The 60,948-nt window shown below is 43.7% G+C and overlaps 7 protein-coding genes across 16 annotated transcripts in view; 5 read left to right on the top strand and 2 right to left on the bottom strand.

Annotated features, from left to right (window-relative positions):
• On the top strand, nucleotides 1,005-2,220 carry LOC110432375. Its single transcript, XM_021452641.1, has 2 exons — nucleotides 1,005-1,682; nucleotides 1,856-2,220. Exons 1-2 carry the CDS (start codon nucleotides 1,034-1,036, stop codon nucleotides 1,894-1,896), a joined length of 690 nt encoding a protein of 229 aa, XP_021308316.1. The 5' UTR covers nucleotides 1,005-1,033; the 3' UTR covers nucleotides 1,897-2,220.
• Nucleotides 14,379-19,088, bottom strand: LOC110432416. 8 transcript variants are annotated; one of them, XR_002449872.1, is made up of 4 exons: nucleotides 19,050-19,083; nucleotides 18,625-18,700; nucleotides 18,200-18,479; nucleotides 14,379-14,721 (listed from the first exon to the last, which is right to left on the bottom strand). XR_002449872.1 is itself a non-coding variant. In XM_021452803.1 (4 exons), the coding sequence occupies exons 1-4, from the start codon at nucleotides 18,641-18,643 to the stop codon at nucleotides 14,636-14,638; spliced, it is 285 nt and encodes a 94-aa protein (XP_021308478.1). In that variant the 5' UTR covers nucleotides 18,644-19,088; the 3' UTR covers nucleotides 14,379-14,635. The 8 variants fall into 8 exon arrangements, 6 of the variants coding, with proteins under 6 accessions (XP_021308478.1, XP_021308477.1, XP_021308476.1 ...); XM_021452803.1 differs by having other exon boundaries at nucleotides 18,200-18,303; nucleotides 18,404-18,479; nucleotides 18,625-19,088; XM_021452802.1 differs by having other exon boundaries at nucleotides 14,379-14,629; nucleotides 18,200-18,303; nucleotides 18,404-18,479; nucleotides 18,625-19,088.
• LOC8081131 lies at nucleotides 21,416-21,991 on the top strand. Its single transcript, XM_002461431.1, has one exon. It carries the CDS (start codon nucleotides 21,416-21,418, stop codon nucleotides 21,989-21,991), a length of 576 nt encoding a protein of 191 aa, XP_002461476.1.
• On the bottom strand, nucleotides 23,720-26,556 carry LOC110432488. Of its 3 annotated transcripts, none has more exons than XR_002449924.1 (4): nucleotides 25,978-26,556; nucleotides 25,382-25,865; nucleotides 24,064-25,277; nucleotides 23,720-23,953 (listed from the first exon to the last, which is right to left on the bottom strand). XR_002449924.1 is itself a non-coding variant. In XM_021452979.1 (2 exons), exons 1-2 carry the CDS (start codon nucleotides 26,307-26,309, stop codon nucleotides 25,778-25,780), a joined length of 420 nt encoding a protein of 139 aa, XP_021308654.1. In that variant the 5' UTR covers nucleotides 26,310-26,556; the 3' UTR covers nucleotides 25,553-25,777. The 3 variants fall into 3 exon arrangements, 1 of the variants encoding a protein (XP_021308654.1); XR_002449925.1 differs by having other exon boundaries at nucleotides 25,716-25,865; XM_021452979.1 differs by lacking the exons at nucleotides 23,720-23,953; nucleotides 24,064-25,277 and having other exon boundaries at nucleotides 25,553-25,865.
• LOC8081130 (protein LATE FLOWERING) lies at nucleotides 34,337-34,849 on the top strand. Its single transcript, XM_021452837.1, has one exon. The coding sequence runs from the start codon at nucleotides 34,337-34,339 to the stop codon at nucleotides 34,847-34,849; it is 513 nt and encodes a 170-aa protein (XP_021308512.1).
• Nucleotides 47,271-48,064, top strand: LOC110432429. Its single transcript, XM_021452835.1, has 2 exons — nucleotides 47,271-47,319; nucleotides 47,778-48,064. The coding sequence occupies exons 1-2, from the start codon at nucleotides 47,271-47,273 to the stop codon at nucleotides 48,062-48,064; spliced, it is 336 nt and encodes a 111-aa protein (XP_021308510.1).
• The window catches only part of LOC8081129 (zinc finger protein 4), a 564-nt gene continuing 91 nt past the window's right edge, over nucleotides 60,476-60,948 (top strand). Inside the window, exon 1 of the mRNA XM_002461429.1 lies at nucleotides 60,476-60,948. This exon is cut by the window's right edge and continues 91 nt beyond it. Within this exon, the coding sequence (XP_002461474.1) occupies nucleotides 60,476-60,948 (473 nt within the window).

Below are 60,948 nucleotides of genomic sequence, written 5' to 3'. Positions count from 1 at the left end.
CGACGTTGCACTCACTCATATCAGTCATGCATCACCTTTGTTAATTTAATAATGAGTAGATTAATTAATTAAGCGTGGGAGATTGTGTGGTGCGTGATAGGTAAGTAGACACCTATATACCCCTGCTTGCAATTGCATGCTTGCCCAAAACGGTGTGTCAGAGCACACGTCGTCGCCATCGCCAGCTGCCATCAATTTTTTTACAAAGTAGTTAAGGTCAAATTAACTGATGGGTATATATAACTGAATACCTAATTAAGATCGATCGATAGTATTTGAATTTATAGCACAAATAATAGTACTAGTACCGTATTAACTGATCGCAAACTCTACCACATACGTGACCGTCGCGCGGAGCTTGTGCACAGCATGCAACCCCACAACCTTAGAAGGGGAGAGTGTTAAGATATCAGATATGTATTGTCCTGTAATGCATTCGGTTAGGATCTAGATAAAGTTGTTAGATTAAGTTTGTTAGCCTGATATCTCATCCAACCGAATGCTTTGTAAGTCAAGTTTGTAATCGTTATATATATATCAACACGTACACGTAATGAGCCAAGATAGGCAATCACGGTTCCATCTTCGTTTACATGGTACCAGAGCCGCTCTTCCATAAACACATCTAGCATCAATGGCGGCCTCCTCGTCTTCCTCGTCAAGCAACTCCCACCACTCTCCGTTTGGCCCTGCCATCTCGGAGAAACTCACGCGCGACAACTTCCTTCTATGGAATGCGCAGATCATGCCCGGCATCAAGGCGGCGCAGTATGAAGGTTACCTAGATGGAACCAAACCTGCACCGCCCAAGCTAGTGGAGCTCATCAAGGAAGACAAGACGAAGCACACCGCCATCAATCCTGACTACGAAAGGTGGTTGAAGGAGGATCAACAACTGCTAGCCCACATCAACAACTCTCTTTCAAGGGAGGTGCTGGGGCAGGTGGCGATGATGACCACCTCTGCAGATGTCTGGACTACGGTCAGCAACATTTATGCTGCGCAGTCGCAGGCCAGGGTCACCAACCTTCGAATGCAGCTTGTCAACTGCAAGAAGGGTGGCCAAACTGCTGCCGCCTACTTCGCCAAGATGAAAACGCTTGGCGATGAACTCGCTGCCGCTGGTCGCCCGGTTCCAGATGAGGAACTGGTGACCTTCATTCTTGCTGGACTCGACTTCGACTACAACCCGCTGGTGTCCTCGGTCGTGGGGCGCACAAATCCAATTTCGCTGAGTGAACTTTATGCTCAGATCCTTGCCTATGACATGCGCCTTCAGATGCTGCAGGATAACGCAGGCCACAGCTCCTCCGTGAACGCTGCCTTGCGTGGCCGTGGAGGACGTCGTGGGCGTGGCAACTTTGGTCGAGGCTATGGCGGGCGCGGCAACAACAACAACAATGTCTCTCCACCTCCCAAGGCCGGTGGACAGGGAGGTGCCAAGCCCATCTGCCAGGTGTGCAAGAAGAAGGGGAATGAAGCCGACGTCTGCTGGCACCGCTTTGAGGAGGATTACCAGCCCAACGTCAAGACTGCTGGAGCTGCATCCATGAACTATGGCGTTGACACGAACTGGTATGCCGACAGTGGAGCCACTGATCACATCACGGCAGAATTGGAGAAGCTGAGCATCAGAGACAAGTACAAGGGCTCATATCAGATCCATACTGCAAGTGGGTCAGGTATGCAGATTAGTAATATTGGCCATGCAATTTTACATACCCCAAATAAGAACCTTCATCTACAAAATGTTCTTCATGTTCCAAGTGCAAATAAAAGCCTTGTATCTGTCCATCGACTCACTTCTGATAATAACACCTATATTGAGTTTCACCCTCACTATTTTCTTATAAAGGATCGGGCCACGAAGAGAGTCCTCCATCGCGGCAAGTGTGAGGGTGGCCTCTATCCCTTCAAGTCACAAGAGGCAGGAGCACAACGCCACAAACAAGCCTGTCGTGTTGCTAGACCATCTACATGGAGATGGCATAGCCGTTTGGGTTATGCATCTTTTCCTGTTGTCGAGAGAGTTATTAGAAACAATTCCCTTCCCTGTTCTTTTGATCATGATAGTGAGTCGGTCTGTGACTCTTGCCAAAGAGCAAAGAGTCGTCAATTTCCCTATTCTAGCTCGATGAATAAAAGTTGTGCTCCTCTTGAGTTGATACACTCAGATGTGTGGGGACCTGCTCCCGTGTCTATTGGCAATCATGCCTTCTATGTTTCTTTCATTGATGACTATAGTAGATATACATGGATCTACCTTCTTAAACACAAATCTGAAGTTTTTCAAGTGTTTAAGAATTTCCAAAAACTTGTTGAAAGAAAATTTGATAAAAGGATTATTCATGTTCAAACCGATTGGGGAGGAGAGTATGAGAAACTTCACACCTTCTTCAACCAATTAGGTATTTCTCATAGAGTGTCTTATCCTCACACTCATCAGCAAAATGGTAGAGCAGAGAGAAAACATCGCCACATAGTAGAAGTTGGTCTATCTCTCTTAGCACAAGCTTCCATGTCTCTGAAATTTTGGGACCAAGCTTTTCTTACCGCCACATATCTTATCAATATTCTTCCAACAAAAGTTCTAGAAAATAAAACTCCTGTGGAACTCCTGCTAAAGGAAAAACCCCATTACAATTCTCTTCGGGTGTTTGGGTGTGCATGTTGGCCAAATCTGAGACCCTACAACACTAGAAAGCTTGCATACCGATCTACACAGTGTGTCTTCTTGGGCTATAGCTCTCTTCATAAGGGATTCAAATGTCTGGAACCAACGTCGGGACGAATCTATGTCTCTCGAGACGTGGTGTTTGATGAAAATGTGTTTCCCTTTTCAACCTTACATCCAAATGCTGGTGCATGATTGAGAAACGAGATCTCTCTTCTTTCTGATAATTCTTCTCAGGATGTATTTTGTCATGTGCCCAATATTACTAACTCTACAATGCCAAGAAACTCTGTTGCGATTTAGGAACAGGGTGATATGCAGGAAGTGCCAGAGATATCAGATGGAGAGGCTATTGATTTGGTGGCTACACCTGATCCGGGTGCTGATCCAGCTGCAGATTCGGCGGCGGAGACTCCTGTTGTGATTGCTCCTGTGTCTGATGAGTTGGCCGCGAATGGGGACACGCTGCGTGGGGAGATAGGATCGTCCTCGTGTTCTTCGTCCCCGGTGATGGTCGATCCCGGTGATGGTCGATCCTGCGATGCCTTCAGGATCCAGTGTGGTCACGGCCGATGATTTGAATGCTACTGCTGGGACACAAGCGGGAGTAATGCCTGATTCTGAGGCTGAGCGTCCACGCACCCGTCTCCAAAGTGGCATTGTGAAGCCAAAGGTGTATATAGATGGGACGGTGAGGTATGCGAATCTGTGCACTACTGGTGAACCAGATTCAGTTGATGAAGCCCTGAAACATCCAAAGTGGAGGGATGCCATGCAAGATGAATTTGAAGCACTGCAGAGAAATGGTACATGGTGTCTAGTACCGCCATCTCAGGGCAGGAATCTCATTGACTATAAATGGGTGTTCAAGATTAAACGACGAGCTGATGGTGAGATAGATCGGTACAAAGCTCGACTTGTTGCAAAGGGGTTTAAGCAAAGGTATGGCATCGACTACGAGGATACATTCAGTCCCGTAGTGGAAATTGCCACAGTAAGGTTGGTTCTATCCATAGCAGTAACCAGAGGTTGGTGCTTAAGACAGCTAGATGTTCAGAATGCGTTTCTTCATGGTGTTCTGGAAGAGGAGGTTTATATGAGACAACCACCTGGGTTTGAAGATCCAAAACATCCTTCATTTGTTTGTAAGATGAAGAAGGCTATCTATGGGCTGAAGCAAGCTCCACGAGCATGGTACTCTCGGTTGAGTTCCAAACTAGTAAGCCTTGGTTTTGTTTCCTCTAAGTCTGATACCTCACTGTTTATATATAGAAATAAAGGCATAGAGATCTACATGCTTATCTATGTTGACGATATAATTGTTACAAGCTCCTCACAAGATGCAATAAAGATACTTCTAAAGGCCTTGAAGGAAGACTTTGCATTAAAAGATCTTGGAGATTTACACTATTTCCTAGGAATTGAAGTTGAAAGGAAATCAAGTGGTGATTTGTTACTGACTCAAAAGAAGTATACTCGAGACATCTTGTTGAGAGCTGGTATGACCAATTGTAAACCGGTTCCCACTCCAATGTCGTCTATTGAGAAGATGTCACAGCATGATGGAAGTCCTCTTGGACCTAGAGACAGTACGAATTATCGAAGTACTGTCGGTGCATTACAGTATGCTACGCTTACAAGACCAGACTTGGCATTTGCTGTGAACCGAGTCTGTCAATATCTGCATGCTCCCACTACAGTTCACTGGTCTGCTGTCAAAAGAATTCTCAGATACCTGAAGTTCACCGAGGATACAGGACTGCTGATTCGGAAGAAGTCACCACTAATTATTAGTGGCTTCTCTGATGCTGATTGGGCTGGATCCAGGGATGACAGAAGGTCTACCGGTGGCTTTGTTGTCTTTCTAGGGTCAAATGTGATCTCATGGAGTGCTAGAAAGCAGCCTACTGTGTCAAGGTCAAGTACTGAGGCAGAGTATAAATCAATGGCTAACACAACAGCCGAAATGATGTGGTTGGAACAACTAATTGGTGAATTGGGAGTTAGTTTAAAGGTTAAACCACGGCTCTGGTGTGATAACTTAGGAGCAACATATATTTGTGTGCAAATCCTGTGTTCCATGCTAGAGCTAAACACATAGAGATTGATTTTCACTTTGTGCGTGAGAGAGTTACAAGAAAGCAATTGGAGGTCAGGTTTGTATCCACAGAAGATCAAGTGGCAGATGGATTTACTAAGGCTCTTTCATAGCGCAAGTTTGAAGAATTCAAGAGCAATCTAAATCTTGTAGAGAAGACAAGTATAGATTGAGTGGGGGTGTTAAGATATCAGATATGTATTGTCCTGTAATGCATTCGGTTAGGATCTAGATAAAGTTGTTAGATTAAGTTTGTTAGCCTGATATCTCATCCAACCGAATGCCTTGTAAGTCAAGTTTGTAATCGTTATATATATATCAACACGTACACGTGATGAGCCAAGATAGGCAATCACGGTTCCATCTTCGTTTACAGAGAGGACTTGGCGACCAGACTAGGTGGTCGTAGGTTGAGGGCCAGCAAGCAAGGTGGCGGGAGCGCCGCCAAAGAGACATCTGGTTGAGAAGACCTCGTGGCGGGGGCTAGCTGCTCGAGCTCTAGATCCTTCGCTACAGGTTAGGGGAGGGCGGCGTGGAGCGACGAGGGTGCGGCCGCGGCGAGAGAGCCGCTGGCCAAGGGTGGCGGTGGAGGCTGGGTAAAGGAGCAGACCGATGCAATTCAGTGGTTGCCCATTTCCCTATAGCGCGACGGTTCGTGTATGCATGCCTCCTCAACCAGTAACCATACCATATGATAGTTGGTCCCATGTGAGAACAGTAATCCATGGTCAGATATGAGTGACAACTGCAACATGGCAATCGGATGACCACAATTTTGTTTTATACATGCACGTTTGGTGAAAAAATTAATGAAACATTGTGTGTATATGTATGTGTGTGCCTTTTCTACCGATTGTGCATTTCCATTAGGGGTTCAAGAGGCGTGTACGGCAACATTAATAACATGCAGGTTAAGCCGGACAGAGTACACCTGCTGATAGATGGTGTTGGGGTCTGATTGAGGAAAAGTAGTTGTGAAAGACTTGGTCGTCGTAGAACAAAAGGTAGTAGCTAGGCCTGTGGTTAGGTCTGGACTAACCAGCTGCGTGCGTCGTTAAATCACCACGCCTCGCTCTCAGAGACAGTAGTATATATAGTGGAGTATCAAGCAAGTGTGTGTCGGGCTCTCACAGAATCTTGGTTAATAATCCAAGGTGACGCGCCATGACAGCCACCATCAGAGGTGATGGGACACGTGGAGACTTTGTCCGGCGCTCCTGCTCCCAGTGAGGTGGCGCTATCAGGTGAGCTTGCAGCCTCCTGGCATCCAGCTAGCTGCCAAGTGCCAAGCGGCGTCGGAGAGCCAACAGGGACAACCAAAATGAACCTGGTCGCAGCTTCCTAGAAGCCAGCAGCAGCGTACGTACTGTGAATATTGCCTTTTTTTGGTCGCCTCACACGTACGTCAAAATAGAATTCACACGTGGAATTATTAATATTGGCACCTGCAATTGAAGTTGGCCGTGTTGTGTTCTGCCGGTGTGCATCCATCGATCGGTCCCATCACGAGCACTGTTACTATGTTAGCTTATTAGTCCGTAATCAGCATCGTAGTTAATTAAAAAGGTCCTCCTCCTCCGGTTGCTTACTGCAATTTGCCCACGCCTCAGGGGCTACCATTGTCTGGGTCGTCACTGTCGGAGGACTCACTGTTGCTTTCTGTAGCCTGCAATGCAAGATTGGTCGGCGGCTGTGAGTGATTGTAACCTACCACAGAATCGTGCTAACATGTTTTGTTTGCAAATATCTTTAAAGAAATCATGTAACCGTGTAGGCCATACATACCTTAAGTCAACGCTTCGACCTCCTATAGGTTGAAGTGGATTGAGGTGGAATTTAGTTTAAGTTCCACTTCAATCTATTCAATACATGCGGATTAATGTGAATCCGATTACATCCAGACAAGATCTAAGTTGCATTGCGCATAAAAAAAAATCCAATCATCTTCCATGATTGTTTTGGATCATTATTAAATTTCATTTGGGTCTTTAGTTTGTGTTGATTTAAGTTCATAGTGAATTCTAATCCATATACAGAATTACAGAAAATATAAACTGAATCCTAGCTAAAATCCACAAAAAGCACGACCTTGTCTTTTCCTCTATAGGTTGATAAGCCAGCCAACTTGGGCCAAGCCCACGAAGCCTCATGCCTCTATATCTCCTCTCTATCACTAATAGATGGGACCGGCACCGCCACAGTGCTGTCATCACTACCATGACCATGCCAACTCTCTATCTATCTCAACCACACAAATGACAGGGAGAAGCTTTGTGAGTTCCCTAGCCTCGCCTCATCGCTACGAATGGCACATAACGTGTGAGGGCAATTTGTTAGCCCTAAACAAGAATCCATCATGTTAGCATATACTATTTTTCTTCTTTACATTTTACATATTGTTCTAAAAAATTAAAAGCCTAATGTTTCCTAGCCAGAGCAATACAAGCAACCAAAAAAAGAGAGAGGCGCCTTACATGGTCCGATCGAGCTTGGCCAGCTGAAACTTGCATTCAAGATGTGAGCCAGACTATTTTGGGAAGAGAACCAACAAACACACTATGTATATTTCTTCGCAATCCAGGTCAGGAGATAAGAAGCGCCTATCTCGATCTAGTCCCTATGGAATTACTCATGCGACCGCAATGTCCCTCTCACCATACCGGTTTTAATTTTTGCTTGAGTGGGTGGACGACTTGCCAATCGTTTAAACAGACCGACGGTTATTATCATTATGCACTAATATATCCTGTCAGTTCAATGCTCTTTCTCTGGCAGTGTACGTAGTCCGAGCGGACTTCTCTAGTTCTCATCATACGTGCTTGTAAATGTGTGGTCTGTGGTGCAACCTAACGTTGGAAAAAGGGTAGACCATGGCAGCAGAGATCGATCGATGTATCTTGGATATCTTTAAAGGATGGCGTCTTACGCATAAGAGCAGCACACACGCATGGAGAACTAGCTAGAGTTTTGCACGGTACGACACCGGCCGGCCTGGTCACTCCCTTAAGCTAATTAGGCAGCTAGATACATGCATGATATATATTGCCTTTGCCTTCTCCAAAAACGTCACCACATATATATGCACACATGTTGGAGTTGTTAGTCTACTTCAAGTCAAAGTAGTGTATGTATATATATATATATGATTTGCATCCAGGCAAGCAATTAGGTTCGCCTTGCTTTTTGACTAGAAACTCAATTAGTGGATCTGGTTCAGTTAAGTATGCCTGAAGCATTGACTTGCATAAAGGGAAGGTCTTGTCAATGAGCTAGTCCATGCACTAGCTTATTTGAACTTGTCCAAGGACGACATTCTGTTTTTCCGATGACAAGGACCTCGTCAATTTGTCTCTAACACAAGTCCACGCACAAACAGTGGAAAAGAAGCACCGATTGGGGTCTTGAAGATAAGAATGGAAGTTATTATAGCCATTGCAAATGCTTGCTGTGTTAACTTCATCTTTAGCATTTTCTTTTACATAGATGGCAATGCACAATTTGAAATGGTAAAAGTAAATTAAATAGTGATAAAGGTATCACTAACGCAGAGAAGCTTTTCAGAGACGGTCAAAATTGATTTTATTAGATGTGTTTTTTAAAAGCACTACTATGCAATCGATTGAAGAAATGATTAAATGGGACATTTCAGAGGTGATTTTCAGAGATGATTTTGCTAAGTTATTCACCCCTAAAATGATTTTATTTTCAAAAAAAACATTTATTGTATTTTTTTAAAAAAATCCTATTTGAGGTGCTTTGGCAAAATCGCAGGAAGATTCATTTTTTCAATATTTTTTCACATGAGTGTATTCGCGTGGATTTGAACTCACCTCTTGCCTTGTGTGCACGTTGTCTACAACCACAAATGAGTGCTATCCTTTTGTATTAACATCTACGAATTTTTTCATATTGATTCTTTTGGCTCTTAAATAGTCTCAAACAGAAAATATTTCAATTACAAAGTGTTAGATCTCATCGAACACTACAGCTTAAATATAGGACTTGTTTCCATACAAGGCCATTTGATTTTTTTAATTTAAATTTCAAATATGAGAATATTATATATCTAGGCCCCTAAATGTTCTCAAACAAAAAAAAATTAACTATAGACTTTTATATCCTATATATCAAACTCTAGAATTTTGATTCAAACTTTATCTTCGTCTATACTTCATTTGAAAAAGTTATAAATTAATCGATTTCTAATGATGGTTGACTAAGTCAACAGTCCCTAGAAATCACCTAGTTTTGGGGACAGTTTATATACAAAGCAACCGGTCTTGAAAATCATATTTTCATAGGCAGTCCTTAAAAAAACACCCTCCCTAGAAAAGAGATTTCCAGGTACAGTTTATAAGCTACAGTGCTCTTCAACCTAATTAGAGACGGGTTGCTGAGTAAACCACTCTATAAAAAAAATAGAAGGCCTAAAAATTTATTTGATGTAGTGGTGTAGTACCCTAAAAAATAGTTTAAAATTTCACAATGACTCATTTTATTTCTTAAGTTTAATCAAATTTATATAAAATAGTGTTAATATATGTTTTTAAAATATGTTTTCAATAAAAATATATTTTCTAGCTAATCTAGTGATGCTTATTTGGTATTATAAATATTAGTATCTTTTTATTATATAAATTTACTTAAACTTGAATTGGAATTATATTCTTTTTAGACAGGGAGAGTATATATGCTAGAATGAGAGAGTAATAAAAGTGTACTGACGTCGGTGGAGTGGAAAGGTTTGGCACAGGTGATGAGGCACTGCGACCTCCGCAAATCTCTGGAGATTGAGAATCATCTGGGCAATAATAAGCAGTATCCAGTGTTTCTTACGCACACCACTCCTGGGCCTTGTTTAGTTCCCAAACAATTTTTAAATTTTTCAAATTTTCTGTCACAACGAATCTTACGGCATACGCATGAATCATTAAATATAAATATAAATAATAATTAACTGTACAGTTTATCTATAATTTACAAAATGAATTTTTTAAATTTATTTAATCTATAATATTTGTTAAATATAAACGAAAGTACTACAATACCCATTTTATAAAATTTTTTGCAAAGCCGTAATAGTCGGGTAGCACAGTGCGTGCGTAGAATGAATCTAATCTCTGACTGATCGCCATGTCTGTAGCTGCTATAGCCTACTCTATCCATCTACAAATAAATACATTTCTTTGATGAGTACGATTAATTTTTGACCATTTATTTTATTTAAATTTTTGAACAAATAATAAAATAAATAAATCATTATAAAAATATTTCTAACAATAAAAAAGTTATAAAAAAATAAATAATATTTATTAATTATTTTTTGAATAAGACGAACAGTCAAACATGAATTATAAAAATTAAAGAAATATATTTATTTGTGGAATAAAGTAGTAGTACTTTTCAGTTGCGTGTGATGTTTTTTGGCGCACGTGACGTGACGTGCGGCCGGAAATGCACACACGACGAAGGAGATGCACGTTTGTTTGGAACGTAGGAGCACACACGGTAGACACGGATAGTTACAGGTGCAGGGAGTTGTCGTCCGTGGTCGGCCAAATTGTACTTGGGCCTTGTTTAGTTGCTCACAAATTTTGTAAAATTTTTCAAAATTTCCATCACATCGAATTTTGCGGCACATGTATAAAGTATTAATATAGATTAAAAAAATTAATTATATAGTTTGACTATAATTTACGAGAAAAATCTTTTAAGTCTAACTAGTTTATTTATTTTGCAAAAAAAGTTTCAACATGCCTTGTTTAGATCCAAAAGTTTTTAGATTTTAACACTGTATCACTTTCGTTTTTATTTGACAAACATTATCCAATTGTGGAGTAACTAGGCTTAAAAGATTCGTTGCATAATTTACTGGCAAACTGTGCGATTAGTTTTTGTTTTCATCTATATTTAATACTCCATGCATGTACTGTAAGATTCGATGTGACAGATAATCTTGAAAAGTTTTTGGTTTTTGAGTGAACTAGCCTTGTTTAGTTTTTTTTTTTTGCAAAATAGGAATAGTAGCATTTTCATTTGTATTTGACAAATATTATCCGATCATGAATTAACTGGCTTAAAAGATTTGTCTCACAAATTATAGGTAAACTGTGTAATTAGTTTTTTTTTATACAAGATTCGATGTGATGAGAATCTGATAAATTTTACAAAATATTCTCCGAAGTAAACAATGGGCTTGCAAGATGCGATCGATATATACCTGTGAGCTGCAGAGCGACGACACATGGCAGCCGGGCTAGCAAGGTGAATGATCGAAGCACCGTAGCGGCCGGTGTCCCCTAGTGCAGATAGTAGTGTCATCATGTCTGCCACTGCCATGGACTGATCGATCAAATTAAAGCAGCGTGATGGACTGACGACAGATGGTGCGCGCTGCTGACCGCACTACATGTGTAGCCGGAGCTGCGGCACCTTCAATGAAGAAATTGAATGCATAAACTTATGTGCGTCCAGAGATCAATCACACACAAAAGTCACAAATTAAATACCATCATCGTAGTGTTTACAACAAACGTAGTTATTACATCACAAAGTCTGGCATAACAGCGGAAATATAAATATGATAATCTAATATAACTATCTCATGGCCCTCACACAGGGAAGGTCGACTGGTGAATCACAAGCCTAATAGTCCTCAGAGTAGTCCTCATAGCCACCACCATCTGTTACCCATCCGGGATTTTTATCCAAAGAAAAGAAATATACAAGCGTGAGTACATCTCGTACTCCACAAGTATAGTATGAGGATTTATGAGGCTCAAACAGGCTAAACTAGGTTCACTGCATCAGCTTTTAGTAGGTCAGTGTTTTATCATTAATTATTATAGTTTATGCTTAAGCTCCCAAATATCCCATATGATCAGTTATAAGAACCATAGTAAGTCATTAAGTCACATTAAAGCATAATTATACATCATCAAGTACCATATAGCCATCAGTAACCAGTTATTCTGTGAGTTTTCCGGGCCGCTCGTGACCGTGAGCACGGCTGTTATAACAGTTTTACACTCTGCAGAGGTTGTGCACTTTCACCGTGAGTCGTGTTGCCCATATGCCCGGGGTCCGTCGACCCCCAAACACTACCAAGGTGAGCGGGCAGGGTACACTATGAAGCCTTCCATAGACCTATTCTAACCAGTTAGGGCCGCGAGGTTTCCTCGGCAGGCAGATGTAGAAAACCCCCCTTTCCTATGGCACATTTCCATCGCGGCTATACTCATAGAAACAGGGGCAGCCCTACACCCAAAGTGGCAAGCGCCTCTTGCGCCCTTTCGGGTAACCTCTAACGAGTTAGAAAAGGTCCTATTACTGAGCTAAAGTCAGAGCCATATGACTCTCCCGGTTGCACTGTAAGTCCCAGCTTTTGCCAACAGATAAGTCCTTACGGAGGGTCTAGGACAACCTGACCAACAGTCATTTGTACCATAGCCCTATGTTCCATTTATCATAATCATGTTTAATCAATTAACCATGGTTCCATCACTGATTTCAGATCATATATAATTGGAGTTAGAGCACTAGCACTTCTACCCATATGCAATAAAAACCCTTAGGAACAAGGTAATTGTCATCAACAGCTAGGATGTCCTTATAGTTTGCAATATTATACACATGCAGGGTGAAATGCTTAAAAATAAGTAGGACAACAAGGTAGGCCCATGCTATACTTGCCTTGGTTCACGTACTCCTGCTGGTCTTGCTGGTCCTGCTGATCCCCAAAGAGCTCCGGACTCCCGAAATACTCCTCACCGTCTGGGCTCGATCAATACATCACAATCATCACGCATACCAAGACAAACATGCAAGAGAACAATTCCTAAAGTTAGAACAGTACACCAGCAGTAAATAAATTAAATAAAAGTTTTCCAAAATCATCTACGTGCTGCTACGATCACGCCAACGCGAAATTCACGAAAATCGGAGCTAAAACGACCAAGTTACGACTTTTCGACGATTTCCTATAGGCAAATAATTAATTAAACCTAACCCTGAAAATAAAAGTGGCAAACTACAGAAACAGCAGTACTATCATGTAGAGAATTTAATTACGAATCTAACGCAATTTGAACGGGTCAAATCGGAGCTATAACGAATATTTTATGGCCAAAACACTGCAGTGGCAATTCTGTAATTTTCTGAAAACGTAATTTGACCTAACCGACGGAATTTACGCTTTCTAAAAGACAAAACGTATTCAACTGAAGGCGCTAAGGACCGCGGCTCGAATCCTGAAATCCAGAGGGGCTCTTTAAGCAAAATTTCCCCCCGAAGGGGTACGGTGCATCCAAGGCCGTTGATCTCTTGATGAACGCCCGAGATTAGAAGGGGAAAGGAAGGGGGAGGGGATGGGCGGCGCTCCTGGCCGGCGCTGCAGCAGGAGGCGGCGGCGGGTTACTACGGCGAGCGCGGCTGGGGGCTAGCGGGCCTCCAAACGCTCGGCAAGAGGACGGGGAGGGAGCGGGGAAGAGTGAGAAGCTCACCAACGCGACGAGAATCGACGAAACGGCTCGGGACGGCGGCTTCTCGCGGAGGTTGCGGCGGCGGTTTACTGCGAGCTCCCGGATGAGGGCAGAGGCGAGGAGGGGAAATGGGAAGGGGAGGGTGCTCTGGCGCGCGCTCTGCCCACTTCTACCCGAGCGCGGGGGGGGGGGGGAAGAGGAGTCGTGGGGGAGCGGGGGCGCGGTTTTCGGCCTGGGAGGTTTCCAACCGAGAGAGAGCGAGGGAGTCGGGGGTGCGGTTGGAGGTAGGGGGAGGTCCTGACGGGTGGGCCCCACCCGTCAGCCACCAGCAAGAGAGGGGGAGGCGGCTGGGCCAAGCCCAAGAAGGAGAAGGGGGCGCGCGGGGTTTTTGGGCCAAAATGGCCGAGAGAAGGGGAGAGGAGGAGAGAAAAGCTTTTCATTTTTATTTTCCAAACAAAATTTTCAAACTCTTTTCCAAATGAGTTTTTGAACCCAATATCTTTTCTTCAAATCCACTCATCACATAAATAGATGCACCAGCATGTATGCAACAAAGTATTGGCCTAACTTATGTTTTAATTTTATTTTCTCCAAATTTATTTATTTTCCTATATTGAAAATGCTCACAAAATTATTTAGCAAAGCCAAATTCATCTATTTTGAAAGGAGTCAAATTTTGGGTGTTACAATTCTACCCCCCTTAAGAATAATCTCGTCCTCGAGATTGGGTGATGCTTACTCAAACAGATGTGGATACGACTTTCTCAAGTCCTCTTCTCTTTCCTAGGTGGCTTCATCTTCGGTATAACGATTCCATTGCACCTTACACATCTTTATAGTTCTGCTTCTTGTAACTCTGTCTGCAGTTTCCAAGATCTTTATCGGGTACTCTTCATAAGTGAGATCTTCTTTAACGGTCAACTCTTCTATAGGAATCTGCTCTTCGGGTACCCGCAAACACTTCTTCAACTGAGAAACATGGAATACATCATGTACACCTGACAAACTCTCAGGAAGTTCTAACTGATAGGCTATTTCTCCCCGTCTTGCAAGAATCCTGAAAGGTCCGACGTATCTTGGTGCTAGCTTACCCTTCACATTGAATCTCTTCACACTCCTCATATATAATACTTCCTTTTTCTTTTAGAAGAATATATGCATGTATTCCGGTGTAGTCCTACTGAGTACAGCACAGTCGGCACATTGCAGTGGTATTCGGCTCACTGAGCTGCTGACCAAATTGGACGACAGGCAAATTAAAGTGGGCTGCTTATTGCTTCGAACAGCCAGCGGGCGGATGTAGCCCAGCCCGTCCGAGCGAGCAGTCGTCCTCGAGGCCGTGAAGAATGAAAGCAGGCTCGCATAACAGGTTCCACGCTGAGCTCATTTGGCAAAGCAAGGGCGAAAAATAAATACAAGGTACATGCCTGGATAGTATTGCATAACAAAATTCTTACGGTAGATAAAACCTGTAAAAAAAGAGGGTGGCCACATCATAAGCATTGTGTCTTCTGCAAAGGGCTACACCTTTCCTTGCTATGCCCCTTCGCTAAGGCCTTGTTTAGTTTCCAAAAAATTTTATAATTTTTTTTAGATTTTCTGTCACATCGAATCTTTAGACGCATGCATGGAGTATTAAATATAGACGAAAATAAAAACTAATTGTACAGTTTGGTCGGAATTGATGAGACGAATCTTTTGAGTCTAGTTAGTCCATAATTGGACAATATTTATCAAATACAAACGAAAATGCTACAATATCGATTTCCCAAAATTTTTTAAAACTAAACAAGGCCTAAGGCCGTATGGACCAAGGTGTTATCCTGGGAAAACATCGATGTCCAGCTGCCCCAACAAGATCCCCAAGGCCTAGACAGTTGGTGGGAGTATGTGGCGTACATGATACCAAAGCTAGAACGCAGAACGTTTCCGTGTTTATTTACACAGTGTGGAACCTATGGAAGGAAAGGAATAGGAGGATTTTTGAAAATGAACACAAAACGACACAATAGGTCGCTTATCTAGCAAAGGAGGATATTATTCAGAGGCATATGGCCATATGTATTGCAGGGTAAAACAAGTGCGTGATATGTGGTGTTTGTGTTTTGGCCCTATGACCGGTGCTATGGGCACTGAACGTACCGCCGTTGTACATAAAACTCTGTTTTCTTCTTAATTGAGTGGCAGAGCTTCTGCCTTTATTTTCAACAACAAAAAAAAAAAAAGCAAGCTGGCCTTGGGGCGATCCGCTGCCGGCCGGCCAGCCGGCCCAGTTCCCAAATTCGATTGGGATGTTCCGCTTCTGAAACAAGTTTTTTGGGTGGAGGATGTTCAGTTAATTAGATTAGATCATATGGTCATGGAGGATATAGTCGGATGGCACTATGATAAAAAACACTTATTTTCAGTAAAGTCAGCATATAAGGTCCATCGTGATGTGGAAGGGAGAAGAACAAAGGCTGCACTAGGGGGCTCGGCTGGTAGCAGTCGGAGAGTTAACTGATTTCTGGACTAAACTTTGGAACTTGGGAGTGTCCACCCTAAATTAAACACTACCTTTGGAGACTGAGCCACAACACGGTAGCAGTAAGAAAAGTGATTCAAAGGCTTGGAATGAAGATTGAAGCAAAATGCTGTATGTGCAGTAGATTAGATGAGGATGGTGGCATTTTTTTTTACTGAACTGCAAGGAGGTGAAACATGTAGGGAGGGAACTGAACGGTGAGGAGCAGTGGCGGAGCTCGTCAATTTCTACGTCTAGGGCCACTACGAAACCATGTATACTACGAGTCCACCACATCGGATCAAAATAGCAAACAATTAAATACATAAGTTTAGCTGATATTCAATTATATGCTTAAATCCACAACATAATTTCTTTTATCTCAGATGATGGTTTGGCTTAGGAACAGGAGTGATAAAATTTTAATGTATTATCCTTTTTATTGTGCAACTCTAAAAAATCGATATTTCATTGATGAAATTTTTAGAGAGAGGATAAGCCAAGAATTGGTTCTGAGAACCGGAATTTACCACACGGCCGATAAAAGTGACCGTACGAGTAGTCCATGCTCATGCACTTGCGGCTGACGGCCTAGTGCCCTGCCCACAGTCCCACACACAGACGTGCTCTGTGGCCGACGCACGGCGCGTCTCCGACGGTCAGATGGACATCTTCTAGCGACTAGTGACTAGCGACGGCCAGAATGGGCTGAGACCCCAAGTTGCCGGCCAATATAGTTGTTGCCTAGTGGGTTGACGAGCGGCAGGCAGAGCTATAATGGGGATTTGCAGCACGGCAGGCAAAGCGCTGTAGTGGGGATTTGCGGCGTGGCATGAGACGCGGAGTGGGAGTCACGGCGATGCCCGTGAAGTTAGGACTCGGATTGCTCTCTCCTCTCTCTCTCTATTTGGGTCTGATGATTTAATTTTAATACTTAGAATTACTTCAAACTAAGCAAGAAATTTACATATGGTATAAGAGACATTTTGGGCCAAACCTAGGGCCATGGCCCCAGTTGCCCCAGGCTTATATCCGCCCCTGGTGAGGAGCAAATTAACTGAAGCAGGTTCACCGAAGGAAATGCTGGAGAGAATTTTCGCCCTGGGTTGGCTATGGTGTGGAGAGAGGAATTCTATGACGGAGGAGGGTAAACGAAGATCGCCTTCAGACGTAGCATACATCACGGCTTTCAGGCTGATCCTTTTCTGAAAACGAGACTGGAGAAGCCGTTGTCGGAAAATGTTCAGAGAAAGACATGGAATAAGCCACCGGCGGGAGTCCTCCTCAAGTTCGACTCTGATGGATTCTTTTTCAGTAAGGAGAAGAGGAGGTGGGGTTCATCATCAGAGATGAGAACGGCGGGGTAGTTAAGGCCGCCCAGCAGGAAAGGAAGGCTGCGTCGTCCTGGATGCTTTTCATGCAGAGCTCGTCGGCGTCCAAGCAGGGTAGAAGCCGACGCATCTCTGGTGAATGAGGCAGTGAAAGGCGAGGAGTAGAGGCTGTCGGCAATGGGTGGAATTGTTACTGAAATTAAGCATTTGCTCTCCTCTGAATTCTTGTTTAGCTTGACTAATGTGTGTCCACGTGTTTGTAACAAAGTAGCGCATGTGCTTGCTTCCATAGGGTGTAAAAGTCCCAGTGAATGATCTGTTCTCACTTGGGATGAGGTCCCCCAGGAAGTTGGGGTGCTGGTGTCCAGCAATTTAGCTGAGACTCATCATGAGTTAAAAAGAGCCTTACAATTTCAACCAAAAAAAAACCCCCAACATCGACCTCCTCCTCTAGCTCCGATCAGCCACCGCAGGTCCTGCTGCTAGTGTAGTGATGCCAAAGTCCGAAACAAAGTGAATGCGGGTGATACACTGATACTATGATTTCAGCCAACTTGGTGCTCGCGACAAGTGTCCTTGTGTGGCCTATTGAAGGACCGAAAACGGCGACCAGAGGGGGGTGAATGGGAGCCGTAAATTTTTCTCAAAATATTTTCGGCCACTGTCCCAAATCACTGCCAAACACAAGCGAGAGAACCAAAACAAAATTACTCAAGCCAACTAGTGACAAGAGCACTTAGAAAGAATTTGCAACTTTAGAAAGCTAACGCAATAGACGAAACTTAAATCGGAACCCAAACAACTAAACTACGCAAGAAACAAAAAATCATGGCCAAGAAAAGATGACACAAAAAAAAACAGAAAATCAAACTTGAAGAACTGAGAGAAAGCAGGACTGCAGGCAGATACTGTCGCACGCCACGCACTGCAATCAACAACTGAGAAAAAAAAAACTTGGCCAGAGAAATTTCTTTGCAATTTCACGGAAGCTTAAACAAGCTCCTAACCAATCAGAAACTAGAAGCTCAACACAGAACCGAACTGCTGCACTTGCTAGCTAACCAACACCTGATGGAGCATGAACTAGTACCACAACAGAAAACCAGAAACTACCTGCTTGCTGAACGAGTAGAGCTGAGGGCGCTCCTGGCCTGATGGACTCCTGACGGACTGCTGGTGTCCACGAGCTGTTTGGAGGAAATTGAGCAGGGTCTGCTCTGCATCAATACACAGCCACCAAAGCAGACCAGTAAATCAAGCTCACGAACAAGGAATCCACGAGCACCTGGAGCAGAGTGCTGGACAAAAATCGTTTACCCTGGCCAACGACAAGTGCTGCTCAAGCGAGCACGCACGGCGCCTGAGCGCTCGGCGCTGGTAGCACTGCAGCAAGCTCCATGTGCAGAATCGCCCACGCAACCGAAGAACGAAGAGAAACAAAATAAACACTAGAACAGAAGGGAACAAGAAAGAACTGGACAACTATGCTCAGAATCAATCACTTGAAATCACCAACGAACAACAATATAGGCACTTACGAACTGGCTCAACCTCCATCGGACTTGGGAACCTGCGCCACTGACCAGAACCAGAAAGAGCAGAGAGCCCCTTGCACTACGAACAGGAAAAAGAGCAGGGTGAGGCCGGCTCCAAAAATTAACCAGAATGTACCCAAACCTCCATGAATCGTTCCCAAAATTTGCACAGACCAAATTCACCATAGCAAGAAACTATTCCCCAAAAATTATCGCTTGGGATCAATCCAAACTCCGGGAAATCGAGATCTTAGCCACGAACGAAAATGGGAGAAAACTGTGAAACTCAGACAACGAAATCAACAGATCAAAAAGGGAATCCCGAAGGACAACTTCTCAACTCGAAAACCAGTACAAAACTCTCCTAAAAATTTCAGTTCATAGCCTACTCTACTAAAGGAAACCAGTGAGGGGGAGAGAGCACCTACGGGAAAACAGGAGGAAGAAAGGTGGACAGAGGTGGAGAGAGGGTTAGGGAGATGGGGAACTCTTCCGGTTTTCTTCAAATATCTCTAGATATTTTTGAGCGAACTAGCTAGCCCCAGGGGCATTCTAGTCCAACTCGACAATCGACATGACCTAAATCCGACGGCCACCGCGCCTCCTCACCGGTTGCCTCGCTCCAAAGCGATGTCACCGATGCCGCCACGTGCCATCCGTCCGCACTGGGACCTCCGCCCGGGTTTTGAGGCCCAAACCCGCGAAACCCGCCGCGAGTAGCATACTCCATACGCTTTCCCGCCACTCGACACGTGTCACCACCGTCTTCGACCGGCCGGCCCGCCAAGTCCTCCTGAGCCTCGCTCGACTCGCGTCCGCCGTCTTGACTTGGTTAACACGGTCATTCCCATGTACACTTGCACTTGTCGATGTCCCAGATGTCAGCCACTGCGGCTGGTCATCCGGCCTCCTGGTCCGTCGGTCCAAGCCTCACGTCCGCCTTTCACCGCTCCAGGTCCATCGACACAGCACGTCTCTACTTGACCTTCACCTCGCCGTAGACCACCGCCTCCGAGCTCCACAGCTGAACACCACAAGCCAAGAGACATGTCGCACACACAGCTTTCGCCATGGTAATGTTAGTCACCAACTCAACCTATTCGTAGATCACGTTGACAATCACTCATCACAGAACGAACCACAAGGATACTTCTCAACTTTGTGTTCGCACCTGTACGTGGAGCTAGCTAGCTAGCGGGCGGAGCGAGATGGTAGCTAGGGATCGGGACGCCGCCCATGGTGGCTGGTATCTATCTATCTGTCGGAGTGGAACGGGAACGGCGGCGAACAACAAGGAACAGCGGCGTGCGTACTGGCGACAGCGGCAACACATGCGGTGTCGATCGGCCTCCGGCGAGTCTTGAGTTGGACTCCTCATTGCGAGGAGGGCCGCCGCCGTCCCGTCCCCTTCCTGCCGTCGTCGTCGTGCACTCTTTCCTACCAGCAGCATCCTTTAGCTTCGCACCGCCATGGCCCGGCGCACGACGCCGACCGCCGACCGTACGTCGGAGACCTGTCGAGATATATATGCATGCCACCGAGTATTAGTATTAGCAGCCGCTTTGCGTTAACATGCATGGTTAATACACCTCTCTCCACTTCCGCTAGCTTCCTCGCCGCCCTTGATCTGCTAGCATTAATTCATCCGTCGTGCACTTTCAGAGGTGCCTAAAATGAATTTGTAGACGCGGCTAGCTAGCTTGCTTGACGTCTCCACAAATCAATGATTTTTAGAGCGACTGTTGTCCAACTATTTTTAAAAATCAATTTTTGGGAACGAGCTAAAAACTAACCGTTTTGCTGGGGATCGATTTTTAGAGGTAGACTGAAATTAATTCAACCGCTTCTAGAAATCATTTTTAGGATATGTATAAGGTTAAAAAAAAGAAGAAGAGAAAATAACCTTAGAAAAATACACGTGTGTAACCACGCGGAGACCAAACCCAAGACACCTTCCTTACCACTGCACCTTGGAGTCACGAATTATTTACTTTAGCGAATATGTAATCAATATTTTGGAGACTCTAAATAAATTTAAATGTAAGAAGTTGGAACTGAAAAATTGTAGATATCTTCAACTACAACTATGGTTTTATGTCATTGCTCCATCCAAGATCAAATGAAAAATATTTCAAAAATAAAATTTAAAATATGGAAAATTAAAACAAAATTTTCAGGCAACGGATGAGTTTAAATGAAAAAGTGTAAACTAAAAGTTTTAGATCTCTTCAAGCAATACAACTTTGGTTTAAATTATTTCTCCATTCGAGATCATTTGAAAAATACAGTAGATAAATATGCATACATCTTTTGCCAACATCTTTAATCTGTCTGAAAATTTCTAGGAACTTATTTATCGTGGGACGGAGGGAGTACACCTTATAACTTTGTCACTAATGACTTATAGTTTAGAGATTTATATACTATTTGTATTATCTATTTAAATATGTATTGAAATCAGACCGATCTAGGACGCATGAACGCTAATAGTTGATGCTAGCCGAAGATTGTTGTTTTTATGGTTGTCTTTTCGAGTGTCTATGTGGCCTTCCCTTCTATAAATAGTAAAGTGGCTTAGCATCTGTCCACCCGCACTGTCCTTACCGGCCCTCTCTTGGCCCATTTAAATTTGGGATGAAATTGGGGTGTAATTCATGCTAGCAAGATTTATCTGCTATTCCATCCAAATATATATTGGAAACCCCACCATCTCCATTATTTGCAGTGACACTACTGGTAGTCCATAATTAAAGCAGCAGCCGTACAACGAATCGCTGACGCGGGGCCTGCGTGCATGGAGTCCTCTCATGGTGTTCCACCTGACTCGAGCGGCGGCGGCCTCGTCGTCGACGGCGGCGCGAGGCTGTTCCCGTGCCTCTTCTGCAGCAAGACGTTCCTCAAGTCGCAGGCGCTCGGGGGCCACCAGAACGCGCACAAGAAAGAGCGCGTCCTCGATGGGCGCTGGAACCCCTACGGCACCTACGCCGCCGCGCTCGAGCTCGAGCTCGAGGTGGCGCGCGTGGCCGCCGGCGGCGGCGCGGTTCCGCCCAAGTCCACGCTGGTGGCTGGTGGCGCTCAGCGCTGCGCTGGGACAGACGTCGTCGCACATGGCGCCAGAGCTGGGGAGGCGTCGTCGTACTACAGTTCCGCTGCCGGCACCACCGCCGCGGCGACGACGCTGCCGCCGCGCTTGGAGCTTGAGATGTGGACCGGCCCTGCGCCGGCGACCGCGGACCACGAGTGCGGCGACGGTCTGATCGATGTCGACGTGATCAACTGGACCAGGGTTATGCTGCTGGCACGCGCGGAGGCACCCAAGAAGGCGACGACGACCGAAGAGGAGGAGCCCGACCTCGAGCTGAGGCTGTAAGCCGGCGGCTCAAGGATGGCGACGCTCATTTAACCGCCCATCGGTTTCATCTCATAAATAAGGCCCTTATTTGAATGCGGGATTTAATTTCTGTCTCCGTTTTTGTTTTTCTTTCATGTGAAAATGAACCGAATGATCCTACTACTGCTTTATTTGTCGAGTGCTTAGGGCACTCGGTAAAAGCCCATGTTACACTCATAAAGATTTTACCGAACGCCACGCTTGATAAAGAGCACTCAGAAAAAAACCACTAACAAATTAAAAGCTTCTTAGCCGAGTGTTTTTTACGCTGAATATTTTTTAATTGGCTTTCGGTAAAGAGGTTCTTTGCCAAGAACCTAATAAAAAATAAAAAATACTCGACAAACCACTTGTCACACTTGTCACTCGGTAAAGAACCGGATTCCGGTAGTGTATATGTTAGATGATATGAAATTTCCGTGTTTCAATAAGCAGGAAATTATTGTGGAAAATGGTGGCTTCCCAGATCGAGTTATCATTGATCAGTCCTGCTCCTGCACTCCTGTACGAGCTAGTAGTTGCTTTGCTTGTCTGCTGGCATGATCGAGGTTTCATTGCATGCACCAGTGGCGGACCCAGGATTCCCTCAAGACTAGGGCCGAATTCTCGTAGCGAAAAGTTAAAAACTACTATCTTCATTCTATTAAAAGTGTTGTTTTTAACTTTCAGAATTTTTATTTAGCCGTTCCTCTTATTCAATTTTTTTATACAAATAGTAAAATAAATAAAGATTGTTAAAATATTTTTATTGACAAAACAATTATTATATAAAAATTTTAAATAAGACGAACGATCAAATAAGAAGTCTCAAAATAAAAAACGATACTTTCAATGGGTTAGGGGGAGTATACCGTAATCATAATATATGTGTGGTCTTACGGCCTGCGCATAGATGAATCCTAGTATTTCACGCTCATTTCTTTGTCTAAGGATGACAATACACCATCAGATGAGGCAAACATCTTGTGGCCATGGCATAGGAATGGATTCATCAGCTGATAGGCGTTGGTGGTCGCTACTCATAGGACAACGACACAATAAGGCAACGTGACTAGCAGGCAACGGGCACCTGCTACAAGCGGCGACGTGAGTGAGCGAGCATCAGAGTGAGAGGGTTGAGATTAAGACTAGAACGAAACAATAAGAGAGACGTCATTTCCTTATCTATGTGGGCTAGTTGCTAGTTTAAAAGTTGTTAGAATAAACTCTGATAAAATAATAACTATTTTTTTAAAAACAAATGATAACTATTATTAAAGTGTACCTAGATTACATAGATCATGACTAGGGCCAAGGCCGTGGCCTTAGGCCTGGATCCGCCAATGGCATGCACTAGAAAAACCATAGGCGCGGCGTTGCGGCGCCATGGGCTCACCAGCCAGCGAACAATCTGGAGGTAATTATTAGAACCCAACTCATCATTATATAGAAGTATGTATCTTCACTGAAATTGCATAAGATGCCTTATCTCTTGAAAATTTTAAACATCAAATTTATAGGTTGGTGATGGTACGGTAGTTTGAGCTATCTATGGATGGAAGAGATGGGCTCTGTTTTTTTTTCCAGAGCGTTTCTCTTTTATTCCTTTACTTCTCTCTTTTATTCCCTTACTTTTCTCGATGCATGCTATGTCGAGGAGACACTCAATATAATGTTCTGCTTATACTTATATATCTAAGTTGTTGTAAAATTACAATGCAGAATAAATCTCTGTCATTATTATATGTAACTGAGCTATCATTTATCTTTTCATTATCTGCTCTTTTGAACAGTGAAAGAATCCATTGAAAAATTTTATTAAAGTAGGTCCAGGCTACTTTATTGTAGATGCGGCTAATACTTGAGTGATTTTCTAGGCTTGTAAACATGAATGAAATAGCATAACGAATATGCATTTGAACCTCCTGCATCATCTCCTTTGAGATAACTTTCTCGAGTCAGCTGTAAAGGGAAAAAATAAACATGATTTCTCACATCCTATGATGCTATAACTGAAGATAACCTTGTCTTCAGTTACCTGACAACATAATACCATAAGGAGTGCATCATACCTTTTTGGCAATGGTCCTTGGGCTTTGAGAACATACGAGACAGGAGTTTGCGACTCTAGCAATTTACAGCTTCCTGATCTTAACTGTGCTTTGAGGATGACTTATCGCTTGAGCTTATCTGCCGAATGTGTCAGCCATTCAGCAGTGTTTTTCTCTCACAACAAATCAACCAACAATACTTTCAGTCATAGCTTATCAGCCAAACGAATAAGGCAATGCCGAAGTAAATCCATTTATTATCTGATACTAAGCTGTTTTGTGTAGTGCCACACTATATAGTTGCAAAATTTGAATAAGCAGGATACATAAGACGCTTCTTGCTTCCAAATTTGAATAGGTAGGTACCTAATAATATGTATATAATTTATTAGTATTATGGTGTTACTGAATGAAAAAGCACCGAGAACATGAAAATATGTAGTGCAGACTGCAGATCCCTTTTGTCAAAACAGTTGGATCTCAGACTCCAATAGAACTGCACTTATGGCAAAGAAAAAAAAAGTTTGGATGCCTCTAATGGATATACCGTAAGTGAATTTATGTAATATAATGCGCCTGTGAGTTTATAAGTTCTTCCCGTGCAAATAAGAATTAGTACAAATAGGTAAAGCTGGGGAATTGAATTTGTTTCTTCGCTGTTTCTTCAGCTATAAAGACAATGGTAAAATATAGCAATGTAAACAGAAAGACCAGTGTGTCAGCCTGTATTAGATGTGGATGCCCCTTCTTTATTATGTGTTGTAATCTAACAAATGCAATGAGGTTTTGATCTTTCTGTTAAAGAATTGTGATGGCTCTCAAATACAAGGCAGCCTGAAATTAAATTATTTTTTGTCAGGAGCATGTCTTTCTAAATTGATTACATGTTCATTTTTCACAAGTGACAAATTTAATTTAGCTATACATGTGGTGTGACAAGTTTGAAGTAGGTTGTCAATTGTGACTTGTGACCCCTTATGAAGAACACCTCCCTCTATTGACAAAGCTGGTACTGCCAGAGGGATATCTAAACAAATTCTGTATGTGATATTTACAGTTGAACAGATGAAGGCTCACCAGATTACATTAGAAAACTAATAAAAAGTATCAAGTGGTCAAAGCAATTTTTTAACAGGTGATAAAGATGTCCTTTTTTTTTCTTTGCATATGTCTCAAACTTCTTGCCACTTGTGGAAAATGTCCTGAGTACTAATGTCTATCCTTTCAAGATGTCCCTACAAGAAATACATGCATTTTTTTTTCAGAATCAGTTTACGCCAGAATAGCGAGGGATACACAATATATCATACTTGAACCAATACATAATATATCATTATACCTCAGGTGAATATGGCCTACAAGAGTTGGGGCAGGTTCAGATGTTCCATCTAAACTTATTTGCTGTTGATGCTTGAAAATGCAAACAAAATATTTGTGGTCTTTAGCTCTATCAATCCACTAAAAAAACAAAAACTCTCACCATAAGATAAGTGCCATCAGCCTACGTTTCTTTTTGGTCCAATATTACCTGCTAAATGCACAATATTGACCCTTGATGAAAGCTAGCAATGTTCAATTAATGCCATGTAGCTAATGGAGGCAGATGGGAGTGCAAGAGCGGGACATTAGGAAATTTTTGAAACAATACAAGGATACAGATGGAATCGACTAACCAAAGGAGCAAACCAGAAGCTTAATGCTGAAGACAATGGACTTTTGCTGCAAATCTTATTTCCTATCGAGCAGCAGCACGACAAGAATTGATCGCTGCCAGGTCAAATCTGCATCTCTGCTCCGGTGAAGTCTGCATCGGGTCACTGTCACTGTATGTAGAATACATACCCGTCAATCGTTTTGAGCTTGGCCACATTACGAGCTTACAGCATGTGCATGTATGAAATGAAACAGACAAGCTAGCAAGTACGCGTTGTTTACCTCATGGGCATTCCATCGAACACCTCCTGTACGCCATCCATGCCGACGTCAGGGGTGGGTGCTGCGGTGCTTGCGATGGGCCGAAGGTCGTTGTAGGTAGGTGGCCAGAATGTCGTGGCCGCCATCCTCTTCGGCTTGGGTGTCGCTGGTGTCGGGAGATTGGAGGCTGCGCTGAAGAGGTCCGCACGCTCCTGTTCACGCCTGTGGCTGCGAGGAGGGAAGCGGCGATGGCCACGGCTGTCGGGAGGGTGGCTTCGGTTGACGAAAAACTTGAGCCCATGGCGGTAGCGGCAGGTGCCTAGGGCGTCGTTCAGCATCTGCGTCGAGCGCATAGTGCTGATGGCGTTTGACGCGAGCGATATATAGGAGCTACAGGAATCCTGGTAGAAGGCACAGGAGCCCAGGTTCTACACTACAGCTCCTATAGGACGCCGCCCGTGCAGATGGTCCGAGGCGCGGGCAGTGGTGTCGGCGGAGGGGCAGACGAAGGGTTGGCAGAGGGAGCTCACGCCGGAGGCGCCGGCGGTCGAGCTGGAGAAGTCGACGGCGGCGGAGGGGACGCAAATCTGCTGTACTCAGCGTTCGATCAACATCGGATGGAGGAGGAAAAACGAGCCACGTGGTCCAATAAGGAGCCCGAGCTAGCTTGGCTTTTTTTTTATTAAGACGGTTGATGTTTTGATCTTAAATTTAACCACTCATATTATTTAAAAAAATTATATAAGTATAGTTAAATTTAAGTTATTTTTGAAAAAATTTTATTAATAAACAAAGCTAGGCAAAAGAAGTGATATTTTTGAATAAGATGAGTGGTCAAAAAATTCAAATGTTTTATAATTTATGATGGATTAAGTAGTTGATACTACCTACAGATATACACGCTGATAGATGCTGTTGGCGTGTTCATGTCCGACCTTGTTTAGTTCTCAAAAACTATCTAAAATTTTTCAAGATTCTCCGTCACATCGAAACTTGCGACAAATGTATGAAATATTAAATATAGATGAAAACAAAAACTAATTGCACAATTTTCTTGTAAATCGCAAGATGAATCTTTTGAGCCTAGTTAGTCTACGATTAGGCAATGTTTGTCAAATAAAAACGAAAATACTACAGTACCCACAAACAAAAAATTGTGGGAACTGAACAAGGCCATTAATGATATAATTTTTTGTCCCATCTAGCGAGTTATGCGAGTGCTTGTTCACGATAGAATGTAATTTTTATTTTTTAGAAGTCAAATAGTTTTAATTTTGATTGAATTTATATAGAAAATATTTGGAGACATAGATGCTAAGGGGACATTTGGATCCTTTTATTTGATGGAATTGAAATCTACTTAATAAATTATGCTATTTGGTTTGTAGTTTAATATTCCACCACTTTCCAAAGTTTATGGCCTATTTAGTTCATAACCTGAAATGTTTTTGGGTACTGTAGTATATATATGTAACTATAGCAATTAGTGTCTAATTATGGACTAACTAGGCTTCAAAAATTTGTCTCGCAAAATACATACAAACTGGGACTATTCTCATAATTCGATTCTTTTGACGGAGTGAGCGGATGGCAGCAGCTGTTGGGAAATGCTGAACCTGAACCGGATACACTGGCCCGTCAGCTTTCAGCTACAAAGATACTGTAGCTACTGCCGATTTTTCCAAGGCCTTGTTTACTTCCCAGAAAATTTTGCAAAATTTTTCAGATTCCCCGTCACATCGAATCTTTAGACGCATGCATGGAGTATTAAATATAGACGAAAATAAAAACTAATTGCACAGTTTGGTCCAAATTGACGAGACGAATCTTTTGAGCCTAGTTAGTCCATGATTGGACAATATTTGTCAAATACAAACGAAAATGCTACAGTGTCTATTTCCCAAAATTTTTCGGAACTAAACAAGGCCCAAGTGGCTGCTGGCTGACTTTTCCTTGGATTGGTGACAAGCAAGCACGTCCATTTCCAGGAACGTGGCGTCACGTGGGCACTCACAAGTCACACTTCACAGCACATCGCGGATGGTGTGCGTGCGTCTGTGCGTGCCTGCAGCATAGGGACCAGGGCCTTGTTTAGTTTCTAAAAAATTTTGCAAAATTTTTCAGATTCTCCGTCACATCAAATCTTTAGACGTATGCATGAAGTATTAAATATAAAAGAAAATAAAAACTAATTGCACAGTTTATTCGGAATTGACGAGACGAATCTTTTGAGCCTAGTTAGTTTATGATTAGACAATATTTGTCAAATACAAACGAAAGTGCTACTATTTCTATTTTGTAAAAATTTTTGGAACTAAACAAGACCCTGAGGTGATAGTGGCTGCCCGTTGGATTACTGACAGACGTGTGCTTCAAAAAAAAACAATTCTAGAATAGCATCAAATTAAAATATATTGTGTTTCACTAAATACTTAAAACATTAAATTTATGATATTAATTAAACTCCTCTGTTTTTTCTAAATGTCACATTTAGTTTGTCCTAAGTCAAATATTGCAATCTTTGACCAACCATTTATAAAAATTCTTATAGTTTGACAATATATGAATTATATATTATGATAGTATTTCTCATAATAACTCTAAAAAAATAAATCTTATGACATGAAACTATATATATTTTTTGAAATCAATGGTCAAAGATACACATGTTTGACTTAGGACAAACCAAATGTGACACTTAAAAACACTGAGGAAGTAAGTATTATTAGATTTGTTACGCAATATATCTTCATAGTATACTCATTTGGTGTGATAAACGTTACTTAATATTTTTATCTATATATTTGATCAAACTTTACAAATTTTAACCAAGAATTTATCTAAAATTACATTCTTTTGTGAAAACAGGTCAGAGGTAGATATGGAAGGCTGAATGAGCCCGACGCCGGAGACGGCGGAGGAGAATGAGGAGGATAGGATAGAAATCAAGATGTCAGGAAGCTGAAATGCAATAATCTCTAAGCCAGTTGGAGAAAAAAGGTAACCAAAGAAAGTTTTAGTTGAACTTACCCTGCCAACTCTATCCTAATTTCATACCCTGCGGTTTTCATTCCTCTATTGATATTTCGTTCCTCTCCTTACGTCGAGCGGATAAATCGTATTTAACCCCGAAAGGCGTAGTCAAACCCCGAAACTTCAACTTCAATCGAACCATTCGCCATTCGTATATGTTATGAGCCATGAGGACGTTTCCAGTACAATACAATACTGACAACAGCATAAATCACAACAATTTGTTTTTGAATTGGAACCCGCTTTCGACAAATTGATATTACGCGTTCGTTACTGTCCACACACAGTCACTGAGGTGTTGCTACAAATCTGTGTTTCTTTATAGAGTCATCATAAGCTAATGACATTTGCATTGAATGCAGGCATTATAATTAGGTTCCGCTTGCTTGTCTTATAAGCGGTACTTTTTCTGTCAGCCAACAGTGTTTCCAGAATCTTAGTCCACACACAGCAACCATTAATCACTAATCAGTACACTAGCATAATATCTCATTGGACACCATATATAGTTCAAAGAAATAACTAAAAAGTTCAGGCAATGTTTGTGCATGGTTCACAAGCAAAACATTCAACACGGTTTACGGATCAATGCTACAAAAGGGTAGGATTAACCCACCAACTATGTGGCCGGATGCTAGCTGGTCGACCAACTAACTATGTGGCCTCGCGACAACCCGCGGCCGGGACTCGGGAGGAAGCAGACACCGACCTGTCGTAAGCGAAGGAACACCGACCACCAATCGAGAGGTAGGCGGCAGCTGGCAGCTACGAGTTAGGGATTGTGTAACCTAGCGAGTTCCTCCTGCCAAGCTATAGTATATTAGAGAATGATACACTTCCTCATGAGTATATAGACTTGTGCTATATATGGTGAAATTTTAAAAAAAAATTACTGTTTTTCTAAATTTTGGATGGTGCATTTGTATAGAAGCTAGCTTCGCCTCGAGCTCAATTGCTGAAAGCACCTGAGACTGAGAGACGACCATCCTCCAAACACTTAGGCATTGTTTGGATGTAGTCGGATTCACATCAATCCACATGTGTTGGGGTGGATTGGAATAAAATTTCAACTAAATTTCACACTAATCCACTCAAACACATGTGGATTGAGATGAATCTGATAAAAAACCTTATATTCCTCGACCCGGCCGGCACACGATGACCAACCAAGCATCCATCCATCTCATTCTTTACTGCTACCAAATCTAGCTCACAGGAACCGGATGGGCCGGACGAAAACAGTGACGAATCGATCGAGTACGACATGCCTGGGAGTAGTCTCTGTCTGCCCACATGGCCATGCCTGGGACTATATATAGTCTGGGTCTTGGAGGTGAGGAAAAAACAAGGAGGAATAGCGACATCATCGTGAAGGCTACAGGCGACAGCGGCAGCACAAAAGCAGGTGCAATTGCAGCATCGGTTTCCAACGAGGATCGGACTTCATTTCTGAAGCCCCCTTTGGATTGTACTGTAGGCGGGGCGTTCGTGTTGTATGTGTGTCTCCTCCTTCCTTGCGTCCGCATCTCAGGTCGATATCAACTCGCACTCGCCGGCACCTCAGGGCTTTGCTTGGGTTCCGATTCGATTCGGGGGACCGCGCCCCGCCCCCACGAGGGATTCTGTCGGCATGTTCCATTAATAGTAAAAAGACAGTATATACAGTGTTTCTATAATTAATTCTCTTATTAGTGCTGGCTAGGCGATTTCTACTCTTTTTTTTAAGTAAAATAAAAAGACTTTCTTTTTTGCGATAAAGTAAAATAAAATACATTATGTCGGATCTAGGTGTAAAGTACACTATAGTGAGTGCAATGATAGGTGGCACTCCATTAGTGTCAATATTGTCATTCGTTTTCACACTCACTATTGACACTGTGTCGCACACAGAAGATTGATATGCGTACTAGATGGTACTCCACTTGGTAAAATTCATTGCGTCGATAGACCATCCTTCATCCTCGCACTCACTTTAGCTACACACCTGATGGCACTAATATGTATATGGTAGTGTGGTACCACTCTTTCATCCTTCATCTAGGTCCCAAACTTCCAAAATTGTATATTAGATCCCTAAACTTACTAAAGAGCTACAGAAGGTTCATAAAAGTGCACATCTTTAGTGTCATCCACATCTCTAACTTCCAAAACCGCTTGTGTGGCTCCTTACTTTGCGCTTGGCATGTAAGCCCACATGCTCTCTCAGATCTCTCTATCTATCTATCTATCTATCTATCTATCTATCTATCTATCTATCTATCTATCTATCTATCTATCTATCATCTTCTAACCCACTCCCAATGTGCAGCCCCACATATCATCCTCTCTCACTCGCTCTTTCCCTACTCATTCCAATGCTCGTTCGCATAGTGTTCCCTGCCCTTGGTCCAGTGAAATATCTGGACATGCATGCTGTTTGTCTCTACCGACACTAGTACATAAATCTTATTGGAGGCGGGCAAAATAAATTAATGGAGATGGGCATTGGCAACCACCTCCAATATAATCAATGGTCACCGTTAATGGGCAGACCATGCCCACCTCAGTTAACCAATACGAAAAAACAAAAAAAAAATAAAAAGCCCAGAACCAGACCTAACAGGCCTAGACCTGGGTCACGTCACCGCCACTACGCGTCGCCGTCGCCGGGGGAGTGGGGCCCTACCCTATGCGCATCAGAATCGAGGTTGCTCGATCCGCCGTGTGCGCGTCCCGTGTCACCGGATCTAGCCGTTGCACCTTCCTCGGAGCAGGGCCACCACGCCTCTACCTCGCACCACCACACCTCCACTAGATCTGGCCACATGTTCCCTCTCCATCGCATCCTGGAGGTGGTAGAGGGGGAGCAGCAACCACCGCCACGAGGAGGATGAGCGTGCATCAGATCCACGTCTTGGGAGGAAGAGGGAGCCTGTCGTGCGGAGAAGAGGCCAAGCGCGTGTCAGATCTGAGGTCCCCGACCGCGACACTACAGGATCTCAGACCACACCGTGGTGGATCCGCCACTTGGGAGGGAGAGGGCACCTACCGTGGTGGAGAGGGAGGAGGAGCATGGCTAGATCCGGCCTCCCTGGCCACGACACCATCGGATCCTGGGGTTGAGGAGGAGCTCCATTGCGAAGAATATGGTGTTTGACAACCATGACTATGCCTGCGTTGCCAGGAGAGTGGAGGGAATGCCGGAGGTAGAGTGTGGAGGGAGGGCTAGAGGGAGAAAGAATGGTCGAAGGGAGAGAGTGTGGAGGAGAGAGCGCGTGTGAGGGAGATCGACGACGCATCTGTGGGAGAGAGAGGGCGCCGCATTTTGGGAAGAGAGGGAGAGTGGAGGAGAACCCAAACCCTAACTCGCCCTATATATACGATGGTGTGATATCGGGCCGAGGTATGGTTTGTTTGGGCCACTATTTTTGGAGGCGGGCCATATAGCATGCCCGTCTCCGAAAATGCATTTACGGAGGCGGGCACCTTAAGATGACCATCTCTAAAAATAGACTATTTTTGGTCAATTTTAGGAGGCAGACAAAAGTCACTGCCTCCGTAAATAAAAAATGTTTGCCTCCGTTAACCCGTCAGGATTTTAGGATGCGGTTGGATTATGTGACCGCCTCCAGTAATAAATGGTCGTTGTCTTGCAAAATCATTTGTGTAGTAGTGCGAAGTGTAGTCCAACCCACACTATTGTGTTTAGAGACAATTGGCAAAACTCTATAGAAGTAGCTCTACATCTCTAGAAACTAATAATTTTTCATGTGGTTGCCCAGCTGCCCCTAGAAATCAATTTTCATATGCGAGAACACAAACCAAGGTATATATTCAATTTGAAAGTCTATAACATTATATACGTATGCACATTGTGTTAGAGAAGGTATGCCATGAAAACTAGTTGTTTTATTCATCCAATGGTACGTGTAGCTTCCAAGCCATTCTAACTCAAGCATTAGAGAAACTTGGCTACCACTAGTACTATGCAGGTTCAAGGAGACCATGACAGAAGGATTGCAGGATTAGTTGAATTTTGTTCTAGGTCCTAGCTAGCCCATTTGTAGTGTAGTTTGTTCATTCTATGATAAACCATGTACTCATTCTTGTGAGGCAAGAGAGAGTGTACTAATTCATGTGTTGATATACTTAAATAATGTGCTCGGGTACACCATAAGTGATGTTCGCTACACGAACTAGGTCATTGCGCGTGGTGGAAGATAGTAAGAGTAGTCGTTGTGCTCCACATTAGTAGTTTGTAATAATTCAAGAGTGTAGGAGACTAAGAGTTATGGGAATTTGGTTTGCAATGACTTCATTATCTCTACCTATTAAGTTTGACCTTTCTAGTTATATGTGATGTATTCTGTTTTGTGAGAAATGTGATGGCATCGAGAATTCTCTAGTGCGTGTTACAATAATAGTTGTCGATCGGGGTGTGGTTTTGGACTTCTAGTAGTACTCAACAATTCATTGTCGGGTGTGCACTGATTCGGCAGTGGTGCCATGAGTGCCAATACCGGGTCATGGCCTAATCCAGTAGTAACGACACTCACCATATCACTGCCGGTTGATAAGCCAACTTGGCAGTAATAACCATGAGTACCACTGTGCAGTAATGCTTTGACCCCAACAATGTTGTGGATGTTATCATTGTCCGGTTACCAAACCGGCAGTGATAGGCCACCCCATCACTATCATTACTCTATACGGAATACCGGTATGAATTCCGGTAGTGATGGGCGTTCTGAATCGGTAGTGATTATGAGTTCTGGCATAATGTATGGCTTTGGCTAGCTATTTGACCCATGATGGTTAAGGTGGGTTGGGTTTTGCGGATGTGGATGGCCTCGTCTTCTCGGCCTCCATCTACCATCTTGTTCTTTTGGTTTGTAGCTAATGCCAGCCCATGTTGGTAGTCAGCTTGCCAACCTATATGGGTTGAGGAGCGAGAGGATTGGAGTGCAGCTAAATGAGCACAAGATGTGTTTGTGTCTATCATGTTAGACGAGAGAGGGTGTAAGGATCAATACGTGTTTCACACAGCACTATATGTGTTCACATGTTAGCGCGCGCTCTCTCTCTAATAACATTTGCAGCATTTCCTTCTATAAATAGTATAGTGGTGCTCATCAGTACACTCTGTCCTCTCTCCTTTTCCATTTCGATATATATTGCAAAGTTTCCAGGTACGTTTATTTAATTTTCCACTCAAAACATATATATAGCAAATCCACCACATCAAATAGAGTGGAGTGTCAACAAACTCTGGTACAACAGTTAGGCCTCTATATATGGAGTAATTAAGTAGCCGCAGCTAGCTGCAGATCAAATCTTAATTTGACGCGGGCAGTCCGGCAGTGCCTGCATGGAGGCCTCTCATCGTGATCCACCTTCTTCCGACGCAAGCGGCGGCGGCGCATCTGCGCGGCAGTTTCCATGCCTGTTTTGCAACAAGACGTTCCTCAAGTCACAGGCGCTGGGCGGTCACCAGAACGCGCACAAGAAGGACCGCTGGAACCCTTCCGGCAACTCGTACGCCGCCAGGCTCGAGCTCGACGCGCTCGCGGCCCGTCCTGCACTTCGTCCCGCCGCGTCGACGACGACGCCACTCGTGGCAGGCTGTCCACAGTGCGCTGGGATTGTCACAGTTGGCCCCGCGCTGCGCTTGGTGGAGCTGGAGAGGAAGGCTGGTGGGCACGCCCACGCGCCGGCGGCCATGGACGGCGGTGCCGACCACCACTACGACCACGGCGCCGGTCTGGTCGATGGCGACGTGTTCAACTGGACCCGGAGCACGCAGCAGGCCCCTGCACAGGCGACGGCGAGCACCTTCGCCGCCAGGGGCAGCGAGGAGCCCGATCTCGAGCTGAGGCTCTAGCTAGCTCGGTCGGTGAGCGGGTGAGGCCATCTGTTGCTTGTTTGAGCAGAGGCTCACTGCCGCTCAATCACCGTCTTGTACAGTCGCCCACCGTTGTCAGTCAGTGATAGATGTTGCTTCTTTGTTTGGCGCTGTTGCATGATGCGCATTATTGCATGCCTACGGCCTATATATATACCACTACCAGCGTTTATATATAATTAATTGATTGATATTGTATGATTATCGATGTTACTACATTATTGGTGTCCATCTTTATTTTGTACCATTTGGCGAGTTAACGGTTTTTCTACTTCTCTCTTTGACATTTCAAAAGATGCTCGCAGACAACAATTAGGCTTCCTGATTGTATCCTTATGGACTGGAGTGCATGTCACTACCCACCAGGCCACCACTATAAAGCTCGCACATCGTACGGACCGAACCAGCAGCTAGCGCAATATAATTGCAATAACCGAGCAGGTGGCAGGATGTCCCGCTGCCGCACAGCAGCAGCGCAAGCCGACGAAAAACCTTTGCCTGCTTGGATCGATCGGGCCACACAGAAGAGACATGGAGATTCTGCATACACTAAATTGCTCACACATGCTGGCCGGCCAGCCCCACCCACATCAGATCCAGACTCAAGATCGACTCTTTTTTTGTGAGGCCACCAGATCGACTTTTATGTTAATGAGATGATCCACTGAGATTATATATCATTGTATGCATTGAGGAGTAGGTTCGGTCCGATCCGGCCGGTCTGCTATTGCTCGTCTTGTGTTCTCTCTATATCACTACACACATTTTTGGAGCTGAAGGTGACACAACTAGGTTCCAACAAAATTGTTATATTATTCATATTGTAGACCTCTCATCATCCTCATGCATGGACCCCTCACGGATCCTGTGTTCGCTTGGTTGAAAAGCTATGACTGAAAGTACTGTTTATTGAATGGCTCACAAATTCAATTCGGCAGATAGCTCAAGCGAACCACTTAGGAAAAGGTTTGGTCTGGTCCGCTATTACTTATCTTGGATTCTTTCTCTATACACAAACTTTTAGGAGTAAAAGTGAAAGAACTAGCTTCCAACACATCTTTTATTTATATTTTGAGAATCACTTATCATCTCACTAGCCCCTCACATGTAGGTCGCCCCCCACTAGACCATCATCTATCCATCGGTCGATTCTTTTATGGCACTCACTTTATTTTCTGTACTATCTCACTCTAAAAAAGTAAGAAGCGCCTCTAAAAATCTTTTCAACGATGTTGTTGACCATTTCATAGGATCTCAATTATGATGATCCTCCTACCACACATCATTGTGCATCATGACATATGTGAGTGAAAAGTACCAGTGATGCCACTTTCTGTGTCTCCCTTATTTGTTCTTTACTTTTTGTCCCAAAATACAAACAAACATGGTTGCAGGCTCAAATAAAGGTGAAGAGTATAGGGAGGCAAATATGAAAGTCGTTTGAGTTGCAAAGAGAATAGAGGTGAGATCCTAATAGGGATCCTCCTATTTTTGTAAGAATAAAGGCTTAGGTTTTGGGGCTTGTTCAGAATTGCTTAGATATATAGTTACTTAGATGCGTGGTGTTAGGGAATTAATCAAATATGATGTGCCCGAACGTAATATATGTTAGATTGAACAAATATACTTGGTTTGATACTATAAGGTGCAATAAATTCAAATGTAGTCACACATGCATGTCACAATGTAAGTAACCAGCGAAGCTTACATTCCTAAAAGGTTACAACTATGTTGAATAACAAAAGAAGCTCAACAAGCAAATTTAATGGTATTTATTTGCAATGGTCAAGATGATCAATACTTTTGTGATGTTATTGTTGATAGAAAACATCCCAAACCTTATTTGAGGTATGCCTATCACTTAGAGTAGATCATATTTTACCACCAACTCAGTTTGGATTAGGACTGCCCTATGTGCGTGTGCATGTGAGATTGTTCAAGTTTAATCATACCTTCCTAATCAAGGGTGCATTAGACTATATAATAAATCTACTATAGTCCATCACATTAGCTGGATAACCCTTTTACACATGAAGTGAATACTAAATTGTCAGGAAGTTGGTGGGACTCTATGATCCACTCAATGTGTAGTGTGGATCCTAACAATTTGGAGTCTATGGATATCAAAGCCAACCTTTACGAACACAGTCACCGGTGTGGACTTGTTTCAAATGCATTTTGTGGCCCTGCTATGGCGCAAGGCAAGGCACATGTGTCTGATGCATGGACATATGCCAAGAAGGAACATTGTTCGTCATTGTCTGATTGCGGGTAGTTGAGCTGACGAGAATGTTAGGTCATTTTTTTGTATTTGATATTCTAGTACAATTGAATTAGGCCCAAGCATGATGTCCATAAGTGTGTTGATATAAGATTATGTGGGGTTTAGACCTACCATACTAGTTGAAGATAGGTTAGACCGACCTGTAATGTTTCAAGTAGAGACCATGTCGCCAACATCAGGTTAATCCTTTAACATGAAACAAGGATGAAAGCATAAGCAAGTTGATCTGTTTATGTGGTCCAGTGAATGCATTGAATGGATCTAAGCAGTTTAGACCCTTTACATTCAATATGCAAGGAAACACGATTAAATGTTTGCAGTCACCTCATGGCTTGTTGGCCTGCCTCCGAATACCTACAATACGTCAATACCCACCCATCCATATTCCATGGCAATGTGGACCCCACACACTTCACATGTGAAAGTCAGGCCATGTCAATATATTGAACCCATCATTTGATCCCCACATAAAAACGTTCCATTTATTAGAAAAACACATCTTTATTACCATGGATATTATTACACCTTGTACATGCTCCAATGCCTCCCATGAGGTGAGGAGTAGGAAGAAGAATATGGATAAGAATAAGAATAAGAAGACGTTATAATGAAGGACTCTGAGGATGGAATTTAAGGAAATATAACCTTGGCAATTGAAATGTCGACATAGATCTCGCCCTTTTTTCTGAAATAAATAAAAAATATATCAAAGGTCCGTCTAATTATAAAAGTATGTTTATGGAAGATATCCGTCTTGATTGAGTCCCTGTTAAGTGATGGCATGTCGTTTTCTAGCCCATTTCCACCGATAGGGATAGGACTAGGGATGAAAACGGATCGGATACGGACGGATATCACCGATATCATATTTGTTTTCATATTTTTTGGTCGGATTCGGATTCGGATTCGAATACAGATAATGTCAATCATGTCGGATGAGATATGATTGGATGTCAACATCATAAATATACGATTTAAGTATTTGGATACGGATAATATATCGGATGTTGAATATTCGGACTCGGATACGGACAGATCTGAACCTCTCTAAACGAATTCGGTCTCCAATACGGTCAGAAAATATCTGTACCGTTTTCATCCTAGATAGGAGGGCACTGGACCAACGAGGTAAGCTGCAGCTACTATTCCGGTGGCGACCGTACGCACGCGGGCCCCCTTGGAGCCCTACCTACTGACGCCACTAATTAGTAAATCCTACCAATGATTTCCAGACAGCCTATGACTTTTCATTTGTAGCAAAAAAAAAAATCCACAACTTTCGTTTTTCGAAAAGTTTTCCATTTTTTGGCAAAGAACATTACAAATCTATGTGAATAACTTTTATGTATAACTTATACATATAATTTAGACACAGAACTTATATACATGACCTCAACGTGACAAAGTTACACACAAGACTTATACATATAACTTACTATAAGTGACAAAATTATGGACATAACTTTTATGTATAATATTTTGCAAAATAAACTTATCAATATAATTTTTTAGGAAGCTACAAGAATTACACACAAAACTTTTATGATAACTTGTCTGTATAACTTAGATATATAAGTTTTATAGTATAAGCTATATGTCATAAGTTAATACATATAAATTATACTAGAATTTTTTTTTGAAACATATTCAAGTGGGGTATAAGCCTCGTCGTGTAGAACACACCGGTGCAAGTGTAATTTAAAATGAATACATAGTTCGAAAGTTATAGTAATTTAAAGTAAACATTTTGTTTTTTCTGCTTACGTCAGCATTGATGTCAGCGCATGCAAAAAGCGGGTGGAGTTGTATGCGCGGTCTGATCGATTCCCATCTAGCCCACTTGATGTATCCTCATCTCATCTCAGCGGCAAATTCGATTAGCTTGTACCGGGAGGGATGTCATGAGAATGGGGACAAACACGCGAGGTCTCGGCTTCCCCAATTATAATCTAGCATTCGTTCACTCACAACGAACTCAGGCCTTGTTTAGATCTTGTTTAGTTCCCAAATCTTTTTGGGTTGGGTTACCGTAGCACTTTCGTTTTTATTTGACAAACATCGTTCAATCATGGAGTAACTAGGCTCAAAAGATTTATCCTGCGATTTACAGTTAAACTGTGCAATTAGTTTTTTTATCTATATTTAATGCTCTACGCATGTGCCGCAAGATTCGATGTGAGACGGGCAATCTTGAAAATTTTTGGGGTTTTGAGTGAACTAGGCCTTGTTTAGTTCACCCAAAAACCAAAAGATTTTCAAGATTCCCTGTCACATCGAATCTTATGGCACATGCATGAAACATTAAATATAGACGACAGCAAAAACTAATTACACAGTTTGCCTGTAAATCACAAGACAAATCTTTTAACCCTAGTTAGTCCATAATTGGATAATATTTGCCACAAACAAACGAAAGTGCTACAGTGGCCGAAAACTTTTCATTTCGTGAACTAAACAAGGCCTTAGTTCTCTTGCGAAAACTTTTCAGGCTACTGTAGGACTTTTATTTGTACTCCCTCCGTCCCAAAATAAGTGTCGTTTTCGTTTTCCAAGAAATAACTTTAACTAAATATATAGTAAAAAAGATTAATATTTATAATACATAATTAATATCATTGGAAAGATCTTTAAGTCTAGTTTTTTAACAAATTTATTTAGAGATATAAATATTGCACGTATTTTCTACAAATCAAGTCATACTTGTGGCACGAAAATCTAAAACGACACTCTTTTTGGGACGGAGGGAGTATGTGGCAATTATTGTCCAATTAAAACTAATTAGGCTCAATAGATTCGTTTACAGACAAACCGTTAATTAGTTTTTTTACCTATATTTAATGCTCTATGTATGTACCGTAAAATTCGATGTACTGGAGAATCTTAAAATGTTTTTGACTTTTGGGAGAAACTAAACAAGGCCTCAATAAACGATTGGTTGTCTCAGTTGCATTGGCCCACTTCCCCTGCTCATCCTGATATCACTGGTGACATGGATAAAAAAGGTCAAATATTTATTTTAAAATACTATAAGTTCTAAATGGTATATCAATTTATAATTCCATCTACACCAGTGTGTTCTATGAAACGAGACAAACAAAACTAGACTCCACTTGTTTATGTATAACTTATAGCTTATAACTTATGCCCACAATTTGTACTGAATAACTTTTTGTTGGTGGGATTCGTTCGGTGGCATGACTACACATGCACAGACATTCCTTTTTTTCTTTTTTTTGTTCACCATTTTTCTCCTTTTGTTATATGTTTATAAGTTATACTACACATTTATTTTCATATATAGTTTTTCATATTTATACTAACATGTTATTATATTAATTTGTACATCTAAGTTCATGAATATAACTTATACGTTCAACTTTATTCTAAATCATTCATCAAATTATATACTTATGTTATGTTTTGTGTATAATTTTTTGTATCTTTCTATGAAATTATGTTAATAAGTTTGTTCCATAAAATATTATACATAAAAGTAATGCGTACAACTTTATCACACGTAGTTACTTATATGTATGAGTTATGTGCGTAATTTTGTCACGTTGAAGATATATGTTTAAGTTATGTGTATAGGATATATGTATAAGTTCTGCGTTGAAATGTGCTCCACATGATATCACACTATAAAAGAGCGAGTTTTTTAAGAGGGCTCTCCCTCCATAATAACCGTTCGATTTAAGCGACATGCTATATGAGCCCTTTATTATCCAAGATCTTACATATAAGATGTATCCTCTCAACCTAAGACTCAATCTCACGTCATCTCGCATAGGACTCGATCTCACGTACGACTCTATCTCATGTACGACTCCTCTCAACCTAAGACTCAATCTCACAATCTCGCATAGGACTCGATCTCACGTACGACTCTATCTCATGTACGTCTCGTATAGCATCTCGTGTCGTCTCATGTAACTCTCTATATACTCCCAACAGAATCGTTTACGTGGTAGAACTAATCTTGGACAAAAAATTGTGCAGCGGGCTTGCGTTTTGATCAAACTCGGCTCGATGACGGCGCGACGCCAGCGGCTGACGGCTCATCCTAATCATATTTATCTCGCCCCCAACTCCCCATTGCCACCGCCTTTTGATCAGCCGTCGCGCTCTCTTTCCATGGCATCCGGTGCCTCTCTGCTCCATAAAGGCCACCTTGTGAGAGCCCTTGACGGCGTCACCCCCAAGATCGTCCGACGCCGAGCTCATCACCGTATTCAAGGAGGGAAAAAATAACATATTAGATCTAAACTGGACCAAAAAAAGAGATAATAATAGATCAAATCTAGATCCGGATTGTACTTACTTGTACAAAAAATTCTAATTTAATAAATATAAGCAAGTAGACTTATACTAATAAAAAATACATCGTACTAGATCGGACCAAAAATCTGTATCGTGCCTTCTGATAGAAAAAAACTAATTTAAATTAACAAATAGACTAAGAAAAATCTAATTTAAATTAACAAATAGACTAAGAAAAATTTAATTTAAATTAACAAATAGACTAAGAAAATAGAAAATCCCTCAAATAAATCAAATTGATACCTGAACAGCCCCAACTATAGTATGCATGTAGGCTGTCCGTACTTGGCTCTTGCCGGCGCCCTCGATGCTGCAAGCCCCGTGCACAAGTCGCTCGCTGCGCGGCGGCCTATGCGGACGCACTCGACACCACATCCGCGGACCATGAGCTGCCCGCCTTCGCCTCCTGCTACTACTCGCCTTTGCCGCCTCGCCGCTGCTCGACTGACACAAGCTTGTCTTTCTACAGAGGCTACCACACTCTCAACTGACAGTCACAGTTAATGTTCCTAATCTTGATCAAAGAGACCAAAGACCGCCCAGTTGATCCTAATCGTTGACGACAATTCCCTAGACTGTCTACGAATACTCAGTCAATCAAGCCATAATTGTTTATGAAGAGCGTTGTGGCTTCATGAATCTTGGTACACATAACTACAAAATGAATTTATCGAATCATATATCGATCGATCACTTTGTCATCAAATTAATAAAGCATGACTAGGTGAAGGTTAGTTTTTTCTATTCTTATCCAATCTTCGTTATATTGCTAATTTGCTAATGTTCTTTGCTCATATATATATATATAGACACATATTTTTATCCAACTTCTAGATAATATTGATTTTATTGTCGCTTTTATTGATATATACATTGAGAAATAAGGAATGAAATTTCATGGAACTGATTTAGTCTTTCTAACATAATATTAATTGTGCAATGGTGTTTTTGATAAACACGTGCGTGTCGCACGTGCATATTTGCTAGTACGTATACATTATGAGTATAGCTTTGTAACTTTTAAAAAAAAGTTGTGGATTTTTTTTTACCAAAAATAGATTTTAAAAAAATTATGAAAAAATTATTTTACTGAAAATAGAAAGTCACGTTGGATCGTTCACCACGTTCCCTAATTAGCGTGGTCACGTACCTACACACTACATATATGGATCGGACTGGGACTGGGACTGGGAGCCATAGGGTCTGTCGTCGGAGGAGGGAGGAACTGAACAAGGAACAACGACGTACGGGCAACAGCATGTGGGCGGCACACTTGCGGGGCATCGTCGTTGAATCTTCCGGACTACTGAATGCAAACATCAGGCCCCCCGGTGTCCCGTATCCTTCCTGCCGTCCGCGTCAGGGTCCATACATCATAACATGTAGGCTCTGTTTGGTTCCACCAACTAAATTTTAGCTAGCTAAAATTATTTTAGTTACTCTTGGGTAACTAATAGAACTAAACTATTTTAGCTCCTTTTAGTCAATGTGTTTGGAACTTTAGCTACTAAAATGACTAAAGTTTAGCTAGCTAAAATTTAGTTGGTGGAACTAAACAGGGCCGTAGCATCTCGCGGCAGCACGCGGGCCGGGGGCACGTGTCGACATGCCAGAGAGGCTCCATATTAGCTAGCACGAGCAACTTTGCAGTAGCCTCCAAAACTAGGCCTCTATTTTTAATTTGGGTGCTCCCCCTACTTTCTGGAACTCAACTTTTTTATTTCAATTCTAATAGTAGCACCCAAATTTGAGCCCCCAAACTTATTCTAGAGAGAATGACAGAAGGGACCCACTCATCATTGTCTTTTTCTTCTTCCTCTTTCTTATTCTTTTGGACAGGGACACAATTAGAGCATCGAGCCGGTTACCGTAAGATGTCATGCACATGCAAGGGAAAAGAGAGAGGGAGTATGCACTGGGGCTAGGACACGCGATGGAAGGAAGGGGCTATCCTGTTGGGCCAACAGGAATGGGGTCTGTGGGAGAAATATGAGTACCTAGTCAAATATGGGGTCTGGAGTAGGGGCCCTGCTGGAGTAATGTTTTTAGCCTGGGCACCCATATTTAGCTATTGGGGCTTGAGTAGGGGCCCTGCTGGAGTTGCTCGTAGCCTCAAATATGTTGAAATAGATCTTAGCATAAACATGGTCTTAATCTTAGACTAAACATGATCACTAATTGAATCTTATTATTATGTGGAATAGATCTTAGGTACTAACCAGAGAGTCATAGATATCATCTGAATGCCTATGCAGATGTAACGCGATTGATGTGGATGAAGCACATGTTCTAATCTTCACCAATTGATAGTTGGAACTCTCTCTTGATGAAGAACTTAATGTAGATTTGATCTATTGCCTCCCGGACTCGAGGAATAAGGAGTGGTGCTTCCAAACCGTCTAATTGATTGGTTAGATGGATTTAGGTGTCAAAGGAATAGTCTTAATCCTAAGATCACCTTTAGTGTTACTTATATACATGTTGTGGGACCAGGGCTGACTCCATATAGCCCTTAGGATTGTCACCAATCACGACAAATAATGTAATAGCTCGACATTGACGGCTGGACCTTAACTTACATGTCAATTAAGTTGGACTCAGTTACTCCAGATCAAATATAATATTCTCCTACTTGATCAAACGGTGACGTCACCTACACAAACCTAGAACTCCCCACTACTTCATCGGTCCACAACGGGTTTGTAATGCGTGTGTGTGAATGAGCCCAAGAGGGAGTGAGTTAAAAGGGAGAAAACGTATAGAGTAAGGCAAGGCCTTGTTTAGTTCGTGAAAGAAAGTTTTTGGTTATCATAGCACATCTGTAACTATTGAAATCAATATATAATCATAGACTAATTAGATTTAAAAGATTTGTCATGGAACTCGGACGCCCAACATACGGTACCACGCTTCTTGCCCAAGAGAACATAGACCTCACCCAACTCTCGATCTACTTTCTTCTTGGATTCGTCGTCGTCCATTGTTGGGCACTGACATAGATCAAATCGTTGACGGGGGAACAACCAGCATGGAATGGAGTCCCCAGATCGTACGTGATCCACCTTCTTCTGGCGCAAGCGGTGGCGGCATTGCGGCGGCAAAGTTTCTTTCCATGCCTCTTCTACAAGTCATAGGCCCTGGGCGGGCACTAGAACACGCACAAGAAGGAGTGCGTGTGACTGGCCGCTAGAACCCCTTTATGCCAACTCCAACGCCGCCAGGCTCAAGCTTGACGCGCTCCACACTACGCTCGGAGCTAGGGAGGTGGGCTGGTGGCCACGCTAGTCAGCCAGCCCACGCGCTAGCTGGCGGCCGTGGACGTCGGTGCGGATCACGACCGCGGCGCCCGGCCTGGTCGATGGCGATGTGCTCAAGCTCTGGACCTGTAGATCGACCCCCACCGCCGCACGTACGTATAGGCGATGACGGCACCTTAGGCGCTGACCTCGAGCTGAGACTCTAGCTAGCTCGGTTGGTGAGGATCTATGAGCGTGTGTATCTGCTCCTCGATCTGTTGCTTGTTTGAGCTGAGGCTCACAGCTCACTGCCCCTCAGTCAGTGATGTTGCCTTTTCAATGGTTGTTCACATGATGTGCATGCCTACGAGCGTAACTTGATATTGTACACTAATAGTGTCAAGGATATGAATAAGGGGTACCCAAATAGATATCTCCCAAAAAGAAAGAACCAAGAGATAACCCCACAGCAGGCCTCGACACCCCCACTAGGGCGTGTACCGATCGCGGCCCCAATAGACCCCCAGTAAACACATCGATCGACCCAAGCCTCGGTGACGGAAACTAGCTCGAGCAAACGCTTAAGACTTGAGGCCGAACGACCCTTGATTACGGAAATAGGGTTGAGCGAACCAAGCTGCCTTGAGCGCAAAAGCGTGCCCCTCCGCGTGTCACTGTTACGGTTTTTAGAGCATTTAATGCGATTGACAAGCTCCCACCTAACACCATGGCCACAGTAGCCATGATGATGGATCGTACTCATGTCAAATCTCGCTTTTCACCAGCTTTATCCCGAAATTCATAGAAAAGTACAGGCTAGTACCGTTGCAACCTGCGTGATGTCCCGTTACAAGGCCCCTCGAGACGTAATAGTTAGCGCTTCCATATACGGATGCCGCCTAACCCACCAGACCCTCGAGACAGGCACATCCTTTCGAGAGAAGGGTTGAGCAGGGCAAGTCAGCGTCCTAATAACTCCCGACACAGCGACTGCAAGGACGTACAGGCATGCGTATATATGGGCCAATTACCGAGTGATATACAGGGATCAGCTTAGGAAACGTACGCGCCATCATCACCAAGTACACCGTAACAAGACCCGTCGAGCCCACGTCGGTACGGAGGCCTCGAGTTGACTTGCGTCCATGCCTCTATCGAGGCCTACTCTAGCCCCTACATTATGTAACCTTGTGCTACCCCTTGACCTATAAAAGGGGACGCCAAGGCTTAGATACAGAGATAGAACATCACACCCGCATACGCCTCATCTCGCCATCCTAGCTTCACATAGTTAGAATCCACATTCATTCACTCTTGTATTCACTCCTGTACAAGCACTTAGGTGCAAGATAATACAAACTCTCTCTCCGCTGCTAGATATAGGCCCTTCTCTTGCCCGAACCAGGATAAATCTTTGTGTTCATCTTGCATCACCATCCAGAAAGGGAAACACACACACAAATTCACTCGTTGGTGTTACCCCCAGGGTTAAAACACCGACAGTTGGCGCACTAGCTAGGGTCCTGTGTGTTTTACTAATGATTTTCCACCTTTTTTTTGGATGGCCACCTCTGTTTTGCTGATTCCACGCTCCGCGCTGATCTGGTTTCGGAGCCTCGAGTCCATGTCCACCGGTTTCGGCTACGACATGATCCTGCTCTTTGTAAGAGGACAGGGCGGAGCCCGCATTGTGCCCTCATGCTCAGGAAGGGGCACGAGTCGACCTCATCATCACGCCTCCTCGCCCAAGAGGAGGCGCGATCAGCACCGTCATCATCACCGCACGGCCACCGCACGGCCGCTGCCCCGAGCGGACCAGTAGGACCCTCTCGTTAGAGGTCTGACAAGTCCGCATCCTGGGGTGGTGTGCGAGCCGACCAGCCATAGTGGTGATCGCTGCTTTGTGGCGTCGAAAGAGCCCAGCTCCATGGCAAGAAATCACGCAACCTCACCACCGTCCGCTCTACTACCGCACGGGCTGTCGCAGGCCGACGTCTGCTTCCGTTCGGCCTCGACGACGCCACGACAACCTGCTCTGTGATGATCCATCCTGACGCTAGTGCACGCACGGAGCAGCCACTAGCCCTCCCGTGTGATGCCACAATGTTGAGGGAAACCGCGTCACTGACTGAGAACTTGAGCTTCCCGCAAATACGCAGGCCTCGAGCTCTTGGACCAGGACGATACACCCTCACCACGTTGAGGCAGCAGTTAGCAGAGGAGTGGCGAGGATACTTTTACACCGCCCTAGAGCCTGATCCCAACTCCGAGTCCGACAGCTACGACCCCACTAGGGAGTGGTTCAACGTCATGGATGGAGCCATGGCCTTAGAGGATGACACCACCGACGACAACGACAACAACACCACTGCTGCCACACCAGCAGCAGGAGGAGACCTTTGGACTCCTAGATAGGAGGGACGACCGGACTCACCTCTTCCTCAGGATGACAAGACCGCACAGCTCGTGCAACTGCGAGAGCTAAAAGCCAAGCTTGACGAGGATCGGGAGCTACTGAACTAGTTAGAGCAAGCTCTCAAGCTAGACCAAGCTCCCCTGCATGGCGGTGGGGCTCAAGGCTAGGATGAAGAAGTCTTTCGACAGATCGCGTGAGCCTGCGGACGTGGTCGAGGCCCTTCTAGCGGCTATAGAGGTGATGGAGGTCGAGCAATCGTCTCGATGACCAAGCTGACCATTCGATTGGCGTACCCCTTTTCTTGATTGCTTGATTTGATTGGAGCTCCCAGAAGACCGAACAGAACCACGCTATATCACTCGACGGGCCAAGTCTTACGTAATCTACGACAACGACAAGGAATTGTACCGGCGGAGCCCGATAGGAGTCCTACAATGCTGCATCACCATGGAAGAAGGTCGAAAGCTCTTCAAGGATTTACACTCGGGGGCTTGTGGCCACCATGTGGCTCCTAGGACCCTTGTTGGCAACGCCTTCCAACAAGGCTTCTACTGGCCAATTGTCGTCACTGATGCCATCGAGCTTGTCCGCTCATGCCACGAGTCTCAGTTCTATGCCAAACAGACTCACCACCTGGCCCATGCTCTACAGATGATCCCATCACCTGGCCATTTACGGTCTGGGGCCTCGACCTCGTGAGGCCCCTCCAAAGAACGGCAAGGGGATACACGCATTTGCTGGTGGCCATCAACAAGTTTTCCAAGTGGATTGAGGCTCGACCCATCATCAACATCTGCTCCGAGCAGGTCATCCTATTCTTCACTGACATAATCCATCGATTTGGGGTGCCCAACGCCATCATCACCGACAACGACACACAGTTCACGAGCAAGAAGTTCCTAGACTTCTACGACCGTCATCACATCCGTGTGAACTGAACCACAATCGCCCATTCTCGAACTAATAGCAAAGTCGAGCGTGCCAATGGCATGATCTTGCAAGGCCTCAAACCTATAATCTAAAACCGACTGAAAAAATTCAGCAAGAAGTGGATCGAGGAGCTGTCCTCAGTCCTATGGAGCTTAAGGACGGTGCCCAGTTGAGCTACAAAATTCACTCCATTCTTCATGGTCTAAGGCTCTGAGGCTATTTTATCCACAGACCTCAAGTATGGATCTCCTCGAATCAAGGCATTCAACGAGTAGTCTAACAAGGAGACATGAGAGAACACAGTCGACCAGCTTGAAGAAGCTTGGGACATGGCCCTCCTCAACTTGATGAGATACCAGCAAAAGCTTCGACGCTACCACGACAAGCACGTACGCAAGAGGGACCTACACGTCGGCGACCTCGTCCTACGTCGATGGCAAAGCAATCAAGGATGCCACAAGCTGACCCACCTTGGGAAGGCCCGTACGTGGTAGCTGAAGTCCTAAAGCTAGGAACATACAAGCTGGCGGACGAGAAAGGCACGGTCTTCACCAATGCTTTGGAACATTGAACAACTACATCGCTTCTACCCCTAGAGCCTCGAAGCTTTGTACTTTCCATGCATTTTGTACCCTTGGGACATCTCGAATGAATGAAAATATTTTCGACAATATATATTGTTATTCCAAGTCTCGACAATAAAGTAAGTCTCGACTATACCCCATCATAGTCGAAACTCCCTCGGGGGCTAATAGGGGGGAACCCCCTAGGCTCTTAAAAAACTTGAATGTTTTTGCAAAAGCTCAACGCTATCTTTTTCCTCTTACGACCTAAAAAGTTATGCACGGTTAAGTAGAAAACATCTCGAGCCCCTTAAGGGTCAAATGACGTCGAGCCTAAGGATCCCTACGCCTCTGTGCTATGGTAACTCTACTCGCTCCCCCACCCTCGAGGCAATCGAGCTCATTTTAGAAACTTAACCAAGGAATAAAAACTCAGTAAGGGAACAAAGAAAGCTCGAGCATAAAAAAGCATCAAATATTTACATAAATCTCAAGGCCGTTTAGACCATAGTGTCATCAAGTAGCAAGAACTAACTTATTACATTGGGTCTAGGTACCCAGATGAGGCTCACAGGCCTTGGTCGCCATCACCGCCCTCTCCATCCTCACCTCCTTCATCACCATCCGCACCGGCCTCTGGGGGAAGCACCTCTGGCTCGAACAACGTCGCCAACCTTTCACCCGGTCCCTCAGCATCGTCGATTAGGGCACAGAGCCTCTCCTCGTTTTCAGCGTCGGTCTTGGTGATGTCATAGACGAAGCCGTGAGACAGCACCTCCATGTCATAGGAGAAGCCGGAGCAGGCGACTGCCATGGCTCGCTTCACGCTGATATAGAGGGCGTCCCGAACCCGGTCCCTCATGGTTGCGCTTAGGTAGCACAACTGATCGACAAGGGCATCGCCCTGAGCTGCTTCTCTAGCCTCATTTATAGGCTCGAGCTCCCAAGAGGCGAAAAGGTCGTTGATCACGGACCTGAGTCACCCGGTCAACACAACCTCCCCCTTGAAGTCAGTCTTGAGGGTCTAGGAGGTGGTCCGGGCTCCGAGCAGATCGTCCTTAAGCTCTGAAAAACCAGCGCAAAAGTTAGTTACCAAAAACGAATGCGTCGGAAAAACAAGTATAAGGAGTAGGCACATAACGCGGATATGCTCATGGAGGGTCATATTCTCGCCAACCAAGTCAGTGTTCTCCTTCTCGATCTTCTTGTAGAAGCGAGCCATCTCTATCTTCACGACCCACAGGTCCTCGATCAGCTTCCCTAACAAGGCAATGACCTCCTCCTTCTCCTGCAACACCTTCTTCAGCCAGTCGACATCATCGGCTAGAGCCTGGGAGCATGTCCTCTCCTTCTCAAGCCCCTCACCCACCAGATCACGTAGCTGGCACTCCATCACAATCGATGAGCACCTGTCGTTGGCGGCTAACAACGTCACAGGCATGGCGGCTAGGACTAACTTGACAGTGAGACAGCTAGGGAAAGCTCTAGACTATGTCTCGCTCTTTCTCTCTCTCTCTAGGCTTTGTCTTCCTCTTGCACATAGAAAGGCAGAAGGAGAAGGAATGAAGGAAACAACAAAAGGCAGAAGTGGGAGCAGCAAGACAGACCCTTGAATATATAGAGCTATCTGCAACAAGCCGATCTGACAATCACGTTAATTTTCCGCTTTAAATGTGCCGCCTAATTGTCCCGAGATTCCAGCGACAAGACGTTTGCAGTTTCTGTCTGGGTAGGTTGATGTTACAACGGTACCCTCCTAAAAAGGCACACCCAACGGGCAAGAAGGCAAACCACCACGACAACTCCTTCCACCGTAAGGTAAGCTAGGCTCCGGCCATCGATAAAACCTCGAGAGAGTGTAGACTGGCCCTCAGCCAGGGTTTGACAGTCGCTCTCGAGTACCCGAGTGAGGGACACCCAGAGGGGGCCAACACGAGGCAAAGCTCGAGATCAAACCATTGAGACCCCACTGGGAGTATCCAAGGCTAAGACAAGCAGGAGGGCAAGGAATCCCCACGGAGGGAGGCATCGAGCCGCTAGACCCTATTAAACGGGACTGGCATCCACACCCATGCAAGTCTGGCATCAATGAGAACGCCTTAGGGCTGACAACCAACCCCCATCGAACAGGGCATGGGTTCTCATTTGGATTTCTTGACATCACCTCACAAAGGACGTCGACGCTCGCCCAATCGAGGGTAACATCACGTTACTCACCTCATGTCCGATTGAAAGGACTCGTGGGATGAAAGTTGAGACTAGCAAAGCCATGAGTATACGAGGCTCGGGGGCTCTGCAAGATCTGACACCCGTCGACAAAAGAGGGTTGAGAAAAGTCAAACCTAATTATATATAGGCTCGCCAAGAAAGAAGAGACCAACACAACCCTCGAAGGAGTCTACTAACTCCTCTGAGGCCTCATGGGCTACCCCGCGGGGGACGCTTGCGTGTCCCCTAAAGAAATTCGATCACCAATGAACCCCTACTCGACCACCAGTGCTCAAGCACGGGCTCGAGGGCTACTGTCGAGAATATCAATAAGGGGGGGTACCCAAATAGATATCCCCAAAAAAGAAAGAACCAAGGGCTAACCCCAGAGCAGACCTCGACACCCCCATTGGGGCGTGTACCGATCACGGCCCCAACTTGATCCCCAGTAAACACACCGATCGACCCAAGCCTAGGTGACGGAAACTAGCTCGAGCAAACGCTTAAGACTCGAGGCCGAACGACCCTCGATTACGTAAACAGGGTCGAGCGAACCAACCTGCCTCGAGTGCAAAAGCGTGCCCCCGCCACCTGTCACTGGTATGGTTTTTAGAGCCTTTAATGCGACTGACAAGCTCCCACCTAACACCATGGCCACATCAGCCGTGATGATGGATCGTACTCCTGTCAAATCTCGCTTTTCACTGGCTTTATCTCGAAATTCGGAGAAAAGTATACCGTTGCAACCAGCGTGATGTCCCTTCAGAAGGCCCCTCGAGACGTAATAGTCACCGCTTCCATATACGGACGCCGCCTAACCCGCCAGACCCTCCAGGCCGCCACATCCTATCTAGAGAAGGGTTGAGTAGGGCAAGTCAGCGCTCCAACAACTCCCGACACAGCGACTGCAAGGACGTACTAAGCGTGCATATATACGGGCCAATTACTAAGCGATATACAGGGGATCAGCTCAGGAAACGCACGCGCCATCATCGCCAAGTACACCGTAACAAGACCCATCGAGCCCACGCCGGTACAGAGGCCTCGAGTTTACTTGCGCCCCTGCCCCTATCGAGGCCTACTCTAGCCCCTACATTATGTAACCTTGTGCCACCCCTTGACCTATAAAAGGGGACGCCAAGGCTTAGATGCAGAGATAGAACATCACACCCGCATACGCCTCATCTCGCCATCCTAGCTTCACATAGTTAGAATCCACATTCATTCACTCTTGTATTCACCCCTGTACAAGCATTTAGGTGCAAGATAATACAAACTCTCCCTGCCCGCTATACGTAGGGCCTTCTTTTGCCCGAATCAGGATAAATCTTTGTGTTCATCTTGCATCACCATCCGGAAAAGAAAACACACACAAATTCACTCGTTGGTGTTACCCTGGGGTTAAAACACGGACAATTAGTATGATGATGTTGGGTGGCTTCCCATTTAATTTACCAACTTGTAGGACACTAATCAAAGGCTTCAGCTTACTAAGGCCTTGTTTAGTTTCGAGAAAAAATTTAAGATTTCTTGTCACATCAAATCTTATGCATGGAGTATTAAATATAGATAAAAATAATTAATAACACAGTTTGCCTATAATTTGTGAGACGAATCTTTTAAGTCTAGTTAGTCTATGAATAGATAATAATTATCAAATACAAACGAAAGCCAAAATTAAAAAAAAATCGCAACTAAGGCCTTGTTTAGTTTGGGAGGTGAAATTTTTTTGATACTGTAGCTTTTCATTTTTATTTGGTAATTATTATCCAACCATGATCTGTAACCGGACTCATAAGATTCGTCTCGTGAATTACAGGTAAACTATGTAATTAGTTATCTTTTTTATCTACACATTTAATGTTCCATACATGTGTTGCAAGATTTGATGTGACGAAAAATCTTAGGGCCTGTTTATATGCAGCCAAACAGCCAAAACTTTTGAAGAAATGAGCACTTTTTGGAAAAATGGATCTAAACAGGGCTTGTAAAACTTGGCAGTAAAGATTTGGAATTTGGGACCTTGGAGCCCCAAAAACTGTGTAAACTTGCTTAAGGACCTGTGTCATGTGTCTTGCAGACAAAAAATTTGGGAAGCATCTAAACACCTATTTGAATGTACAGCCAAAAGTTTTGGGATGTAAAGATTTGGGATCTAAACAGGCCCTTAAAAAGTTTTTAGGTTTTGGGGTGAACTAAACGAGGCCTAAAAAAGCCTAAGCACTTGCTAAGGCCTTGTTTAGTTCTAAAAAGATTTGCAAAATTTTTCAGATTACCGTCACATCAAATCTTTAGACATATGCATGGAGTATTAAATATAGATGAAAATAAAAACTAATTGCACAGTTTGGTCGGAATTGACGAGACGAATCTTTTAAGTCTAGTTAGTTTATGATTGGACAATGTTTATCAAATACAAACGAAAGTGCTACTATTCCTATTTTGCAAAAAAAATTTGGAACTAAACAAGTCCTCACTCTCTCTATCTCTGTACTAGTGTGTAGTATGCTGGAGTATGTGTGTACAGCTGACATTTCAAAGCTAGTCAACGTTAAGGCTTGCTGGAGTGTTCCCTTTTTTTTGGACTGGAGTGCATGTCACCACCCATTGTACGGACGGAAGCAGGGTTCTCTGCACCATTTGCAATAGCCGAGGTGGCAGGATGTCCAGCTGCAGCACAGCAGCAGCGCAAGCTGACGAGAAACTTTTTGCTTGCTTTGGATCCGGCCAGCGAAAAGAGACATGGAGATCTTGCATGTAAATTGCTCACAAATACACATGCTGGAACAGCCCCACCAATGGTCCCAATCTGATCAATTTTTTTTTGAAAGACACAATCTGTCTTTATGTTGATGACGATCTAATGAGATTTGAATATTGTTGTATGCAACGAGGAGTAGATTTGGTCAGGTCTGCTATTGGTCATTCTATATTCTTTTTTCTCTCTCACACACACATCATCTCACCGGCCCCTCACATACGGAGGTCGCTAACTCCTCCTAGACCATCACCTATCCTGCATTAAGGAGTAGATTTGGTCAGGTCCGCTACTGCTCATCTTGTACTCTCTCTTTATACACACATACATATTTTTAGGACTAAATTAAAGGTGAAAGAAGTAGCTTACCCTTTATTCATACTTTCAGAGCCGCCCATCATCTTACCAGCCCCCCATGTAAGGCATCCTCACTAGATCATCATGTATTCATCGATTGATCCACCCTCTATGTCACTCACCCATCTCCCATGCAACATCACTCTAAAAAAGTTAGAAGGACCTCTAAAAGTCTTTTATGCAGTAATGACCTATTCTTGGGATCTCAATTATGGCGAATTTTCTACCATATATACATCATCGTGCATCACGACATATGTGAGTAAAAAGACCAGTGATTCCATTTTCTGTGTCTCCCTTTGTTGATTACTATATTAATTTATCCCAAAATACTAATAGGTCCGTAGGCTCAAATAGAGGTGAAGAGTAAAGAGAGGGATACGTCATTTGAGTTGCTAATAAGAGAATAGAGATGGGATCCATATACGAGCATAAGTTGGCTTGGCTAGAATTCCTTTATACATATAGTTAATTAGATGTGTAGTGTTAGGGCACGTACAACGGGTCTCTTGACCTCGTCTGTATGATGTCAGTTTTGCAAAAAAAACCCGTCAATGCTTGGAGACGGAGCCTCCGTCGTCTCATGAGGCGACGGGCAGAGCTCGTGGCCCAAGGCTAAGTTGACAGCTCGAGCACCGTTGTATGATCACCGTTGCCGACTAGAGTGCGCGCGGACCCCGTGCACGCACGCGCAGTTCAGTTTGGGCGTGCGAGAACCTTCTTTTCTACTTCTTCTTCTTCTTCTTCTTCTTTCTTCTTCTTCTTCTTCTTCTTCTTCAGTCGTACTCTTTCTTCTTCGGGTCCGACAGCGGAAGGGTACTATGGCATTCGGTGATGTAATGGCGTGGTGGCTACGATGACCAAGATACCATGGGTGCGGCAGTAAGGATCCCATGGCCGCAAATGACAAGGATGCCATGGCTTTGGACTGGCTTCACGACTGTCTCTGCCATGGCAAGTTTCAGATAACACAGCACTCAATTAATTCCCCTTTTTTACTGCAATATATTTAAAAATTATGTCTTCATCATAAGGATATCTTATTTTGGAATAATGTATCTGAACTAGAAGGCAGCATTTCAACCTCATGGCATTGTTCACATTTGGAAGACATTTCAACCTGATGGCAGTATTCATATTTCTATCTGAACTTGTGTAGTAGTGGACTCCCTAGTTACTGATCATCTGGAAGGCATATCATCAAGTTCCCTAGTGCCTCTGCTCGATGGCATATAGGTAAGCAAGAGCTACTACTGAATTACTGATTGTTTATAAAAGAACTGCCATGTGCTAGGAATAGTTGTGTTGAAAGACATGCTTTATGTTTAACAATCCATTTAGTATTTTTTGCATGGAAGCCATGGTGAGCTTCTAGACAGAGTCAAAAGTAGTGGTTTGTGTATATTGTTTCGCAATAGCATGTCATACATAGGTTGGCTTGGAGTTGTCAAGAAAGAATCCCTTTACTGCTGTATCTCCAACACTGTGAAGCTTCCAAGTTTCTCAGCAACTGAGCTAAGTTAGCTTGTTGTATTGTTGGGGTTGTGATGATGCATCATAATCCTTTTCCCTATGCAATTTTCCCTTAGTTTATGTTATTTTAGTGAGACTTTATGATTGCAATTGAGTAAAGACTCTCTAACAATGGCATAGAGTTTATGTTCTTCAGGATAATATCAGTCATCATTACGTTCAGTGCTAGGTATTGTTGGGGTTAAATGATCTTGATTCAGTTATAAGAGATGTGGATGAGAGAAATCAAACTTTTGTTTAGTTTCATTATTAGCTCGTAAGGACTTGTGGTAGGTGAAAGTTTGGCCAGCTCTTCTCCTCTGTTGTTTTCCAGTGATTGTAAACCTTTTGCTCACATACCTTCTCCTAAACCCAAAATGATTTTTAGAATGCATAAGTTTGTCACTAAATCCATAGGTATGTTGCCCTGGAAAATTGATGATGTGTTGATTCATTATCTATCAAATAGCAACACAATGGTATACAAAAATAGTATTCATGATTGATTTTATTCACATGTAAAGCATTAAATAGCTCATAGATGATCCCTGTCTATGGGTTGTACAACCTGTCTTTTAAGTTGTCTGTACACTAAGTTCAAGACACTTGTAGACGACCCCTTGTCTGTGGGTTGTACATGCTCTTAAGGAATTATTCAAATGTGATGTGTTCAAAACTAATTATAGTTGCATTCAACAAATATCCTCAGTTTGAGAATCAAATGCACAGTCACCCATGTCAAAAAACGATAGTTGGATCAATGCTCACATGCCTAATAAATCAGCATACAGGAACCAAATATATGGAAAATAGACGAGTCCCTGTTAAGTGATGCCATGTCGTTTTTTAGTATACTTTTAATTAGCAAACCTGAAGCGAGAGTACTAAAATGTAAGTGAGGTTGGCGTAAATATGTGTGTGATCCACTCAATGTTTGTGATCCACTTAATGCATAGAGTGGATCCTAACAGTTTAGACTCTATGGATATGAGTATGTAGTCCACCAAATACATATAGTGGATCCAAGTTTAGACGGTGGTACCCCCAGTCCCCAGGTCATTTACATTCAACGTGCAAGCTAGACAACACGTGAAGTATTGCAGTCATATATATTGGCTCATGCCTTATTGTCCTCCGTCTGAACAGCAACCCACCCACCCATATTCCATCTGCAATATGTGCGCCCACCTTAACATTAGATCGAGTGCCCACACTTGACATTGCACGAGTCAGTTGACGTCAATATATTGATCCCATCTTTCATCACCATATATATAAAGACTTCTCATTTGTTAAAAAAAGACACATATCTTTATTAGCATGGATTCAGTGTGCGCACCTCGTATATATGCTCATATGATTTCTATGACCGCCTCACGTATGGGAGGAGGAAGGAGAAGAATATATTATATAAGAAGAGAAACGGTAATGAATTAATGACTCTGGAGCAAGAAAGGTTATCTCTTATTGGCAATCTAGATGGCGACAAAGATCTTGGCCTTTTTTGAAATGAAATATAAAAATGTATAAAAGAAGGTTCGCCAATGAAAAGTATATATGGAAAACATCAGTCTTGATCAAGTCCCTGTTAAGTACGTGATGCCATGTCGTTTTCTGGCCAATGGCCACCAAGGGAGCGCACGTGCTGTGGACCAACAAGGTAAGCTGGAGCTACTATTAATCCCAGTGGTCCGGGTGAAACTTTGCTAAAAAACTTGAGTCCTGATGAAAGCGTCGGCCAAATTTTATTTCAGAAAAGAAGAAAAAGCATCTGAGTCGTAGGTGCAGTAACACACCAAATTTGTTTGTTTTGAGCAGGAATGAGAAATGGGCGGCGTGTGCGTCGAGGCTCCAGCTAGCAGCAGGGGCTGGGGGCCCTCTATATATGCTCGCGACAACCTTCTCTAAATAGTGCTACCAAAATCAGCACAACACCACAGATGTGAATCTGGAGTACGACAACAACAATAATGCATGGCGTGTCCAACCAACGACGAGAATCGGTGCAGCCAGGGATATAGGGAGCTAGCGATGGGTCGTCGTCGGCGCAGCTAGCAGCAGGAGGAATTGAACAAGGAACAGCGACACACACCTGGGCACCTGGCCCTCCTCGCCGTCCAAAAAATTTTCATCAATCAAATAGAATCTTTGGACACATACATGAAACATTAAATATATATAAAAAATAAACTAATTACACAGTTTGGTTGAAAATCACGAGACGAATCTTTTAAGTCTAGTTAGTTTAGAATTAGCTTTAGGTGCTACAGTAACCTATATGTGCTAATGATAAATTAATTATGCTTAATAGATTTGTCTTCCAGTTTTCAGATGAGCTATATAATTTATTTTTTTTATTAGTTTTTAAAAACCTATTTCGATATCTTTTCCACACCTCTGATCCTCTAGTCTTCCGGCGTACTGATTGCAGGGGTTGTCCGGTCCCGTCTCCTTCCTGCCGTCCGCGTCAGGGTCCACACATCAAATGTTAGCGTCTCGCGGCAGCAGCGGGGGGCGGGACGCGTGTCGACATGCCAGAGTTTTCATATTAGCTAGCGCTAAATCCTCATTGATCAATAATACACGAGTGTATGGTTAGCGTTGTGTTAATCAATAGGAACACCTCCAACAATTATATAATTGGACTTTGCATTCTTAAAATTTACTAAAAATCTTAAAAATTGCTCTCCAACAGTTTTGCATTTGACTTGTGCATTTTGACAAATTTGGCATTTGATGGACCAAATTTGGCATTTTTGCATAGGCACAATGACTTGACAATTTTGATATCCCGAGAATCATGGACTCCTTGTCGTGCCCGTACTCCCCGCGTCACGGTAGTTTCCCGCAAGACGACTCCTCTCCGCGCGTGACTCTTTTCTTTCCCCACGCGCCGCCTCCTTTCTTCGCGCGGGGACGAAGGAGATCCATCGCCGCCTCCTTTTCTTGCAGCGACACAAGGTTACCTCGAGCAGATGTCGCCGGCCTGGATCAAGCAGCGACCTCTTTTGGCGATCTCGAAGCCCTCCTTGCGAAAGCCTTGGGACCTGGATGCTGCGGTGCTACTTGGGACTGTTGCCTCGATCGGATCTCGACGACCTGGACCAAGCGGCGACGTGGACTTACGTGATGAACACGGCCGCGCGACGCGCGAGAATTGGCGGCGACGGGCGAAGGAATTGCGCGCGACGAGCGAAGGAATTGCGCGCGAAAAAGAAAGCGCCCGTGCGACGCGCGAGAGAATTTCCCGCGAAGATGGAAGATTCCCGGACAAAAATAGTTACGTCCACTATTTTGAGAAATGCCAAGTTAAAAATACCAAACACTTGGAGATGAACTTATTTTTCCTTTGACAAAAAATTTAGGGACTTAGCAAACTCCAACAAATGGCAAATTTTAATTGCCTAACTGGTGCTCTAATTATAGGCCAGCTAGCTTACCTAATTGCGTCCTGCGGTGAGAGGACACACGAACATCATTCTCCCTTGCATGTGCCCTTTTTTTTTTAGTTTTGCAAACTTATTGTTATGAATGTATTGGATATTTAAGTTATTTGTACCAAGTATTATATTCGACTTGTGTTGTAATTAATTAGTAGTGGAGGGTTAGTCAGAATTAGGTTGCGGTGTGCTTTTGTAACCAGGCACGAGGGGCATGGCTTGCCACAACTATGCAAACGACCCCCAACGCAGGGATGGTGCCTCTCCACATACTTCATATCAACAATGACTCAGAAACCGCTATCACTACTGCGCTCGCAGACCCTGGCCTTGTTTAGTTGGTGAATTTTGGATTTGACTACTGTATCAATTTCGTTTGTATTTAATAATTATTGTCTAATCATGGACTAACTAGGTTCAAAAGATTCGTCTCGTAAATTATAAGCAAATTATGCAATTAGTTATACAACTTGCAATTCGAATTAAAGACGTAGTTTTGCATGACAAGATGAACTCAAATGAAAAAGTTGCTAAATACAAAATTTCATAACTTATCAAGATCTACAGAGTTTATTTTGGTTGTTTTATCATTTATTCATCTGACATGGTGATTCTAATATTTTTCATAAATCCAATATATCTATTTTGTAGTTTTATAATAAACTATAAGAGAGAGATGTAAAATTTATGAAAAAATTATTTTGACTTTGTCAAATGAAGAAATGATCAAAATAAATATTGTAGATCTTGAGAAGTTATACAACTTTATAGTTAAAAACTGTTTGATTTGAAATCGTTTAAGGCTTCAAAATTTGATTTAAAATTTTCTTTGACAAGTGTTTTTTTTACACTCTTTGATGAGTGTAAAAAAAACACTCGGCAAGGAGGCTTCTTTGCGAGTGCTAAAAAAGATACTCATCAAAGAGCTTCTTTGTCGAGTGTTTTTCTTTTTACACTCGGCAAAGAAGCCTCGTTGACGAGTGTTTTGTTAGCGCTCAGAAAAGAGCTTTTTTTACCAAGTGCCAGGAAAAAAAATACTCGGCAAACCATTTAACACTCGGCAAAGAGTCATATTTTGGTAGTGATGTGATGGAGAATTTTGAAAAAAATTAAGAATTTTTGTGAACTAAGGCCTTGTTTAGATGCGAAAAGATTTTGGATTTTGCTACTGTTGCACTTTCGTTTGTTTGTGGCAAATATTGTACAATTATGAACTAATTAAGATCAAGATTCGTCTCGTGATTTACAGATAAACTGTGCAATTTGTTTTTATTTTTGTCTATATTTGATGCTTCATGCATGTGCCGAAAGATTCGATGTGACGATGAATCTTGAAAACTTTTTGGTTATCGGGGTGAAGTAAACAAGGCCTAAACAAGGCCAGGTGTCCCCGATTCATTTGGAAGTGGGAACCCGGGATTCCATCCTAATGTAGTAAGAGCCACATGTTCCATAAGTAGAGTGCTGCACTGTACTAGCTCCATTGGTACACCGGCGGCGTCATTCTCTGTCCCCCTCCACTTTGGCACCAGCAGATTTCCATCCCAATATAGCGGAATGCTTGTATAGTATATGTCCACGATGGAGTCTTCTCGTGGCGCGGCTCTGCCTGCTTCTTCCGACGACGCAAGCGGCGGCGGCGGCGGCGATGGCAAGCAGGGCGGCGCCCGGCTGTTCCCGTGCCTCTTCTGCAACAAGACGTTCCTCAAGTCGCAGGCGCTGGGCGGGCACCAGAACGCGCACAAGAAGGAGCGCGTGGTCGGCAACTTGAACCCCTACGGCAGCGCCTACGCCGCCGGGATCGAGCTCGAGGCGCGCGCAGCCGGCGCCAGCGCGCTCGCCACATTCGTGGCAGGCTCCCCGCAGTGCGCTGGCGTCGCGGTCCCAGGTCGCGCTCGCGGCGGCAGCAGGTCTCGGGAGGTGCCGCAATGTGCTGTGGCTGCCGCGGCGATGCGCTCGGAGATGGGGAGGTGGAGCGGCCTGCATGTGCCGGCGGGGCACCAGCTGGAGCGCGGCGACAGCGTGGTCGATGTCGACGTGCTCAACTGGACCAG

The sequence above is a fragment of the Sorghum bicolor genome, chromosome 2 (genome assembly GCF_000003195.3).
Source record: "Sorghum bicolor cultivar BTx623 chromosome 2, Sorghum_bicolor_NCBIv3, whole genome shotgun sequence".
Lineage (NCBI taxonomy): Eukaryota > Viridiplantae > Streptophyta > Magnoliopsida > Poales > Poaceae > Sorghum > Sorghum bicolor.
The sequence above is the reverse complement of the archived record's forward strand: the minus strand, read 5'-3'. Positions and strand labels throughout refer to the sequence as shown.

What these genes read in the sequence shown, in the direction of transcription:
- LOC110432375 (XM_021452641.1), top strand. Translation starts at nt 1,034, where the DNA reads ATGCAGCTTGTCAACTGCAAGAAGGGTGGCCAAACTGCTGCCGCCTAC. An exon ending in CCATACTGCAAGTGGGTCAG is followed by an intron (nt 1,683 to 1,855) that starts GTATGCAGATTA and finishes TTTCTTATAAAG; the next exon opens with GATCGGGCCACGAAGAGAGT.
- LOC110432416 (XM_021452798.1), bottom strand. Translation starts at nt 18,807, where the DNA reads ATGGTGAATTTGGTCTGTGCAAATTTTGGGAACGATTCATGGAGGTTT. An exon ending in GATGGAGGTTGAGCCAGTTC is followed by an intron (nt 18,470 to 18,624) that starts GTAAGTGCCTAT and finishes AGCTTGCTGCAG; the next exon opens with TGCTACCAGCGCCGAGCGCT. An exon ending in TCTACTCGTTCAGCAAGCAG is followed by an intron (nt 14,630 to 18,199) that starts GTAGTTTCTGGT and finishes AAATGAGCTCAG; the next exon opens with CGTGGAACCTGTTATGCGAG.
- LOC8081131 (XM_002461431.1), top strand. Translation starts at nt 21,416, where the DNA reads ATGGAGTCCTCTCATGGTGTTCCACCTGACTCGAGCGGCGGCGGCCTC.
- LOC110432488 (XM_021452979.1), bottom strand. Translation starts at nt 26,309, where the DNA reads ATGCGCTCGACGCAGATGCTGAACGACGCCCTAGGCACCTGCCGCTAC. An exon ending in TTCGATGGAATGCCCATGAG is followed by an intron (nt 25,866 to 25,977) that starts GTAAACAACGCG and finishes TTCTACATACAG; the next exon opens with TGACAGTGACCCGATGCAGA.
- LOC8081130 (XM_021452837.1), top strand. Translation starts at nt 34,337, where the DNA reads ATGGAGGCCTCTCATCGTGATCCACCTTCTTCCGACGCAAGCGGCGGC.
- LOC110432429 (XM_021452835.1), top strand. Translation starts at nt 47,271, where the DNA reads ATGGCGGTGGGGCTCAAGGCTAGGATGAAGAAGTCTTTCGACAGATCG. An exon ending in GAAGTCTTTCGACAGATCGC is followed by an intron (nt 47,320 to 47,777) that starts GTGAGCCTGCGG and finishes CATGCTCTACAG; the next exon opens with ATGATCCCATCACCTGGCCA.